This window comes from Schistocerca serialis, chromosome 2, assembly GCF_023864345.2.
Source record: "Schistocerca serialis cubense isolate TAMUIC-IGC-003099 chromosome 2, iqSchSeri2.2, whole genome shotgun sequence".
NCBI lineage: Eukaryota > Metazoa > Arthropoda > Insecta > Orthoptera > Acrididae > Schistocerca > Schistocerca serialis.
Genome location: NC_064639.1, coordinates 867,221,923 through 867,294,011, shown reverse-complemented (window position 1 = coordinate 867,294,011; position 72,089 = coordinate 867,221,923). Strand labels below are relative to the sequence as shown.

Below are 72,089 nucleotides of genomic sequence, written 5' to 3'. Positions count from 1 at the left end.
GCTATAGAACACAGGTTGGTTTGACTTCTCTGTCATTTGTGTCGCCTGTTCCTCCAATGTGTGACTCTCTCTCTCTCTCTATCTCTCTCTCTCTTTTCTTTTCTTGTGGGTCCTTGTGGTCGCATGCATCTCAGTCACCTGCTGTTAGTGTGCCTGTCTTGGAAGGTGGCATGCAGCTTCCACTTTCTTGTGCAGTGAGGGTTGTTCAGTGTTCGTGCTAATAATGGATCCAGCGCTGCTACGGGTTGTGCCACGTGGTGAGGCACTGAGTGGTGGGGTGAGTGTGTGAGAATTCACTCGGCATGTGTGTAGACTCCGCACAGAATACCATGGCCAATAGATGTGCAGTGGGCCTGGCATGCATAGTGATAGTGGTAGTGGTGGGGGTTGCGGGCAAGCACTGTAGGGGGAATGCCGAGCACTGGAGGGGAAGTGCTCACATTTTTTTTTTTTAAATATTAAGGGGGATCCCTCTGTGTCCATACTTGCATGGTGACCATTCAAAAAGATTTGTCACTTCTGCTTTGGTTAGTATCTAAAATGAATTCCGCCGAAAATATAGCGATTTATCTTCTCTTGTTAACATTTGAAACTTTCAGAGAAGCGTCATCAGCGGCGAATTTTAAGTAACACCTACACATTTCTCTTGTTGCCATGCCAAAATTTGCTTCTTTTGCCAAAACACAGTGGAGCTTACACACTGTCTCCACACTAACGTGTGCAGACGCAAATGCAAGAGAGTTCTGAAACAGTAGTTTACTAAATGTATTAAGCGAGAAACAGAGGAAAAGTAAGATTAGAATTTTATGAAAAAGCACTTTCTTGATACAAAATAAGTGTATAATGTCTTCACTTCACTTCACTTCCAAAACCCATAGCACTTCTCATTATGCCAGCTACAGATGGCCCTTAAAAATTACATTCTTTCATCGAAAAAGTCTGTGGTTTTGCATAAAAACCATATAGGAAAATACTCTCCTCATTTGGCAAAATCTCATTTCGATATTTCAAACCGTTTATGAAATGTGAGGAATGTTGTGGATTTATTGGCCTTATTGGCAGCGCAGCGCGATCGTAAATGAGTGCATTACGTCAGACCAATTTTCTCAATATTCGTGAGAGCTAGAGACGTCCACCCAAGTCTAAAGAAAAATTATGTTAGCTAAATTTCATACACAGCAACATATTACGTAGTATGCACCAGACGCAAAATCATAGCTATCCTTATTTTTCATTGTAAACTTTTCCGACTTTCGCCCAGTGTGTTATTTAAGCGCAAGTATCACAGTAACTATGAGCATTAACGAAATGATGGACACAGCATAATGAACCTGACATATAAAGCTACAAGTAAAGCAAAAATGAAATATCTTTACCGAATACTTTCTGTAAAATCGTTTGAGAAAGATTGCAGGGCGCCCACTTCGATTCTGTCGTCGTCGGTCGGCCAAAAGGTGACAGACACTTCTCGGCCTCATCTTCCGAACAAACGAATGAACTCGCCCAGCGCTTTGGACGAAAACTGGTCCCTGTGAATTGGTCACAGTATCCTGCACGACACTATCCCTCAGGCGCGCCTTCACTGTAATTATGAACATGTTTCCTTACAATGATTGTGGATTATCCTCCGCGGTAGCGGCATACCGACCGGCACGAGTGTTATAGCTGTTGGATGCAATAACAATCAGAAATCAGTCACCCTGCTTGTGAGATTCGAGGGGACTCGCCGAAATTAAACATCCCTATAGTGTAGGGACTCACCGAAATCAACTTCTAATGGAACAGAGAAATGCGTTACGTTGGAAGTAGGTCATTTGCCCAATTTTTAAATGTCTAACCACAAAAGTTTTACTACACGAACTAAATTAAATTCTTAATAAAGCGATCAGCTGGTTACAACAAAAGTGTTTACATTTTTATCGAAAAGGTAATTTAGAATCAAATAAGTCGATCCGTAATTGTAAGAACGGAAAAAATTGAATTTTTTCGATTACAACGCCGCCACTACAAACGGAAAAAGTGTTTCGGGTGAGGCCTAGGAATTTTGTGGCGTGGAATGCAAATCTGCGGCAAAAATGGGGGATTACAGTGTGAAAGTAAGAAGTTGACCAAGCACTATTGCCTAATTGTAAGAGCTTTTCGGCGCGTGGTTCGTGGCGTCTCATGGCTCCGATAAGTTTGCACGCCGTTGCACGAATATCGTCAGATGCCTCTTGCAACAGTAGCTGCTCTAACCACTGAAACTGCTGAATAGTTTCGCATAGAAATGTTGTGAGACTTACACATTTATATACACGTATTTAGATATAAAATTTTGATTGACGAAAGTGAAGGTGACCACTAAAAAGTATTTCACGAAATAACTGTAGTATCTAGGAAACGCAACATGAAAATTAAGAGAAAAAGATAGTTTAAAATACGCATACAATTAAATCAACCATTTTAGTCAACGACCAATCGGTATCCCAGGTGCCACTTTTGAACCATTTACGATAGTACGCCTGTGGCCAACAATACGACATAAATACTAACAGATTTCAGCAGCCCAGATGTGTACATCATGCAACATTGTCGAATTTGACACCTTGCTAAAATTTTGTAAGAGAACGGTGACTTCTATACTATTATCTGGATGTGAAAAGTGTTTCATTTCACAAAGGGATGAAATTAAGTTATTTGGGAAAGTAAATGATTGCCCTTGACGCACAGAACAATGAAGGCATAACATAAGCTGCATACACACATTCTAAATGACGAAATGTATCAATACAGACAGGGATGGAAAAGATGTGGAGCCAATATTGATGATGAGTAAACAAGTTATGCAGTACCATCCACTGTGAAAGAAACGTTTAAGAAGACGGTGCAGACAGTGGACAGAGGTGTGAAGCCGGAAGGCACGGCCGCCTAATTGTTGGAGTACAGAAAACTAAGAGGACGAAGGTAAACTAACAACTCGTTATCGATTTACTGGGGAAACAAATCAGTTAGTATGAAATATACCGTAAAGTTTCGGTAAAATAAAAAAGTTTCGGTGTACTTTATATAAGGAACCAAAATACTCATGCTGCCCACGAAACACGTTTTGCGCTGTGTTGATCCACTCTACTTAGCAGTCACGAGCGTCCACGTGAGTAAACGATTTTGAAAATCAGAACTTTCCAGGTAGTAGTACAAATATTGTGTCGATGGACGCTAACAGGTTTCGCCAACTGCGTCAGTCATGTGTGAATAGCCGTAACGAAGTGACAAGTACTTCAGTATGGGCCAGTGCGTCTATAAACAACCCGAGTGGCTCGCTACTGCTGATGTCCGGAGTAATATAATAATGTGTTCTCGTACTTACTATGTAAGTACCGCGTATATATAGGTAACAAACAATGGCAGGACGCTCCCATAGATAAACAACAGCTTAACAGCGTGTGCTTTTTCTTTCTTTTTTTTATGAGAAAAGCTTGTTGACTTTCCTTTACACCTAATTTACTAATGTCTCCGTGCTTCACAATCCGAGAGAGAACACAACTTTACTAGCATTATTTTAGGCCTTTCCTGTTGATGGTTACAAGGGAGGAATAAATGACGATATGCCCGCAGGATAAACCCGAATGTCTCCAACTTTACCTGCTTAGTGTTTACGTGAGCTGTATATTTAGGGAAATGATATATTTCTGGACTTGAATGTAAATTCCTGCTCTCGGAATATCGGAGTATGACATTTCGAGAAGCACAGTGCCTATTTAAAGGTGTCAGTCACTGGCACCGAGTCAGACTGAGCAACGTTTAGCAAACTGGGATCGTGTTCACGAGGGGATGCTCTCCACTGCTAATCTAGTCACGACGATTAATGTTTCCATATTTTTACAAACTAACTGCGGGCTTAAACAAGGCCACCACCGATATCCTGCCTGCTTTCGTCGTGTCCCACCTATGGCTCCTTCAATTTACTCTCTTACTTTGCGCGGACGCTAATCTCGAGTCTTTCAACCGTCTCGCAACTTAGCTAATTCCATAGATCATTGACACAATTTCTATCGAAATTATGTAGAACGAGGTAATTTACATGTTACAAGTATGCAATCTAATTGGATCTGTGACTAATGGTTGAAATGGCTCTGAGCACTATGGGACTTAACATCTGAGGTCATCAGCCCCCTAGAACTTAGTACTACTTAAACCTAATTAACCTAAGGACGTCACACACATCCATGTCCGAGGCAGGATTCGAACCTGCGACCGTACCGGTCGCGCGGTTCCAGCCTGAAGCGCCTAGAACCGCTCGGCCATTTACAGATTACCAAAAAGCACAGTGAATTAAACTTAATAAAGATGGACACATTAGTCTTTGACGTTACTTTTTTGTGACATATAAGTAAATTTATATATTAATACTGCTATTTTTTTCATGTTAACTGAATCTTCCGTCGATTCTTGGTTGAACAACATTACAATAAATGAAAAGCACCAGTTTGCTTCTGTTCTACAGTGCTGTAGAACAAAAGCAAACTGCTGTTTTTAGTTAAAATTTTTAATTAAAATCAAGGGAAATCCTGTTTCAGCGTCACACGAAGACAGAAAACTTTCTCTGATTGTATCAGGATAGAAAAGGAAAAACAGACGTACAGTTTTCACAGGAACCATCCCGTAATTCGCCGGGGTTCATTTTGGGAAACTTCGGGAAACCTGTCTGGATGTCCGGGATTGCTTTGGAACCATGCATATTCCGAATGCAAGTGCAGTGCCTTGGTTTGTCTGTACAGGAAAAACAACTTCCTAGTACATTTACTTTCAATTGCATGTTTACTATGTTATGTCCTGTGTATGCTTCTGTCATTATGAAGCTCGTACGTAAGTGAGAATACTTCAGTAGTGGAAAAATTTTGACAACCACTTATGAATGCTAAGTGTGTGTTACTTCCTCACAGTCCATACAGATGGCTGGGATTCATACTGCAAATACTTGTTTTGAAAACTGCAACGGGACTGGAGCAATACCTGGGTGAGAGCATATTTCCAAACCGGAAGTGCTATACAAGAACTTAAAGCTTAACGACAAGACATTTGCCATCCAATAGCGTTCAGGAAGTGTAACTGAAAACGTGATGATATAGAAATTATTTCTTTATTAAAAGATAACAAATCGCAAATGTGGACATTCCAGACAATATTGTGGAAGAGTGCTCGGGTAGAAAACATGTCATTATGACGGAAAGCAGTGAACTGCGCACATTTAAAGAGTGTACTTCGGATAAAATGCTCTTTTTTTATTGGAAACTTTCTAAAGATCAGATACATTGTAGAAAAGGCATTTATAGCCAGCTATAAAAGGCGAGGGGCACGAAATGGAAGCAGTGGTTGAGATGGCAGTGAGTCAGTATCTGCGATGTTATTCAGTCTGTATATTGAGCAAGCAGTAAAGGACACAAAAAAATTTGAAGTAGGAATTAAAGTCCGGGGAGAAGAAATAAAAACTTTAAGGTTTGCCGATGACATTGTAACTGTCAGAAAAAAGGAATTGGAAGAGCAGTTGAACGGAATGGACAACATCATGAAAGGAGGATATAAGATGAACATCAACAAAAGCATAACGAGGAAAATGTAATGTATCCAGAATGAAATTTTCACTCTGCAGCGGAGTGTGCCCTGGTATGAAACTTCCTGGCAGATTAAAACTGTGTCCCGGACCGAGACTCGAATTCGGGACATTTGCCTTTTGCGGGCAAGAGCTCTATCAGATGGTGCTACAGAAGAATGCTGAAGATTAGATGGGCATATCACGCAACTAATCAGGAAGTACTGAATAGAATTGGGGAGAACAGAAATTTGTGGTACAATCTGACTAGAAGAAGGGACTGGTCGGTAGGACACATCCTGAGGCATCGAGGGATCACCAATTTAGTACTGGGGGAAAGCGTGGGTGGTAAAAGTCGTAGAGAGAGAGCAAGAGATCAATACAGTAAGCAGATTCAGAAGGATGTAGGTACTCGGAGATGAAGAGGCTTGCACAGGATAGCGTAGCATGCACAACTGCATCAAATTAGTCATTGGCTGAAGACCACAACAGCTACAAGAAGCACCAACAACAATACAGTACTTGAAACGGAAATGATTGTATGGCATTTATTGGCCGGGATATCCCCTTCCGGTTTCAGCCGCCGTATTGCAATTCTTCAGCGACTTGCATGTCAGTGATGGTGAATGACACACAACGCCCAGTCCCCTGCCAGGAATCGAACACATGCCCCCTTGCGTGGTAGGCAGTAACGCTACCGCTGCGCTACGGAGGCGGACAGTATTTGAAAATTTCGTTCACGAAGTATAATTTTTTGCTTATTTTTATAACCTCCTGAGACCTGATGTCCATTAAAATGGCCATAGAGTTTTCTGTCCTGCTGCCAAATATTCTGCATTTGCCGTCCATTTCAATGGACAGTATGGTTGCGGGGTTTCAAATAACTACGCACCTTCCGACTCAGTGTTGAAATATTAAAAGTTTTGGCAGGTTTCGTTGTCTAGGGGCTAGGATACGTAGTTGCCGCAATACAAGCCAAATACCGCTGAGTCTACAATATGCAACATGAATACACACATGAATGGAATGGTCAAAGGTTCTTGTCAGTCGGCAATTGCAAATTAATATAGAAATTTATAAATGAAAGATTGCACTTAAAGAAAATCTGCAGGTGCTATTTTAACGACTTTAAACGATGAGTACGACAGCAGAAGTACTTTTGAAAATGCCGTACTTTGCTGCAAACATTTATTGGTGTCGATGGTCCAGCAATTAAATAAAATAACAGGGAAACAATAGATTCCTACTGCAAGTAATTAGTTATGAACGACAACATAGCTTGCAAGATATTCACTTCTAAACGCACACTGCATCTTCACTGTAGACGCCACGGAAATCTCGCAAGTACACAAGTCGGCACTCCAAAGTATTTCTATCTCTCGCGACCACGCGCAAACCCCTCCACACTGTCGAAGTCTTTCCGCGACTCCGCGACTCCGCGTCCGTCGCGCCGTGGCGTCCAGCACTTCCCGTGTCGTGTCGTACCGTCCGTGTCCTGTGCCCTCCTGCCCAGAACTACCGCGTGTCCTCTCCGGAAACTCGCTTCCATCCAATCTCCCCATTCACGAGCGCTGTGATTGGCTAGAGCGCTCGCGCCATGTCTTCAAGCAAACGCACAGTCACAAACATAATGAAACATACGCGAAATACTGGATTTACATTTAAATACACTACTGGCCATTAAAATTGCTACACCAAGAATAAATGCAGGTGATGAACGGATATTCATTGGACAAATATATTATACTAGAGCTGACATGTGATTACATTTTCATGCAATTTGGATGCATAGATCCTGAGAAATCAGTACCCAGAACAACCACCTCTGGCCATAATAACGGCCTTGATACGCCTGGGCATTGAGTCAATCAGAGCTCGGATGGCGTGTACAGGTACAGCTGCCCATGCAGCTTCAACACGATACCACACAGTTCATCAAGAGTAGTGACTGGCGTATTGTGACGAGCCAGTTGCTCGGCCACCATTGACCAGACGTTTTCAGTTGGTGAGAGATCTGGAGAATGTGCTGGCCAGGGCAGAAGTCATACATTTTCTGCATCCAGAAAGGCCCGTACAGGACCTGCCACATGCGGTCGTGCATTATCGTGCTGAAATGTAGGGTTTCGCAGGGATCGAATGAAGGGTAGAGTCACGGGTCGCAACACATCTGAAATGTAACGTCCTCTGTTCAAAGTGTCGTCAGTGCGAACAAGAGGTGACCGAGACGTGTAACCAATGGCACCCCATACCATCACACCAGGTGATACGCCAGTATGGCGATGACGAATACACGCTTTCAATGTGCGTTCACCGCGATGTCTCCAAACACGGATGCGTCCATCACGATGCTGTAAACAGAACCTGGATTCATCCGAAAAAATGACGTTTTGCCATTCGTGCACCCAGGTTCGTCGTCGAGTACACCATCGCAGGCGCTCCTGCCTGTGATGCAGCGTCACGGGTAATGGCAGCCATGGTTTCCGAGCTGATAGTCCATGCTGCTGCAAGCGTCGTCGAACTGTTAGTGCAGATGGTTGTTGTCTTGCAAACGTCCCCATCTGTTGACTCAGGGATCGAGACGTGGCTGGCTGGCTCTGAGCACTATGGGACTCAACTGCTGAGGTCATTAGTCCCCTAGAACTTAGAACTAGTTAAACCTAACTAACCTAAGGACATCACAAACATCCATGGCCGAGGCAGGATTCGAACCTGCGACCGTAGCGGTCTTGCGGTTCCAGACTGCAGCGCCTTTAACCGCACGGCCACTTCGGCCAGCATGAGACGTGGCTGCACGATCCGTTACAGCCATGCGGATAAGATGCCTGTCATCTCGACTGCTAGTGATACGAGGCCTTTGGGATCCAGCACAGCGTTCCGTATTACCCTCCTGAACCCAACGATTCCGTATTCAGCTAACAGTCATTGGATCTCGACCAACGCGATCAGCAGTGTCGCGATACGATAAACCGCAGTCGCGATAGGCTACAATCCGACCTTTATCAAAGTCGGACACGTGATGGAACGCATTTCTCCTCCTTACACGAGGCATCACAACAACGTTTCACCAGGCAACGCCGGTCAACTGCTGTTTGTGTATGAGACATCGGTTGGAAACTTTCCTCATGTCAGCACGTTGTAGGTGTCGCCACCGGCGCCAACCTTGCGTGAATGCTCTGAAAAACTAATCATTTGCATATCACAGAATCTTCTGCCTGTCGCGTCTGTAGCGCGTCATCTTCGTGGTGTAGCAATTTTAATGGCCAGTAGTGTACTTGAAATTGAATAAATATTCCTACGGTTGGACCATAAACACCCTCTAACACACATTATTAAATACATAAACAATCAAATAGACATATATCAAAAGAACAGAAGCAAAAGGTAGGCTAGGAGCCGAATGCCTCTGTGCTTTCTAAAACACAGTAAATATTTAACCAATTTCTTCATGAATAGTATACATCGGATATAGACAAAGACGTAGACGAATAAATATATTTATTAGCATGTTGCTACCGTTTTTTCGTGTCATTGACACGATCGATAGTAATCGGCCACTTTGACCTCCAATAACTCATGTATTATTCAAGTTACATGCCTGTAATTCATACCTATTTAGGTTAACACTAATAGCTTTGTAAAGACGCGTAGATCAACGAAATCGGATGAACCGTTTAGATTTGGGAAATTCGTTGCTGGGTGTTACTTGTATAATTTATCGTCAGATAAACTAATAAATATATTGAAAATCTGATTACACCATCAGAATCTTCGTGCAGATAATAGTAATGTACATGTTTCTTTTTGAGGTATCATGATTCATCTGGCTACTATTAATTTCTACACGAACTGTGAAATGTCTGTCATTTAAGTTTCACAAAGTCCGCTTCTTTGGTGCTCCCGGCATAGACATCTCCTTCATTCTCACAAAGCTCTGCTATTTTGTAAACATAATAAAGAAAAACGCAGTACTACCAAACCTTGTTACACAGCGGAATTCCCAGCCACGCGGCTGGAGCATGCGCTGGGGCTACCCCTATCGTCCGGCTAACGTTTGGCGCCATGTGTTTGCTAACGAGCTCAGCCCTGCCGCGCGGCCCTAGCGGTGGCCGCCAACTCTGAACTTGGTATATTTCCAGGGCGCCACAACTAGCCCGTTAACTCACATGGTGGAGCCATCAGGCGGGAGAAGTGTCACTGTGACCACATGGTACGAAGTGATAGCTTTTTTGTAGAGTGTTAACATGGCAGGCGAGGTCCACAAGAAAGACAGGCCGTAAGCCGTCGGCACACTTGGTATATTTCCAGGGCGCCACAACTCGCCCGTTAACTCACATGGTGGAGCCATCAGGTGGGAGAAGTGTCACTGTGACAACATGGTACAAAGTGATAGCTTTTTGTGGCGTGTTAACATGGCAGGCGAGGTCCACAAGAAAGACAGGCCGTAAGCCGTCGGCACACTTGGTATATTTCCAGGGCGCCACAACTCGCCCGTTAACTCACATGGTGGAGCCATCAGGCGGGAGAAGTGTCACTGTGACCACATGGTACGAAGTGATAGCTTTTTTATGGCGTGTTAACATGGCAGGCGAGGTCCACAGGAAAGACAGGCTGTAAGCCGTCGGCACACTTGGTATATTTCCAGGGCGCCACAACTCGCCCGTTAACTCACATGGTGGAGCCATCAGGCGGGAGAAGTGTCACTGTGACCACATGGTACGAAGTGATAGCTTTTTTATGGCGTGTTAACATGGCAGGCGAGGTCCACAGGAAAGACAGGCCGTAAGCCGTCGGCACACTTGGTATATTTCCAGGGCGCCACAACTCGCCCGTTAACTCACATGGTGGAGCCATCAGGCGGGAGAAGTGTCACTGTGACCACATGGTACGAAGTGATAGCTTTTTTGTGGCGTGTTAACATGGCAGGCGAGGTCCACAAGAAAGACAGGCCGTAAGCCGTCGGCACACGGGCCGTGCTGTCGAATGTTAACATTGAGCGTGCCAAGTTCAACGTGCTGCTGAACGCTCAGGAACGATGCGACTTGTGCATACGGTACGTGGGCCCAAACGTGGTATATGCGACCGTAACGAACTCCAGCGGCAGTCTGAGGGATGTTTCTAGTTCATAAATCATACTATTTACTCAACAGGCGCGCGTAAAATTCCCACGTTAGCTCTATTAAAACGCACATTTCCTCCATCGTCCACGAAATGGAAAGTACCATGTCTAATCAATAAGGACACCGGCTTATGAAAGTTCCATTACAAACAGTGTGGTACCAATTCGGAATACTTCTCCGCATAATATAAACATTATTTCATTATTCCCACATTTTAGTAAACCCCCAAGGTCAGTCTTTGTTGATCACTGTTCCTACCCAGTAGCAGAATCTTTGCAACATGTGAATTACGAAGCATAAAAGAAAAAGGAGCAAAATATCTTTATACAAGTAGCGCAAGCTGTCCTGTAGAGTAAGCCAATCGAACAAAGTCACCCCTCAAAAAAAGGTGAACTTGTATTTATATAACGTCAAATATTATAGCATATACTTATATTAAACTAATAATAAAGTATCAGAACCTAATAAAAACGTGAATATTAGGGAAAAAAAATTCGGAAGTGTTAAGACACGGACCACCGCCTCAACAAAATCTTATTATTGCACCGAGACGCTACACATTACGCTAAACCAACAACAAACGCCTTGTGCTAGATAATAGTGTGTTACCCCTTGCTAAAAAAGGTTAATCGTAGCTAATTATGTTACTAATTGAAGTTTAGTTATAACAAATTGTACCAAGAACAATGCGTTTTGTGTAGATCTTCAGTGTGTCACTGCCTTCAAATAGCCTACTCTCATGACACGCAAGTTACAAATAATTGTTTTGCCACGAATATGACGTTTCTCATTATTTTATTGGAACGAATCACACAACTAACAACGGGTTTCCCAGTGATTCTCAATTTTCTGGTTCTCAGAAACGGCATATATACATATAGGCTTGAAATGAATGCCAATATGGCGCCTCATAACTCTGTACTGAAGGGGGACGGCGTGCGTGGGCATCGGACGGAGTGCGTGTGACGTAGGTGGCGTTGTGCCATCTCATTGGTCAACGCTCAGACGCACGCTCAGAATATCTGGCATGCCAGATATAGCTCTGCACGTTCGGAAAGACTCCCGAACGTGCTATTCCACGGTATGACGTCAGAAACTCGGCACGCTCAACGCTCATCGTTCGGATGCACGGTCCGTGTGCCGACGGCCGTAGCGTGTACGTCGTAGCACGTGACACTGCAGGTCATCCGAGTGCCAGCAGCCGTCTCCGGAAGTGAGCGAGTAACTATTTCAGACGAATTAAATAATTCTTGACTGCACGTTTAAAAGCATGCAAGCTGCCGATAGCACTCGGCAAAGCTAAGCCCTGGAGAGGGTACCGTTTTTGCGATTACATATGGATTTCCCATGGGCTCTGCACGGAGCCGAGCATTCGCGAAGTGTAGAGGACAAGCCGACAAGTGTGACGTCACAAGTGCGTTGCGAGGCCTGTCTTTCTCGTGGGCCCCAATTGCACCTGAGTACTTCTCCATTACTGCGTGTTTTTCGAAAATTATTTTATAAAATATTTACCTTTTGTAGACAATATTTTAAGCGTTTTTTATGCTGTGTAACAAGGTTTGGTAGTACTGCGTGTTTCTTTAATTATGGTTACAAAATAGCAAAGTCCACTATAATGGGAGTTCTGACTTTGTGCCATATTTTTGAGCACTGGTTCCTAGGCATGTTGCTGATTGTTTTCAGTACTTTCCCAAACATTTTTTGTTGAATTGTTAAGAAATGACATTATTTGACTCATTATTGTTATTATTTTCCCAGAAGCAGCTGGCCAGCAATTAAAACAAATAACAGGAGCCTCAACTAAATGGAAAATGGCTCTGAGCACTATGGGACTCAATTTCTGAGGTCATTAGTCCCCTAGAACTTAGAACTAGTTAAACCTAACTAACCTAAGGACATCACACACATCCATGACCGAGGCAGGATTCGAACCTGCGACCGTATCGGTCTCGCGGTTCCAGACTGCAGCGCCTAGAACCGCACGGCCACTTCGGCCGGCGCCTCAACAGACATTAGGCTTTGCCAGTGTCTTCCAGAAGGAAGACATGTGTTCTTTGATAGATATTTTACCTTTGTTCCTTTACTGGAATCATTAGCCAACGACCTTGGCACGTTTATGACCTCAGCTCCTGGCTGATCACCGAAGTTACACAATGTTGGGCCTGGCTCGTACTTGGATAGGTGACCGTTGGAGGAAAATCGCATGGCGTTGGTTTCAAGGAGACGCAAGTCGCCGAAGTGGTGTCCAATTGAAATAATTGCACCAGGCTATGGCGCCATGCGACATTTATTTATTAATTTTTACTGGAATCAGTGGCTGAAAAAAAACTTGTACACGGCCGGAAAAATAATGAAGTCAAGAATAACCACAGCAGTCCATCAGAAAACAGACAAGATTCTTACAATTCAAGGATGTGGATCTGTTAAGCAGACAGTGAGAAAAGACAGACTATTTTCTGGTGACAAATGGTATGACCAAAAGCCAGTCATAACTGCACTGATCAAGACTGGGAAGCAGCCTATGGATCAATGTAAGAGATGCTTGAGGAAAGAGGGGAGAAACATCCAGGTTCCCCATCCAACAGTAATCGACTTCTTCAACAAAAATGTAGATGACGTAGACCTAGTTGACAGGATGATAAATTAGACCTAGCTGATAGGATGATAAATTTTTACAGTCAGGCAGCAATAGCTGGCCGAGACACAAGCAGCAACAGGGAAGTAACCGATATTGTGACTTTTACGAGTTCCTAACCAGGAGCGAATTTTATAATATCATCTGTGTGCTTTAATAGTTTATTTTTTTTAGTTTCTGCGTGTTAATTTAATATCTAAAAAATGTTCAAATGTGGGACTTAACTGCTAAGGTCATCAGTCCCTAAGCTTACACACTACTTAACCTAAATTATCCTAAGGACACACACACACACCCATGCCCGAGGGAGGACTCGAACCTCCGCCGGGATCAGCCACACAGTCCATGCCTGCAGCGTCTCAGACCGCTCGGCTAATCCTGCGCGGCTTTTAATACCTAGTAGCCACAGTTCTCGCGTTTTCGTTTGTCTCTGAAAGTAAACCGGTTTTGTGACATATTACAAGTTCCTAATCAGGGGCGAATTATTTAGTTTCACCTGAGTGCTTCGGCGGTTAGGTTTTTGAATCTCTGCGTATTAATCTAATTTATTAGACAGTTCCTGCGTTTTTTCAGGGTCTACAGTAGACTGACGCAGCACGTGCCGATAATTTAGTTTTCCACGGTCTTTAGTATGGGCGGGGACTGCGATTGTTGGGTTCAGATGAGAGCCAAGTTGGTGACACTTCGCTCTCAGCTTCAGCTTGAGACTGAAGTAGATTGGCGTCACTGTTGCGGGTCGGCGGTGGGGATCCAACGGACGTCGAGCACGTCCAAGTCCTCACCCTTGGCCAGCCTAGTTACTGCTTGCACTGAGGATGACCCCTGGCGAAAGTCTTCCCAGGCGGCAGCACATAGGGCCTCCCCGGTTTGTCTGACAAACAGGTTCCAGGTGCTGTCTGTGGCTGACACTGTCGCTGCGCCAGATGCCGTCGCCTGTCCTGTTTCAGAGGAAACCTCTCAGCTGCCAAGATCCGGACAATCACAGTGGGTGGGATTATTGATAGTTGGTAGCTTCAACGTTAGGCGCGTTATGGGGCCACTTAGGGACATGCCTGGAAAGAAGGGAAAGAAAACCAATGTGTACAAATTGCGCATACCAGGTGGAGTCATTCCAGATGTGGAATGGGTCCTCCCAGATGCCATGAAGAGCACAGGATGCAGCCAACTGCAGGTGGTGACTCGTGTCGGTACCAATGATGTGTGTCACTGTGGATCAGAAGAGATTCTCTCTGGTTCCGAGCTAACAGAAGTGGTAAAGGCTGCCAGTCTTGGTTGCAAGATGAAAGCAGAGCTGACCATTTGCAGCATAGTCGACAGGACCGATGGCGGAGGTGTACAGAGTCGAGTAGAGGGTCTGAATCAGAGCGACCATGTAGGCTACAGATTCCTCGACTTGCGCCATAGGGTGGTTGGGTTTCGCGTTCTGCTGAATAGGTCAGGAGTCTACTATATGCAGGAAGCGGCTTCACGGGTAGCAGGGGCTGTGTGGCACGGACTAGGCGGTTTTTTGCGCTGGAGGGTCTCGGGAAAACACAAGAAGGGCTTCAGTCACAAAGGGTCCAGGCCGAACACAGGAAGAACGTAGATATACGAACCATCGGTATACCAGTCGTAAATTGTCGTAGCTTTGTTGGGAAAGTACCAGAGCTCGAAGCGCTAACAGAAAGCACTGATGCCCAAATCGTTGTAAGCACTGAAAGCTGGCTAAAACTAGGGATAAGCTCAACTGAAATTTTTGCGAAGAACCTAACGGTGTTCCGAAAGGATAAGCTAAACAAGGTAGGCGGTGGCGCGTTTTTTGCTGTTAGAAGTAGTTTATCTTGTCGTGAAATTGAATTAGATAGTTCCTGTGAGTTAGTATGGGCAGAGGTCATTGTTGGCAACCGGAATAAAATAATAATTGGATTCTTTTACCTACCTCCCAATTCAGATGATACAGTTGCCGAAAGGTTCAAAGAAATCTTGAGTTTGATTTCAAACACGTACCCGCCTCATACGATTATAGTTGGTGGTGACTTTAATTTACCCTCGATATGTTGGCGAAAAATATATGTTTAATTCTGGAGGTGCGCATAAAATATCATCCGAAATTGTGCTAAACGCATTCTCTGAAAATTATCTCGAGCAATTAGTTCATCAGGCCACGCGAATAGTAAACGGTTGTGAAAACACACTTGACCTCTTAGCAACAAATAATCCTGAGTTAATAACGAGCATCAAAACCGATTCAGGGATTAGTGAACACAGGGTTGTCGTAGCGAGATTGAATATTGTAAACCCCAAATCCTCCAAAACTAAACGAAATATATACCTATTGAAAAAAGCAGATAAAAATTCACCTGACGCCTTCCCGAGAGACAATCTCCACTCCTTCCAAATTAATAATTTAAGTGTAGACCAGATGTGGCTTCAATTCAAAGAAACAGTATCGGCAGCAGTTAAGAGATTTATACCAAATAAATTAACAAACGACGGAGGTGATCCTCCTTGGTACACAAAACGGGTCAAAACACTGTTGCGGTAACAACGAAACAGACATGCCAAATTTAAACAGACGCAAAAGCCCCAAGATTGACCATCTGTTACAGAAGTTAGAAATTTAGAGCGGACTTCAATGTGAGATGCTTATAACAGTTTCCACAACGAAACTTTGTCTGGAAACCTGGCAGAAAATTCCAAGAGATTCTGGTCTTACGTGAGGTATGTTAGCGGCAAGAACCAATCAATGCTTCTCTGCGCGATAGCGATGGAGATAATATGGAAGACAGTGCCGCCAAAGCAGAGTTACTGAACACAGCCTTCCGAAATGCCTTCACAAAAGAAGACAAAGTAAATATACCAGAATTCGAATCGAGAACAGCTGCCAACATGAGTAAAGTAGAAGTTAATACCCTCGGAGTAGTGAAGCAACTTAAATCAATTAACAAAAATAAGTCTTCTGGTCCAGTCTGTATACCAATTAGGTTCCTTTCAAAGTACATTGATGCATTAGCCCCATACTCAACAATCGTATACAACCGTTCGCTCGACGAAAGATCAGTACCAAAAGACTGGAAAGTTGCACAGGTCACACCAATATTCAAGAAAGGTATTAGGAGTAATCCACTTAACTACAGGCCCATATCATTAACGTCGATATGCAACAGGATTTTGGAACATATATTGTGTTCGAACATTATGCATCACCTCGAAGAAAACGGTCTTTTGACCCACAGTGAACACGGATTTAGAAAACATCGTTCTTTTGAAACACAACCAGCCCTGTACTAGTATGAGTGTTGATTGCTATTGACAAACCATTTCAGATCGATTCAGTATTTCTGGATTTCCAGAAGGCTTTTGGCACTGTCCCTGTTAAGCGGCTTGTAGTGAAATTGCGTGATTATGGAACATCGTCTCAGTTATGTGCCTGGAGTTGTGATTTCCTGTCAGAGAGGTCACAGATGGTAGTAATTGACGGAAAGTCATCGAGAAAAACAGAAGTGATTTCTGGCGTTCTCCAAGATGGTGTTATGGCCCTTTGCTGTTCCTTACCTGTGTACATGATTTGGGAGACAATCTGAACAGCCGTCTTAGGTTGTTTGCAGATGACGCTGTCATTTATTGACTTATAAAGTCATCAGAAGATCAAAACAATTTGCAAAACGATTTAGAAAAGATATCTGAATGTTGTGGAAATTGGCAGTTGGCCCTAAATAACGAAAAGTGTGAGGAATCCTTTAAACTTCGGTTACACGATAAATCAGTCAAATCTAAAGGCCTTAAATTGAACTAAATACCTAGGAATTACAATTGGAGAGAACACGTAGAAAATATTGTGGGGAAGGCAAACCAAAGACTGCGTTTTATCGGCAGTACACTTAGAAAATATATCAGATCTACTAAGGGGACGGCCTACGCTACGCTTGTCCGTCCTCTTTTAGAATACTGCTGTGCGGTGTGGGATCCTTACCAGACAGGACTGACGGAGTACATCGAAAAAGTTCAAAGAAGGGCAGCACGTTTTGTATTATTGCGAAACAGGGGAGAGAGTGTCACTGAAATGATACAGGATTTGGGCTGGACATAATTAAAAGAAAGTCGTTTTTCATTGCGACGGAATCTTCTCACGAAATCCCAATCACCAGCTTTCTCCTCCGAATGCGAAAATATTTTGTTGACATCAACCTACATAAGGAGAAACGATCATCACGATAAAATAAGGGAAATCAGAGCTCGTACGGAACAGTATAGGTGTTCGTTCTTTCCGCGCGCTATACGAGATTGGAAAAATAGAGAATTGTGAAGGTGGTTCGACCAACCCTCTGCCAGGCACTTAAATGTGATTTGCAGAGTATCCATGTAGATGTAGATGTAAATGTAGATGTAGATGTAGATCTACACCAGAACAAGAAAGTAGATAATAAAAATTATTTCTCACTTCATAGATCTGGGAATTGCAAATACACTCCTGGAAATTGAAATAAGAACACCGTGAATGCATTGTCCCAGGAAGGGGAAACTTTATTGACACAGTCCTGGGGTCAGATACATCACATGATCACACTGACAGAACCACAGGCACATAGACACAGGCAACAGAGCATGCACAATGTCGGCACTAGTACAGTGTATATCCACCTTTCGCAGCAATGCAGGCTGCTATTCTCCCATGGAGACGATCGTAGAGATGCTGGATGTAGTCCTGTGGAACGGCTTGCCATGCCATTTCCACCTGGCGCCTCAGTTGGATCACCGTTCGTGCTGGACGTGCAGACCGCGTGAGACGACGCTTCATCCAGTCCCAAACATGCTCAATGGGGGACAGACCCGGAGATCTTGCTGGCCAGGGTAGTTGACTTACACCTTCTAGAGCACGTTGGGTGGCACGGGATACATGCGGACGTGCATTGTCCTGTTGGAACAGCACGTTCCCTTGCCGGTCTAGGAATGGTAGAACGATGGGTTCGATGACGGTTTGGATGTACCGTGCACTATTCAGTGTCCCCTCGACGATCACCAGTGGTGTACGGCCAGTGTAGGAGATCGCTCCCCACACCATGATGCCGGGTGTTGGCCCAGTGTGCCTCGGTCGTATGCAGTCCTGAGTGTGGCGCTCACCTGCACGGCGCCAAACACGCATACGACCATCATTGGCACCAAGGCAGAAGCGACTCTCATCGCTGAAGACGACACGTCTCCATTCGTCCCTCCATTCACGCCTGTCGCGACACCACTGGAGGCGGGCTGCACGATGTTGGGGCGTGAGCGGAAGACGGCCTAACGGTGTGCGGGACCGTAGCCCAGCTTCATGGAAACGGTTGCGAATGGTCCTCGCCGATACCCCAGGAGCAACAGTGTCCCTAATTTGCTGGGAAGTGGCGGTGCGGTCCCCTACGGCACTGCGTAGGATCCTACGGTCTTGGCGTGCATCCGTGCGTCGCTGCGGTCCGGTCCCAGGTCGACGGGCACGTGCACCTTCCGCCGACCACTGGCGACAACATCGATGTACTGTGGAGACCTCACGCCCCACGTGTTGAGCAATTCGGCGGTACGTCCACCCGGCCTCCCGCATGCCCACTATACGCCTTCGCTCAAAGTCCGTCAACTGCACATACGGTTCACGTCCACGCTGTCGCGGCATGCTACCAGTGTTAAAGACTGCGATGGAGCTCCGTATGCCGCGGCAAACTGGCTGACACTGACGGCGGCGGTGCACAAATGCTGCGCAGCCAGCACCATTCGACGGCCAACACCGCGGTTCCTGGTGTGTCCGCTGTGCCGTGCGTATGATCATTGCTTGTACAGCCCTCTCGCAGTGTCCGGAGCAAGTATGGTGGGTCTGACACACCGGTGTCAATGTGTTCTTTTTTCCATTTCCAGGAGTGTAGCTGAATTCCGTACATGATTGACTGAATTAAGAATGATGAGCCAAAGAAGAGCATCCTGCAGCGGTAACTTGATTTCAAATTAAGAACTGCAGAGCGTTGATTAAGTGTCCAAGAAGAACAACGTTCTGATGGAGGGGATGAGGACTCAGTTCACAAAAGGCGAAGACTGTTGTCCTCACAATCACGCTCACCCACTGTAGGCCATCCACCAGAAATGATTGAGTTACAGAATAGCACGAGGAGTAAGAACACTTGCTGCTCGGAGAAAACCAAAATAAAGCGCCAAGGCTGTTCAGTTTTCCTCTCTCTAACATCACTGAACAAATGTTTCTCTGAGAATCACCAGAAATAAAAGTATCAAAATGTATGCCTTTTTTAAACTGATAATCAGCCCAGGATACGAATCATACCTGTCTGATAAGATTGTGTTTTGTTAATTAAACTACCAATAAGGTACTCTTACCACGGGTGTCCAATTGAATGGACACTGCTGAAAATCGTTACATTTTTTTTTCAATTCTAAAATTTTTGTGAGTTCCCTGTCACTGTCTTTTGTTTGGCAAATATACGTATATAAAATCTTTTTCAAAAACATTCATGACATTTGCCGCCAGCCGTCAGGGAGCTATAAACAGTACAGGAAATGCATTTTGATTAACAATCTGGACTTTACATGTCAGCAACATGTGTAAGTACTCCATACATCCGAAAGATCCAATCTCCGAACAACATCAGTCATCACAGAACGTAGCTCCAACACATGTCATGTGTCACGACGAAGACTTACTTACTTACCAAGGTAAAGAGACATTTGACAGAGCTTACCAAACAACATAGTGCTGCCTGTAATGTGTGTTAATTCTCCATCTCTTCCTTTCCATTATAACTGAAGAAGAAAACAATTACATGAAAATATGCTCTTTTATTAAATACCATTAGAAACTCTACATTCACAATCCCATTCATACATAGTCAGCTACATACAATTTTTAGAATATAGACAAACTACTGGTTTTACAAAATTCATAAATAATTCATTTTGTGTAAAATACGGACATTGAGATAAATTATTTACAGCAAATTGCATCTTACAGATAGGATGTGGCAAGAAATGCAAGCAACCAGTGAAATACCAACTGTATATTAATAATGAAAGGACTGAAGAAATTTCCTGCTGAATAATGATGTAAGTCTCAATGACAGGCATTTATCTTCTTTTTGATGTTGATTAGGTAGATTGTCTGCTATTGAAATCGCTACATTTACACAGCTTTTATGTTGCAGATCTCCCTCTCACTTTCTTATTTCTCTCTCGATCTAGTTCTGCTCACGAAGATATACGCGCTCGCATACCCCATTTGTAACACAATTAGCCTCTATTCAAGAACCTATATATGATTCAAGAAGGAACAACTTAAAAGAAAATGAAACGTTCATCTGCAAGTGGAGTACGCAACTTCAGTGAACTCTCAGCCTCCTGTTACAACTTCCTGGACATTTTATTTGTGTTGGCAAATTCTTAAAGAGGTCGATGAGCGTTTACTTCATTCCTTTCCAGGTCAAGACATTTTCGATAAAAGGTGATGTACATATTTTTTAATATAAAGTATTTGCATTCTTCTACCGTGGAATATTAATGACAAATTTGATTAGAAGAAAAAAACGTCGCTTGCAAATCCTTATATATTATATAAATATGCATACCAGCGGCCTTGCCACAGTGGTAATATCAGTTCCCGTCAGGTCACCCAAGTTAAGCGCTGTCGAGCTTGGATAGCACTTGGATGGGTGACCGTCCGTTCTGTGAGCGCTGTCGGGAAGTGGGGAGCACTCAGCCCGTGTAAGATAGATTGAGGAGCTGCTTGAATAAGAAGTAGCGGCACTCGTCTTGTGAACTGACAACGGCCGGGAGAGCAGTGTGCTTACCACACGCTCCTCATATCAAGTGAAGCCCATAGGCTGAATATGACGCGACTGCCGGTCATTACCTCTAGGACTTCCGAGGCCTGTTCGGACGGAATTATCTAAAATATGGATACTAACTTATGTCACAAATATCTCAATTGGTAACAATGGGATTTATGGTCAATGTAGTCCCAAAAACGTCTTGCAAATTTATCATAAATATGTACCTCCGAAGCTTACAACATTCTGTCTTGTTCGTTGACTCCTGTTAATCTGGTGTGTTATTGACAACTTCATTAGTAGTACAAAACCGCAAAAACTTAATTGATTGTGACTCTTTCTTTCTTTGATGTTCTCCTCAGGCTTGGGCATCAACCAGAGATGTGTTGTTCTGCTCTTAGACTCGTCTGAAGTTTGAGAGCCGAACGACTGGCAGATACGCTGAGCCTGGTGAAAAGACTCTATGAAATTTGTTCATGCAATGAATCGTCTTATCGTGTTAGGCGTCTAGTAGGCAGTAATTGTCGCCTTCAGGGCCTTTAATTAGGCTTGCAGAGCTCTTTAATGTGCCACTCATCAACAACAAGGCCTTACTCCAGCGTTCTGCATCCTCTCCTCGTACTTGCTCAGTTTGTAGTCCATGACGTATCTGATGATTTTGCAGACTACGAGGACGAGCACAGCGAGGCAGCTGAACACAATGATGAGGGTAGCGTCCCTTATGATAATCTCTTCCGTCTCCTTCTCGGTGGCGGCCATATCTGGCTTCGAGATCTCGACCTCTACCACTGTGTTGTCGCCGTTTCCTGAAGACGAGTACGCAGACTTCGAGCCGCTGAAGTCCAATCGCTCGCCTGTATTCTGAGACTCGCCGTTGGAGCCTCCGCTGGATTGATATACTATATACGTATGTGTGATGTTCCCATCCGCCACAGAAGCAGCACTCGAGTTGAGCTCAGCTTTCTGGAACCTTGAAAGACGAGACAGGACCGGTGTATCAGCTGCCGCGCTACCTACGTCCCGTGGAGTCGTCATCCAATGGTGGGTAGAGCTGATGACGCGAGAGGACAGTTTCTCCGTTGTTGACATCGTTTTCGGCTGTCGGTCTCGCTTCTCCTCGATGTTGGGCGTTGGGGAAGACAGCCCTTCTTCACTGATGGCGGAAACCGAGTCTTCTAAAGGCAACTTGGAACTGTTTGGAGAGGCTTTACGAGGGCTAAGTTCTTTCTCGGAGGATAAGTGCACGTTTTGTGAGACGCCAAAGGATGTTTCGACATCCACACCAGTCGAAGCAGGAGTCTGGGTAGGATTAAGAGATTTATCACGCGTCGAAAGTGGTGTTTCAGAAGAGCGGCGTGTGCGTAAACTTCCTACGAACCCGAAAAAGACAGAAGATGTAGTATAAAGCTTGGGAATCTTTTTAAATTCGTTCACTTCACCTTCACCCACGGTTGGATGAGGTCGATGCCAGCTCCCCTCACACAGGTCGGCGCCGTGCTGTTCGGTGATTGTTTCCAGGTCAGGAACTGAGTGGTCCGCGCCGGTGGCGGACGGTGAGGTAGGCGTGGTGACCACATCCACGTCGCCCACCGTGTCCTCACCATGCGGCTGTGCAGTGCCCCTTGTGGGAAGAGGCTGGTGCTCCCCGTGGGCGGCAGGGCCTCGTGCCGACAGTGGCGCCGCAGCGGCTGAAACGGAATGCTCGTCTTACACTGTGTAGGGAAGAAAACGCCACGTCGTGCACTATTAACTTAAGATGCGTTGTAAGATGACGGTATCCACAGTAAGGCTGTCAATTCAACTAAGTACCTAGGTGTAAAAATTACGAACAACTTCAGTTGGAAAGACCACATAGATAATATTGTGGGGAAGGCGAGCCAAAGGTTGCGTTTCATTGACAGGACACTTAGAAGATGCAACAAGTCCACTAAAGAGACAGCTTACACTACACTCGTTCGTCCTCGGTTAGGGTATTGCTGTGCGGTGTGGGATCCTTACCAGGTGGGATTGACGGAGGACATCGAAAGGGTGCAAAAAAGGGCAGCTCGTTTTGTATTACCACGTAATAGGGGATAGAGTGTGGCAGATATGATACGCGAGTTGGGATGGAAGTCATTAAAGCAAAGACGTTTTTCGCCGCGGCGAGATCTATTTACGAAATTTCAGCCACCAACTTTCTCTTCTGAATGCGAAAATATTTTTTTGAGCCCAACCTACATAGGTAGGAATGATCATCAAAATAAAATAAGAGAAATCAGAGCTCGAACAAAAAGGTTTAGGTGTTCGTTTTTCCCGCGCGCTGTTCGGGAGTGGAATGGTAGAGAGATAGTATGATTGTGGTTCGATTAACCCTCTGCCAAGCACTTAAATGTGAATTGCAGAGTAGTCATGTAGATGTAGACGTAGATGAACCTCCGATGACATCTATCATTTGAGTCGGTGACAAACAATTAAACTCTGTAGTAGTAAGGTTATCAGTTCTAAACAATTTGCATCCCTTTGGAGCATCGTCTCAGTTGTGCGACTGGATTCGTGATTTCCTGTTAGGAAGATCGCAGTTTGGAACATCGCAAATGGCTGCCCTCAGTATAAATCTTTGCATATAATAATACTATACTATGTTTTTGTAGTTCTGTAAGATCTCTGTAGCTGAGTGTAGAGAGTATCTTTGACTTCCCTCACCTGCAGCGCTTATGCATTGGTTTTTATTCTATGTTCCTTGGATCCTGTCAATCGTTTAGAGTAGGGATGGGCTAAACTGCAATTTTCCGATATCAGTGATTTCTGTGAACGCTACTTTCCGGTGACTGCGATCCTCAACTGCGATTTGTCGCAGTTAAGAAGCGCAGTTAACGAATTCACGACCTGTATCCCTCCGCTATTTCTGCGACTTCTCCAATTTTTGCTACTCCTGCGTTTTACGCTATTTCTGCGACTTACGCTATTTCTGTGGCTTTTGCGATTTTTGCGCTTTACGCGATTTCTGCGATTTGTCACCGTATATGTTGCACTGTCATTAGCCGCAAGTAGGAAGTGAACTGTGTCACTGCAACCTAGAAATTTGTTCTCGCCTGTATAGGCGATTATTTGTGAGGGCCTAGTGAAATGTTTCAGTATCCCAACCGACAAAAAGTTACCTGAAATGGTATTATTGATATCAAAATTTCATCTCAACAAAACAATCAGTATTAAGTATGTTTTACCTATGTTCTTCCTTTGGCTTTAGTTTAAATAAATGGAACAAGTGTGATATTGAGAATCAACACAAATTACCACACAGTAGCATAAGAGTTCATGTTTAGAATACGGATTCTAATCACGTTGTTACGTTCGCAAATATCTGAACTACATTGTCAGTCACTCGATATAGCGATAATTCAAAATATCAGAGACAGCAGAAGTGGAAAAGTTACCACAGCGACTTTACACCTCTTCGTCAGAACTAAGGTTAGTTTCTAAGTTTGTGAATGAACGTAGGGGCATCGTTTATGCAAAAACTGTGAAACCTCGCCCCACTCAACTGATTTTGTTACCAGAAGTATTAGCAGTTGTATAATGAGAATTATATTGCTAGTAATGAGTCGCAATATAAAAGTTTAGTGATCCACGTGATTTTCCAGACGCAGTTCGTATTTCGATTCAAATGGTTCAAATGGCACTGAGCACTATGCGACTTAACTTCTGAGGTCATCAGTCGCCTAGAACTTAGAACTAATTAAACCTAACTAACCTAAGGACATCACACACATCCATGCCCAAGGCAGGATTTGAACCTGGGACCGTAGCGGTCGCTCGGCTCCAGACTGTAGCGCCTAGAACCGCACGGCCACTCCGGCCGGCCTATTTCGATTACTGGGTGCACTATGTACCCACACACATCTAGAAGAGACAATCTTTAAGATTCAAAACGACTCTTAAAGAATTCGCAGCGTAAAAAAGCCATAATTGAAAACATAAGTGTGCAAAATGAGTATTGGTACAGTGTGTCATAGAAGTCATTATGTGGTTTGAAAGGGACGTTAAATAAATGTGAACTATACTGTCAGTGAATAATGAAAATCACCTTTCTTCCCATATTCCAAAATTTTCTGCCAGGTATTTAATGATAAAGACTTGTTAGAGTGTGATACTGACCCGTCTATCCTTCCCGCCTTGAATGTTGATTGTGATGACAGACTGACCTGTAGGGCACCCCAAGGTCTAGGTTAGGTTGGAAAGCTGAGTGTTTTAAGGTTGACGATATGCAAATGAAAACAGTGGAAATCACTGACCTTACAGTTACAACCTGACATTGGGAATAGTACTAATGCAATATTTAAAAATACAGTCAAAAATTTAACAGTTTATTGTACTGTCGGAATAAATATCCGTCTTTGGAATACAGCTGTTTAATTTTTGGTAAAAGTTAGTTAGCCACCGGATTGCATTTTGAGTAGTCCGTGTACGATATATGTGTGCAATACGCATCAAAATATTCATCACGGCTGTATCCATTATCTTGTTTTGAAATTACCCTGCAGTTTTAGCTTTTATGATGAAGAGTGTGTTTAAATATATCACGAAAATTCCAGGCTACGCTATAGATCTATCTATTAGCACAACCGGGCACAATCATCATTGTTCAGCCTTCACATTCCTCGGCTGCACCAATTCTCAACCGAGTATAAAATTTTTCTCAGAGCAAATTACCTTCTTGGTTCATTTCTTCGACAACAAGCTTGTAAAACATCCATATCCTGAGACAAAGGGTTCTCAGAAGTACGGACATAGGACAACACAAGGCATACGGCATCTAATGTTTTAGTTCCTACTTGCGACTTCTAGCTGAGACTTGTCACGGAAATCGCAGTTTGACTCGATACCGTGTCACAAAGGAAACCAGTAGCACGAAAATAGGCCGTCAGATGGCACTCGGCGTTGAATGTTAACAAGGTTAACTGCGCTTTTGAGTTGCTTCTTGCGACTTCTACTGCGACTTGCCACTGAAATCGCAGCTAGAAGATAGGTTCAAAGGAAGAAGTACGAAATTCGGTCACCAGATGGCACACAGTGTTGAATGTTAAAGGCTACTTGCGACTCCTAGTTGTGACTGAAATCCCAGCCAGATTCTGTACAGCTGTTATTGTGATATTTGTGGCTTCTTATTCACTGTGATTTATAACAGATACGCTACTTCTTCCCCACCACCGTTCTAGAGGCTCTAACTGAAGTAGAGTGGAATTGATATGTGTACAGTTGGAAATGAATATTTTCCAAAGTTGATCTGATATTTGTTGTTTGTGCTGCGAAATTCTGTTCCTCCACACTTGCAAATCCTTAATCCGTCCCATCCTCTGTAATGCCAGTCCCGCCTGGATATCCACCCCCCCCCCCCCGCAAAAGTTCCTCCAGATCCTCGAGCACCATACACTCCACCTCACCTTCTGTATAGGTCTATAGGCCTCCCGTCCCCCATGCGGATCCTGATTCCTTTCCCCCATCTGCTCCTATTCCTCGAACATATCCGCATACTCTACACCTCCCGCCGCCTTGATCCCCCTCATCCCCTAGTTTCTCCTCTCCTCTCCAACCCCCACCCTCTGCCGCGCCTTCACTGTTGTGTCCCCCCTACCCTTCACCTCTACACCCTTCATCTCCTTTCCCGAGGTGGCTTCCATCAACTCCCCCTCCCGGATGATGCCCTCTCTCCCTCCATTTATCCCTCCTATCAACTCTCTGATCCCCAGCTCCCCATCCTTTCCTCTGTCCTTTCCCTGGACTCCCTCTTTCCCCCCCTTCCATTCTGTTTTTTCCCCACCTACCCTCTCTCTGCCTCCTTTCTCTCCCCTGAGTCCTTTCTGCTCTCGCCTCCACTCCCTTCCCCACTCCTTCTCGCATCTGCCCAGCCCCCTCTTTTCTATGTCCCCTCCCTCCATTGGCTCCCCCCTTTTTCTTTTCCTCTCCTCCCCCCTTTTCCCTGGCATAGGTCTGGGCCCTACCCCCCCCCCCCCATCTGCCGCCGTGTCACCTTTATAGTGCTGTTATAAGTGAGTGTTCAGTGTTGTGCGTACCCTGTCAGTGTTGCCAACAGCCGCCATACTGTTGCTAGTTGTGTTTTTTTATCTCATGCGAACAGAAACCACACTATCGCCATGTTTTTTAATTGTGCCTGTCTACTTCTTCATCATTGCATTGTTTTTATATTTTAAATTCCACACCTTACCGCCATTTCACAGGTCTTACGATCTCACTGTTTTATCGCCTGTTTTTCTTGTTTGTATCTATTCTCATTATGCTTTTTAACTTTTCTGTCGGCTGTAGAGCAGCATATTACGCTGCTGCCAGCCTGCCACCCCTCCTCTGGGGGGGGTAATTGAAATCCAATAAAGAAAAAAAAAACGAAATCCTGTGTTAATGAGGGGTGAAGAATAAATAACTTGAGCTGAATCTAGACTTGATTATTCAGTGTCACGGTGAGTGCAGAGTCAATGTGGAATGGTGGAATAATATTTGAAGTGAAGTAGGTACAAATTAATTGGCTAGTTCACATGTTCGTAGTAACTGACAGGAAGTCACTGTAAAAAAAAAAAAAAAAAAAAAAAAAAAAAAAAAAAAAAAAAAAAAAAAAAAAAAAAAACGTGGTATCTGGGTTTCACAATTAAGTGTTATAGGTAGTGATGCCATATGTAGCTGGGACCTCGTCGTGCCACTCTGAGGTGGGGGTGTAGAAGTGAAGTGAAAAATTTATTTAATATAATTACTTTTTATTTAGAAGACAATTACTTGTAACTCGTTGCAGCAGAAGTAGTTGGTACACCATATTTTTCGGAAGGTTTCACCTTTTTCGGCAAGTCTCTTTTCCTTTTTACATATTTATAAAAGTCCATGTAAGTCAACTTGTAGTTAACCTGGCACATAAGATTGATCCCACAGTCTCTGGCAGCAGTTGATTTCTTTCATCTGTCCATGGGCCAATATCAGCGAAAATACTCTTTCCACATTGGCGTTGTGTTCAGGAATAGAAAACAAATACCCGCATATTTTAACAGCTGGCATTTGTGTTCAGGATTTTCGGTTTCCTTAAGAAAGTGAATCCATCTTTCTTCCATTCTTCCGAGTCACACTTAGTTTCTAAAACGCTCTTCAGATACATATATTCCATATATTCTTGAAAACAACTGTCGCCTGAAATCTTCACACTATTTTTAGTCAGGTATATAACAGTGTTTTCAATCATCACCCAATCTGGGATTTCAGATAGCGTCATGCAATCAAATACTTGATATTTGTCAAAAGAAATAGCCCATTTCTCTAAGCAATCAAGTGTTATGGTACAGAAAACCACTTTCTCTTCCTCAGATTTCGAAATCAGATTAATGATTTCTTGGTTATGATTCTCGTTCTTTAATTTGTTCAGATTCATCTTGGTTTGCATGCCAATAAAGCTGGCAGTCTTCCTTTCATTCACATATCTCGGAGTATCGATTAATATATCTCATATTTCAAATATCAAGATTTTATTCTTCTCGAAGGATTTTTTTTTTCTCGAACAGAGCCAAGTTTGAGTGCAGAAATATGAAGTAAATTTCACAGATCGGACTACTCAAAAAGTCTGAAATTATTTTAGGTGGGCTCTAATCGGCGTCTAAAAATTGTTTTAATGGAATTCAGAAATTAAGAATTCTATCAACTGCGGACATTAACAGCAGTCACCTTGTTTTTGAGTGAGGTTAGAAGAGTCTGATGATTGACACCAACTACAAGCAGAAGTCTTTCAGCTTCTCTGTCCTTACCGTGTATAGTGAAAAGTAATTAAAAATTTTATGACAATTATTCCAGTGTCGATAGTTCTCCAGCAGTGCTTGATATAGTATTGTGCAGAATATGGGCAGGGCATTCCATTCCTTCTATATTTTTTCCTCGTTCTTCTTTAATTTGGTGAAACACATTCCGCTCGCCGCTTCGATGAAGCCCTCCGAAGTGGGTATTGGTATTGTCTCCATAAAAAGCGATTAATTTATCAAATAGAATTTGTAGTTGTCTTAAAGTGTCTAGACAATACATGGCAATTGTCTCTGATGTTTCGTTAATCAACGAATCAAACTTGAACAACTTCTGTTTGATTCCATGAGATTCAGTAAAGTATTGAACAACTAAAGGAAACATTTTTTCAGCCTTGTGGATCGATGCGGCGGTGCCTATGCCGTAAAATGAAACTTCTTGCAATTGTTTTATGCATTCGGACACGGAGTGTGGTGCAACAATATTTTTAACAGTTGCTCTGGTTGCACCTTTGGTCCTGGCTGTAGACTGCTTTGCGGCGACTTCGGAGTCAGGATACAGTGCGGCATTCAGTTTTACGGTACAGTCAAGAGAACTGTAGGACTGATTATGCTTGCCAATTTTATAAGCTGTTGTTAGTTCTGCAGGAGCAACGAGCAGTTTTTTGTGGGTATCTTTTTTAATCATGAATGTAGAAATAGACTCTGCTGTCGATGCTGCTGTGAATCTATTTGTATGATTCTTCCTAGAAATGTGATGCCTCCGTGAGTTACTGAGATGAAGCAGCTACGAATCTGACACAACACTTCCTGATCCGTATGTCCTTTCTTGACAAAAGACCACTCATTTGTGTAATCATCCGAGAATTGACGCTTTCTTTTTCCGTCCTTAGGTATTTTCGTCATTGAAGTACACGTCACTATAACTTTGTGCCCTATATACCAGTAGCAAACACTTCAAACTTTACTAACTTACACTCTTTGTTCGTATTACGTATATAAAGAATCGTCTTATCGTATCGCTATTCAAATAGAACTTGTTCGATAATTCCGCGTGGCGCTGCTTAAATAGTTGCAGCTCCGTCCTGCTGGAGAAGTCTGTTATTTTCTTGAATGATGGCGCTAGATCTAGAAGATGAGTTCATCGCCGATACAGGATACGCAACATGCAACGACATTGTCAACATGAACCTGTCGACATAAATAAAACTGAGGCTGCATTTACATGCTACGCTAACAGATGGCGTTACTTCAGTTCTTGAACCAAGCTCGTAACTGTATTTTGCGAAACCGGAACAAAACTGGGTCTTACTGGGATGGCGAGATCCCCTTTTCGCAGGTCCCCGGACTCGCACACGCTAAGTAGACATTCGCTCGCCGGAGATCATCGCCACCAGTTTTCTCGTATGTGTGCCATCGTGTTTGTGTTTAGTATTCGCCGTCACGCTCCTCCGTTCACCTGTGCCATCAAAGTCGTCAGTGTTTGTGCGCCGTGTCGACGGCTTTTCGTGTGTTTCTCGTCGAGTGTGAACGGCTTCGTGTTTTTTTTTTGTATTCTGTGTCTACTGTTTTTTGCCCGCCAGTTTGTTCAATCTCTTATGTGTCTTCTTTATGTTTTCTCATTGTTAAATCTGAGGCTGAAGAGCAGCGTCGGATGCTGCTGCCAGCCTACCTGATTGTGCAGGTGTTGAAATAACAATAAACGGGAGAAAAAAGATGGCGAGACAAGAAGGTCCATAACGGTGAGGGTGTTGATATATCGGGACGTAGGGCGACCCTAGTTGTAGGTTCTCTGCTGTCCCTAATCTACACTCCTGGAAATTGAAATAAGAACACCGTGAATTCATTGTTCCAGGAAGGGGAAACTTTATTGACACAGTCCTGGGGTCAGATACATCACATGATCACACTGACAGAACCACAGGCACATAGACACAGGCAACAGAGCATGCACAATGTCGGCACTAGTACAGTGTATATCCACCTTTCGCAGCAATGCAGGCTGCTGTTCTCCCATGGAGACGATCGTAGAGATGCTGGATGTAGTCCTGTGGAACGGCTTGCCATGCCATTTCCACCTGGCGCCTCAGTTGGACCAGCGTTCGTGCTGGACGTGCAGACCGCGTGAGACGACGCTTCATCCAGTCCTAAACATGCTCAATGGGGGACAGATCCGGAGATCTTGCTGGCCAGGGTAGTTGACTTACACCTTCTAGAGCACGTTTGGTGGCACGGGATACATGCGGACGTGCATTGTCCTGTTGGAACAGCAAGTTCCCTTGCCGGTCAGGAATGGTAGAACGATGGGTTCGATGACGGTTTGGATGTACCGTGCACTATTCAGTGTCCCCTCGACGATCACCAGTGGTGTACGGCCAGTGTAGGAGATCGCTCCCCACACCATGATGCCGGGTGTTGGCCCTGTGTGCCTCGGTCGTATGCAGTCCTGAGTGTGGCGCTCACCTGCACGGCGCCAAACACGCATACGACCATCATTGGCACCAAGGCAGAAGCGACTCTCATCGCTGAAGACGACACGTCTCCATTCATCCCTCCATTCACGCCTGTCGCGACACCACTGGAGGCGGGCTGCACGATGTTGAGGCGTGAGCGGAAGACGGCCTAACGGTGTGCGGGACCGTAGCCCAGCTTCATGGAGACGGTTGCGAATGGTCCTCGCCGATACTCCAGGAGCAACAGTGTCCCTAATTTGCTGGGAAGTGGCGGTACGGTCCCCTACGGCACTGCGTAGGATCCTACGGTCTTGGCGTGCATCCGTGCGTCGCTGCGGTCCGGTCCCAGGTCGACGGGCACGTGCACCTTCCGCCGACCACTGGCGACAACATCGATGTACTGTGGAGACCTCACGCCCCACGTGTTGAGCAATTCGGCGGTACGTCCACCCGGCCTCCCGCATGCCCACTATACGCCCTCGCTCAAAGTCCGTCAACTGCACGTGCGGTTCACGTCCACGCTGTCGCGGCATGCTACCAGTGTTAAAGACTGCGATGGAGCTCCGTATGCCACGGCAAACTGGCTGACACTAACGGCGGCGGTGCACAAATGCTGCGCAGCTAGCGCCATTCGACGGCCAACACCGCGGTTCCTGGTGTGTCCGCTGTGCCGTGCGTGTGATCATTGCTTGTACAGCCCTCTCGCAGTGTCCGGAGCAAGTATGGTGGGTCTGACACACCGGTATCAATGTGTTCTTTTTTCCATTTCCAGGAGTGTATATTAACGATTTAGGAGACAGTTTCAGCAGACCTCTTAGATGGTTTGCAGATGATGCTGTGATTTAACGTCCAATAAAGTCATCAGAAGATCAACCAATTGCAAAACATTCATCAACAAGGTATCTGTATAATGCATAAAGTATCAATAGACCCTAAATAACGAAAAGTCTGGGGTCATCCATAAGACAGTCCATTAAATTTCGGTTAGACGATGAATGGCACATATCTAAAGGCTGTCACTTCATCTAAATTCCTAGGTATTAAAATTACGATATAGTTGAAATGGAACCATCACATACTTAATGTTGCGAGTAAAGCAAATCAAAGACTGCGATTTATAGGAATTACACTCAGAAAATGCAACAGATCTAGTAAAGGGACTGCCTACACTACACCTGTCCATCCTCTTCTGGAGTATTGCTGTGCAGTGTGGGATCCATGTCACACAGGATAGACGCAGAACATCGAAAAAGTGGTGGCGAGACTTTTTCGTAGCATTTAGATCACCATCTTTCTCCTCCGAATGAGGAAATATTCTGTTGACGCTCATCTACAAAGGGAGAAATGATCATCTTAATAAAATACGAGACATCAGAGCTCCCACAGAAACATTTAAATGTTTGTTTCTCGCCACCTTGTTCGAGAGAGCATCGGTAGAGAAACAGTGTGAAAGTAGTTCAATGAACCCTCTGCCAGTGTGAGTTAATGAGGATTTCGCTCTCATTTAAATATATAGTCGAAAGAGTCAGCCTTCAGGAACTGTGAAACGAACCCTGTCGTCCAGGGCGTGTGCCACAAAGAGCGAAGATTCGCCACGAGATGGGGAAATTCACGGGCGTCTATTATGCTGAATGAGGTCTAGGCGCTGAAGTGTGCGCGTGAGACAGACGAGAACCTACGTCATAGGGAAATCCCATAGAAGCCGCTTGTGGCCACGGAGGCGTATCAGTGTTAAATATGGCGGACCTAAGATCGGCCATAAAGGGAAACATTTATGAAAACTATTTAATTCTCTAGTAATTCAGGTAATGAAGCCACAGTTATTTGAATATACCTTCTTCATAAATTTTCATGGTAATCCCAATGGAACTTCAATATTGATCATACCTATAATAGTGTAGGATTTTCTGTTAAAGTTAAATTAACAAGTTTTGTAACAAAGACTTGAATGCTAAAATCTGAACGCGTTGGTCGATCTTGACGAGCGACATTTCATATAGAAGCGCATCATTAAAATGACAAACGTTGTAAATATCACCTCTTTAACTTTATTTGTTTAAAAGATATAGTAAATTTAAATTATCAGTATTTTCAGTTAAGCCCCAGATCATCATTTCCTCCACACAAAACACACTGAACGATGACAGCATGACATCATATTGAATCATTAGGTAATAAAATAATTGTTGTAAAGTTTAGTGAATAATAGTTACGTTTGTTCTTTATTTATTTATCAGAAACCACACTGGTTCAATGCTACAGGCCGTGACATTCAAAGTTAAGAAGGAAATTGTATTGGTTTTATGTAAAAGAATTTAACGTTCGTTATGTAATGGATATCATTGTTACGTTATTTAGAACGTGAAATTGGTCAATCTTTGATTACTTAAATATGTTAAAATGTAAAATAATGTAGAATAAGCTGTAGCCAATCACATGGACGGCTTCAGGGAAGGGAACTGCACTAGTCAGGTGAGCGAGGGTGCTCGGCACGCGGGAGACGCGGCTGGAGACGGGCAGAGGGACAGTGATGGGGCAGACGCGAAAGCGGTCAGTTCGGATTGATACGCGAAAGCGGACTGTCGGTCTTTAGGCAACTAGGAAGTGAACCGACTCAGAAAATTTCGTGTTGTGTGGTATCGCGGAACTTAGTCTCTGAGCGGCGAGCAGACGCGCGCCTGGTGTGAACTTTTCGCGAAGATAACGAAGTGGAATATTGGACTTGTATTTCGCTATGAAATTGTGAATGATCGAACTGTGTCAAATGGATATGCGCTCGAGTGTAACAGTAACTCTAACTACGACCACTTTCCCCATTAGTTTGCTTTCTGAATACACATTATTCCTACCAAATCGCAAATGTGTGGCCTACATCAATTATGGGTCGTTAATTTAGCTCCCGACATTATTATTACTTTTGTTATATGTTATATTAACAGTGTATGTTTCAAACAAGTTCGCAAACTTGCCATCAGCCAGACAATTTAACCAAAGCGTCACAAGTGTATAATTTAGGGCGTGTAATGCCACACCTGCGGTTCAATCCTTAGGCGAGTCTGAGCCAAGACATTTCAACGAAGAGGAACTGCATGTGAGCCCGAACATCTTTAGGACGTTATCTCGCAATTGGCGGCTCATCCGGAATTGGAATTTGGAAAGTGTTAGTTGAGGGATAAGAATCTTGCTAAGTATTGGAACAGGATTGGATTATGGAAAGTGTTAGTGGCAGAATATGAACTCTGGAAAGTTTTAGAATTGGATTTGAATTCTGCTAAGTGTTTCCAAAAGTAGTATCTGAACTTCGATAGGCAGGACCTCTCGCAAAAGTTAAATGTAAGATCAGTTCCGGACTGAATATTAGGTTTCTTTAATAGTTGTGAAATTACAATTTTAATTCTCACAGTTAACGACATTCTCTGATTTAGGTCCCAAGTGTGTGGCAGTTTAGGCAGTTTGCGTGGGGGCTTTGAGTTACGAATTTTGCAACAGTTGAGTGCACCGAGTTTTAGCAGTGGTTAGGAATGATAAAAAAGTAACGTGGAAGAAGAGGCGACATCGAAAGCATGTGGTTCCAGCCAGCAGCGGCATCTTCAACGACGTTTCATCGAGCAGCGGCTGTTGCAGTACCACAGCAGAGGCTGCAAGATCTTCAGCGTCGGCTTCAAAGGCAACATCGACGGCAATATCATGTCAGAAGGATCCAGCACGTCAAAGCTAAGTACCTGCGCTGATTGCGAGATTATGTATGATTCTGTAATTCAATTGCCAATAACAGACGTCGCTAATATTAAGTAATCGGCCAGTTTGTGTGGGTCCGAAAATACTAGCGAGCCGCTTAACCCGAAGTCGGAGCGAGAGCGTGATCGGTGGGTCAAATAGTCCGAAATCAGGCAAGGGAGATGAATTTGCGGGACACATGATGTCGCAATTAATGCAAATGATAAGAGGATTGGGATCCAAAAATGATTCTGTTAAAACCGATATGACTGACGTAAATTTAAAAATTGATTCAGTTCAATCCGAAATAGCTTCGGTTGTGAAAGACGAAGTAGGTAAAATTGCTACTGGAATCGAGGAATTGATAGACGGAAAATTAAAAACCATTCGGGATGAAATGGGCATAATTTCTGATGAAGTTGGGGTACTTGATTCTAAGGTAGATCAAGCCAAGAAAAATGTCAGTGATACGGTGGAAAAATTGCGGGCAGATCTGGGAGGCAACGTAAGAAATTGTAGGAGTAGACAAGATGCTCTAATGGCTGAGACGACAGAAGCTATTAGCAACTTACCTGTTCGAATAGGGAAAGGGGAAAAAGAAGTAGATAAAATAAAGGAACAAGTAGAATCTGGCATTAAAACTGAAAATGGTGAAGTTAAAAAGCAAATCAATGAAATAAAAAGCGAAATGAATTCTTTAGCTGCACATCAAACCTCTACAGCGATCAGTGTTCCGTGGACGAACTCAGGATCGGTGAAATGTTTTGGAGATGACGGGAAATATCGCCTAGTAAATTTTCTAGCAGCATGCAGGGATGGTTTTATATGGGGAATGTCCGACGAGGCGAAGATAAAGTTCGTGTAAAGACATTTGGAAGGTGAGCCGCAGTCGTGGGCAATATACACAGTGATACGTTCACTACCTACTAAATATTTTAAAGCAGTTTCTTGAACAAGTACTGGAGTGAAGCGAAGCAACCGCGACTCCAAAATGAGTTTCTGAACAGGCAACATTTAAATACGGGAACGGGTCGATGTGAGAATTTTGTAAACGTGAACTTGCGAAATCAATGATGTGAAACGTCCATTAGGAGTGCTTACTGAAATTACGACCTTGGAAAGGCGTTTGCCGGAAATTTTGCAGTGGGATCTAGTGCACTGTCCTAGCAGCTCAATAGACTTTTTTGGACTTTGTAGAAAAATTAGAACGGGCGTTGAAATTTAAACCACCAAGTAAACAAACAAATAGTTTTCAGAGTGAAAATCATAACTACAGCACGATTGATTACTATGAAAGACACCTGGGAAGTTATCAACGGAACGCAAACAGCCGTTTTTATAAGGGAAACGGTAAAAGGAACACATCAAATGATAAATTTCAAAGGGGTAATGGGTATGGATACTTTCGTGACAGGGACCGACACCAAGAACGTAGATTTGAGGGACCGGCAACTGGCGAAATGATCCAACGGAATGGGTTATCGGGCTACTAAGTTTCGCCGATCTCAGTTCCGCAGGTGGGAAAATAAACCGGCGATGAATAGGACGCGAGTAAACGGAAATGTGATAAGTGTTAATAAATCTGCAGGAAGGCGTCAGAATTTTGAAATGAAATTAGTAACAGATGAGCATCAAATAGGTAAACTTTCAAATCAGATCGTACATAAAAGGCGTAATCCTAAGATAATTAAAGATAACGATAAAGGCGATGACAACGATTTAGGGCTAAATGATTTGTTTTATGAATGTGAGACGAAAGAGTGTGTGAATGTTAATACAATGAAAGATTCTACGTGCCAAAAGGAAGCTGAGGTGGAGCTGAATTTGGTGGAGTTAGATGGTATAGAAAATTCTAAAGAGGTACTAACCAGCGGTAACGATTATAGTGTGAAGGTGATGATGTTTCAGGTGATACTGTGGCGGCGAAAGTTTTTAAGGAGGTCAATAAGGCCGGCTTAGCATTAGTCTCGTCAGCTGTTGATGTATTTGTGTGTGTATCGGCGGATATTGGTGACTTATTATTGAAGGAAGGTAGTAATGACGTTTTATGTACTGAAGTTACGAAAGTTGAAGCTGCTGGTATTACTACTTCAGAGGAAGAAATCTGTGCATATCTTTCTACTAATGGAGGTGAACCGGAAATTCTGGATGGATCTGTGGATCTTGACTGTTTGTTTCAGAATGAATGTGGATCTGAATTTGATGTGCGATTGAATCTGATGTATGATCTGAAATTAAAGTGGTGCAGGAGCGTGTAGGAGAGGAAAAGGTATTATGCTTAGGTTTAAATCAAAACGCAGAGGAATTTAATGGTACTGATGATTCTGAAATTTCACGACGCTGTGGCTACAATTTATATGATTTAACGGAAGAGGATGGTGAAACTATGAACGGTTCTTATATTGGAGATTTGTCGACAGAGGTAAACGAGGTTTTATGTAGCGAGCTGTATGATGTATCAGCGGCTGTTAAAAGTGCTGTTTGTGAAGGTGTTTGTAATGACATGGAAGTAAAAGTAACGCTTTATTTCATTTTAAGGGAGAACACAGTGAGTTTGATTATAATACAGAAAGTGATATTTGGACAGAATGGTATCTTAAGGAGTTATGTGATTTTACTGTATTTGATTGGCGATGATACGGTAGAACATTACACTCGTTATTGCCTCACTTGTGGACTCGACAGAACTTTAAGATAGCGAGAGGTCTAGAAGGGAGAAAAAATGAAATTGGGGCGAAAGAAGCATTTAATGAATTATTTTGGGACAAGTACGAAATTGAGGGGTGGGTCGAACAGGACTGTGTACTCCAGAGATGGAAGAGAAGGGACAAGACATAGAGAATGATTTATTGAGGGAACAGTGTTTAGAGCGAAAAGAAATGATTAATGTTCATCCTATCATTGAAATTAGAGTAAATGACGAGAAAGTAGACGTACTGCTCGATTCTGGAAGTATTGTGGCGGCAGCGTCGGACGGCTGCGTACATAGGGTAAAGAATAAGAAATTAGTATTACTACCTGTAAATAGTGTAAAAAATTAAAACGACAGTTAGCGGCGTAAGTAAGTCGATAAGGCAGGGGAAAGTAGGTTAATAAATATGTGTATCTGTGTTTAGATTATAAGATGATTTGGAGGGGTAATTTGCAATGTTTTATTTCAGGATTTATTGTAGCTTATTTCTTGTTCCGTCGCATAAGAATTTTTCGCACAACGTCTGTGCATTTACATAGAGATAGTTTAGACGCACGTTTGGGTGCGAGGAGGTCAGAGAACTCAATTATATGGTGAACGGAATCAAGTCAAAAACCAGTGAACAGTGTGCGTATAAATAAGTTTTTGCATGGTTTTATGTTTGTTGTAATTTCCGAATTATAAGTTATGGTCACGCCAATTTGGGTGCATGAAAGTCGGAGAAATTTGGAAAATAAAAATTAATAATGCTTACCTAGGAAGACAGATGTATGTTTATCTACTTATCTGATAATATTTTGGGGGAATAATTTATTGTTGTATGGAGTATCGTTTTGTGTACGCAGGTTCACTGCTCAGCATTAAACGAGGAGTGAGATTTGTTCATGTTTGTTGTTAGTTTTGAATCTAAGGGAGTTATATAAATTAAAAGAAAATATTAATTTGCCGATAAAGTCGATTGGGAATTTGTCACGAGATCCATGTCTCTAGCGGGACTTGAATAGCGTGCCAGAATCAGTGAAGAATTTACAAGCATCTTGCAACTGCTGTAAATCAATTGTTTACTGTGTAGTTTAGATCTGTTTGTATCGATTCCAGTGGAGAAAGCGTTCAGTGCAGATCCTGGGTGGTATCTGAAAGTGTTTGTTTTCTGGTGTCTACAGCCGATTCGAATTTCAACAGATTTGTTCCAGAAAAACGTTGGCGATGGAATGCAGAGCCATACAGAATTTCGGCGAGGTACTCGGCTCCGAATCTGTGGAGGGCCGTTGGAGACTTCGCTGTGGCGAAAAGGTTCTGTGAAAGTGAGCGCTGTCGCACTGATATTTCTGCGGCATTTCAACAGACAGTCGATTCTGATAAATGTATAGTTTTATTTGGCATTTAATTAATATACCGCATTTCATAATTTATTTTAGATGTAAGTTTCTTTTAATTTAAAGCATGCTAAGTCAACACCACTACAAATAATTACACAATGATATGGCGCTTAGGATATTTATGTTATTATATTATGAATTTGTGTCTTGTAAACTTGGGTGCTACTTCATAACATATGCCACGCCAACATGTTATGAAGCGGAGGTATGTGAGTTAAAGAGCACTGCGCTTTCATTTAAATATATGGCCGAAAGAGTCAGCCTTCAGGAATTGTGAAACGAACCCTGTCGTCCAGGACCGTGTGCCACAAAGAGCGCAGATGCGCCACGAGATCGGGAAATTCACAGGCGTCTATTGTGCTGAATGAGGCCTAGGCACTGTAGTGTGCGAGTGAGACAGACGAGTCATACGGGAACCCCGTAGAAGCCGTTTGTGGCCAGGGAGACGTAGCGGTGTTAAGTATGGCGGACCTAAGATCGGCTATAAAGGGAAACATTTATGAAAACTATTTAATTCTGTAGTAATTCAGGGAATGAAGCCACAGTAATTTTAATCTACCAGCCTTCATAAATTTTCATGGTGATCCCAATAAAACTTGAATATTGATCATATCTATAATAGTTTAGGACTTAGTGTTAAATTTAAATTAACAAGTTTTGGAACAAAGACCTGAATGCTAAAATCTGAACGCTTTCGACGATCTTAACGATCGATATTTCATATAGAAGCGCATCATTAAAATGACAAACGTTGTAAATATCAACTCTGTAGCTTTATTTGTTTAAAAGATACAATAAATTTAAATTATCTGTATTTTCAGTTAAGCATCGGATCATCATTTCCTCCACACAAAACACATTGAACGATGACAGTGTGACACCTTATTGAATCATTAGGTAATAGAATATTTGTTGTAAAGTTTAGTGAATAATAGTTACGTTTGTTCTTCATTTGTTTATCAGAAAGCACATTGGTGCAAGGCTACTGACCGTGACATTCAAAGTTAAGAAGGAAATTGTATTGGTTTTATGTAAAAGAATTTAGTGTTCATTATGTAATGGATATTATTGTTAGTTTATTTAGAACGTGAAAGTGGTCAAGCTCTGATTATTTAAATATGTTAAAATGTAAAATAATGTAGAATAAGCTGTAGCCAATCAGGTGGGTGGCTTCGGGAAAGGGAACTGCCCGAGGGTGCTCGGCACACGCGGGACGCGGCCGGAGGCGGGCGGAGGGACAGTTGTGGTCTAGACACCAAAGGGACGTAAGCGGACGGTCGGTCTTCAGGTAGCTAGGAAGTGAAACGGCTTAGAAAAAAGACACGAACAGAACTGCAGTCTCTTAGGTGGACTTTAAGAAGGCCTTCGACTTCTTAGACAGGCAGACTCTCTTCGACACACTAGAAGAATGTGGAATAGACAGAAGAACTAGGACACTCATGCAACAAACGCTTACAGACACCGCATCCAAAATCAAATTTGTGGGAGAAATCTCAGACCCTTTCGAGTTACATACTGGGTCAGACAAGGAGATCGCCTCTCACCACTTTTATTCAGCATCGTCTTGGACAAAATTATCAATCAATGGGAAGAAAAAGTAAAAGAAATTCAGTTAGGAAGAACATGAGCAAACAAGAAGATCATAAAATGCCTAGTATTTGCAGACCACCTGCCAATACTCAGCAACAATACACAAGAATCACAAGAAGCACTGGAATACTTACATGAAGTCTCTGCCAAAACAGTTCTACAGATATCATATGAGAAAACGCAATACAAGGAAAGAAAGAACAACAACAACCAAGCCATATACACGAAATACGGAAAGGTTAACAGAGTAGAAAAAGTCAGAAATGTCTCAAATGGTTCAAATGGCTCTGAGCACTATGGGACTTAACTTCTGAGGTCATCAGTCCCCTAGAACTTAGAACTACTTAAACCTAACTAACCTAAGGACATCACACACATCCATGCCCGAGGCAAGATTCGAACCTGCGACCGTAGCGGTCGCGCGGTTCCAGACTGTAGCGCCTAGAACCGCTCGGCCACTCCGGTCGGCAAAAGTCAGATGTCTTGGGAAATATATACAAATAGCAGAGTAAGATACCTTGGGGAATGTATACAAATAGAAGGATCAAATAAGGCATCGAACATAGAAATAACAGAAAAGCTTCAGAAAGCGTAGAAACTGACTGAACACACTACAATAAAAGAAATATTTCAAGAGAGACCAAACTCAGGCACAAAAGTACAGTTGAACTGCCAGAAGCACTCTATCCATCAGAAACGACCGCAATCGGAGCATCAGGCATCACAGAGACAGAAAGAAATAGAACGTAAAATCCTCAGAACAATCGTTGGTGCAGCACACAGAGATGTTACATGGATGAAGAGACCAACCAAAGGATTATATGCACACAGAGGTAGGCTCCCAGACATGATCAGAAAACGAAGACTAACATTGTATGGACACATACAAGGAATGTACAACAATAGACTCACAAAGAGGATGTTTGATGTACTAAACACTTCAATAAAAAAATTATTTTTCAAGAAGTAGAAGAAGACCTAAAACAAGCACGGATTATTCAAATGACAAATGAGAGACAAACTCAGAAACAAAATTATGAACACGAATTTTGAAGTAACAGAAAGGGGAAAAAACAGATAAAATACGGGTCGAGCAAAGGAAACAGGAATACAGCCAAAGAAGGAAGAATGACAATTAATTGAAACCATCAACTGCCGATAGGTGTTGTTGATATACCTCGATGGGGACAGCTGAAAATGTGTACCCCGACCGGGACTCGAATTCGGGATCTCCTGTTTACATGGCAGACACTCTATCTGCCTTTTTTCTTCTTTTTAATTTTTTAAAATTTTTTAGCTTTTTTTATTTTTTTCTCTCTCTCTTGCTTGAAAGCCCCTTAGGAAAAAAAAGAGAAACTAAGTGCCACCGCCACTTTTCATCCTATAACAAAAAAAATCTGGTCCACTTCAGACGTTGGCTCCTGACTAAACCTGCCCCAGAGGGCTGCCTATATACCAGGGGAAATATGGGAATTCAAGGTTAGGGCTATCCTTACAAACAAAACAAAATCTTACTTTTTCTGAATTTTATTTTTATTTTTACTTTTTTGTTTATTTTTGTTGTGTAATGGATCAGAGGCCATCTGCGCCCCGCTGGTAATATGTTGAGTCACGTCTTCTCGAAATTGATGAGTTCCGTTCAAATGTTCAGAAATGTTCATTGGTTCAAACAGGAAACCGTCTTCTCTCTTGGCTTAACACATTCCAGCTGCGAGGCAGGTCGTGAAAAGCACTCCCAAGGAAGTTCGAGACAAATTTTCTGTATTTTGGGTGACGGACAACGACATAATGACGGTCATTGGGGTATGTCCAAAAATCGAGTACAGAGTCTACAGTTTGTCCAAATAGGTAGTGAATGGCATGTCCGCGAATCCAATTCACAGCATTGGTCTTTGTCCGAGGAAAATAGTCACGTTCCGGAAATAATAATGAAAGGGGAGTAATCCGATCCGGAATGTCCCGTGTTAGAAAAGCAATACGACGAATCAATTGCCAAACCTCCGCCGCCGGTCCGCAAACAAACCAATGTTCGTCATTGTCTGGCACTCCACACGTGGAACATAGAGGTGATTGGGCGAGGTGAATACGATGAAGGCGAGATTGGTTGAGTTGCTTACCATTGACAGTTAGGTACCAGACAGATTGAACATTCGTGTCAAGGTAACAGGCGAACACCGCGCGCCATACATAACGCCAGTCAACCTGGGGAACTTTTGTTCAATCGGGTTAGGTGGACGACCTAATTGGAGGACATTGTATACTGTCTTTGTCTTGAGTAAAAGCTGTCTTGGTAAGGTGAGGCGTAGATAACTGAGTTCAAGAAAGAAGTATCTTATATAATGGAACTGGTCCGGAACATCCGAGATCATCACTGGGGCTGACAGTGAGACCGGCGTATATGCCGACAGGAGGAGACCAGTGAGGCTCGTTGGCCAACGTGTCCATACCGTCATCTGGGAGCTGACAAATAGGGCGCGAGCTCTATCCAACACGTGAAACAGATCTATCCCACCTTGTTCACGGGGAAGAGTAAGGGTTGCATAGTTAACTTTGAACAACAGCCCAGAACTGACGAAAGACGCCATCGCTGCCAACATGCGACGTGCCACAGTAAGTGGGAAAGGTAGGACTTGTGCTACATGGGGAACTCGGGATGCGATGTATATATTGACATACCGAGCTCGCTGGAGAATATCTAGGGATCGAAGGCGATGGTCCATAAGACCTTCTCTGATCATTAAAAGGAGGCGTCGGCAGTTGATGGTGGCTGAACGCCGGAGATCAGATGAAAAATCTATTCCCAAACAGCGAATGGTATCAACGGTGGTGAGAGATGTAACGCACTCCACGGGAAATTCCGTGCCAATGAACATAACTTGTGACTTACGTACGTTTAAAGAGCTACCCGACGCCTCACCATAAGTCGGTACCGCCGGCCGCGGTGGTCTCGCGGTTCTAGGCGCGCAGTCCGGAACCGTGCGACTACTACGGTCGCAGGTTCGAATCCTGCCTCGGGCATGGATGTGTGTGATGTCCTTAGGTTAGTTAGGTTTAAGTAGTTCTAAGTTCTAGGGGACTGATGACCACAGCAGTTGAGTCCCATAGTGCTCAGAGCCATTTGAACCATAAGTCGCTACCCACGTCAAAACAACTCGAACATCGTCGGCATTACGTAAACAGATGACTACATCGTCAGCATAGGCCGTGCAACAAAATTGGTAGCGATCTATGGGCAACCCTACCAAACGTTGTCTTAGTCCACATAGCAAGGATTCCAAGGAAAAGGCGTACAACATCGCTGATAGAGGGCAACCTTGACTTACGGATCGACCTATTGTTATCGGAGGAGTGAGTTTGCCATTGTACATAATCCTGGATGAGGCACCCCGCAAAAGGCGGATCAATACCGTGATAACGGCGACTGGGAAACCAATATGGTGGAGAACGGCCATAAGGAACGAATGGTCAACCCTGTCAAAAGCTTGACTAAAGTCCAAAGACGCAAGTGCCCCAGAGAGGCGTTGTTCCTGGGTAACCGCATAAAGCTGTGCGGATATTATTATCCCCTCCCAAAGATGCTTGGTCTGGCGACACAACATATCGGGCAACGTTTTTAAGTCGTGCCGCCAAAAGGCGAGTGAAGATTTTCATATCACTGTTAAGGAGGGTGATGGGACGATAATCATTGATATTGTTGCCACCATGCGGTTTATGTACAGGAATAATAATTCCTTCCATGAAAGCGTCCGGCACAAGTACTTCCCGAGACATCAGTTCCCGACAGATGGAGGTGAAGATGGACTCTAACAAATCACGGAAGGTGCGATAAAATTCGAGGGGAAGACCGTCGGGTCCTGGGGAGCGATTGATGGTTCCTGCCCGGATCGCATCGCGGACGTCATCATCAGTCACCTCTGACATCAAGTCAATCGCGGCATCTCCTGGGATACCACCGAAGTTGAGCTCTGAGACTTCCTCGATCAGCTCTGGGGAATGTGTAATTGCGGCGTAGAGCTGCTGGTAGTGCGCGTGAAGCACATTCCCTATTGCAGATTGGGTTACGTAGCGACGCCCTTCTTGGTTTGTTAGGACGTGAATCAATTTTCGGTGTCGATTTTGGCGTTCTTGGATGATATGGTACATCGACGGATGTTCATGAGGCATGCGATCAGCAGTACGAGATCGTACTCTCGCTCCTTCCAAATGCCTTCGCATTAGATTGGAGATTTGGGTCTTAGCAAGGTTCATCCTTGTATGGCGCTCAGGGGAGGCTGGCGTCGTGGAGCATTCTCGTAGGATCCTGTAGTAAAAGTCCATAGTACTCTTCCTCCAGACGACAACATCTTTGCCATACCGGGTCAAAGTTTTTCGAAGAGCAGGTTTTGCACACTGGATCAACCAGGGTATGGTAGACGGATACGTGGGACGGCGTCTATTACATGTGGTCCAAGTGTCTTCTATTAGAAATCGACAGTCAGGTGAATTAAGAAGTGCCGTGTTCAGTTTCCATAAACCACGTCCGTGCCGTACTGCCTGTCTTGTGCGAACAACATCACAGAAGTAAGCCTCATGATCTGAGAAAGCAACAGGCCAGATTTCAGCCTGTCGAGTGTGTTGAATTAGGGATCGCGAGATGTAGATGCGATACAGTCGGCTAGAGGAGTGCGTAGTGTAGTACGTAAAGCCCAAAAGATCACCGTGAATATGTCTCCACGTGTCGACAAATTGTAGTCGCGTGACGACTGTTTCCAGAGCTGCGCATGGTGAGTGACGCGGCAATTGATCCTGAGGTCGCTGGGTGCAGTTGAAGTCTCCACCCATGACCCAGTCATCGTGTGGTCCCATAAAAAGTGGTGTAACTTCATTCACGAAGAAGGCGTTGCGTTCACGACGGTAGCTGGAGCCCGACGGCGCATAAATGTTGACGATGCGTACACCAAATAGAGCAAGGGCCATACCTCTGCCGTTGGGGAGGAAGACCTTCTTGTAAGATGATGGCAACACCACTACCGGTGTCCGAAGCGGGAGAAAGATGCGCCGTGAAGCCATGTGGTGGTGGAAAATCAGCGACATGCACTTCCTGAAAAAGCGCAATATCTATGACCGCATCATAAATCATATCGCGGAGCAGCGCTAGTTTGTGGGGTGCACGAATGGTCGCGAGGTTAATCGTTGCGACACGATAATGCTGGTGTTGGATGGAGTCCTACAGGCACAGGTGGGGCTCCTTCTTCAGGAGGCTGAGGAGGCTGCTATCGTGGAGAGTTTGCGGGCGCGGGCGCAACCGATGGGGGCGCCCCATCATCAGCACCGTCCACCCCAGTCCCTTCGATCTCCACGTCGTCTGCCCAGGAGGCTGATACTGCGGTAGGGCATCGGCTGTGCACATCATCCACGTGGAGAGGAGACGTAGTTTTCGGCTTAGCGGATAGGCTCTCTTCAACGTCGACCTGTGGGGGCGACGGCGCCGGTAAGGAGGGGTGTTCATTGCCAGTGGTCGCCTGTGGGGGGTCGTTCGCATCAGACTTTTGGTCATCAAAGAGCGGTTTGTCGTTCATCTTCGGGTCTGCAACCCTGGTGTCCATCCGTAGAATGGATTCATCAGGGGGTGTATGGCTACGTTTCTTTCGCTTTCGTGGCGATCCTTGTTTTCGAACATGTCGTTCAGAGTTCGATTGCGGGTGGCTTTCGTCTGACTCCGGACCAGTCTGAAGGAAAGCAGAAGTAGGTACCACTTCCGAATCAACGTCCATCTCAGTAGCATTTGCAGTCACCGTGCTGCGAAGATTCGGCAGGTCAGGATCTGGCTTCTGTGGCACCTCATAAGGAATCTCAGTAGCGGTTGCATCTACCTGATCAGACGACGTCAACGGAGCAGGAAGACCCTGTGTAGAGGTGCTACCATCCTGGGCAACCTTGGCATATGTGACAGGGATCTGAGTGATCACCACTGGGGATGCTTCCTCGCCGACCGGCGTCTGGATCAGGCGGCGTCGCATGCAGGCGGATATGACGTGGCCTTCTTCTCCACAACCCGCACATGTTCGGGGTTTGCCGTCGTACATGACAATGGCTCGCACCCCGCCAATTGTCAGGTATGATGGTATATGTTTTTTCAGTTCAGTTTTGACCTGACGCACACCATAAAGGACATGGTAGGTCGTGAAGATTTGCCATTTTTCCTCTACGTAACCGATGACGTTACCGTATGGTTGTAACGCAGAGACAAGTTCTTCCTTCGGCACTTCAAAAGGTTGATCAAACACCCTAATCGTGCGTTGACCATACTCGACGAGTTCAAGTGTTATAGCTCCGACGTGACCATCAGAGTATTCGAACTTAAGTCCATTGGCATGTCGGCGAATAACATCTTCACACACCTCGGTGTTTGTCATTTTAATATAAACGACACTACTCGTGATCGAAAAATGGATTCCGAGAACGTGGTTAGGATCTAAACGAACTTCTTCACGTAGGAACGTTTCAACTACACGTGCACGTGGTCGGGCATGTTCAGCTGGGAAGGAAACTTTAAGGGTCGCACGGCGGTAAGCGCTCGACATGTTGTTCACGGTGGAGGGACACAAGCCTTAAAGCTACGACGCGGAAGTAAACAACGTCGGCAGCGGAGCACTGGCCGGCGCGCGGGGCCGTCCGCACGCTGCCACGGCTGAGAGCCGACCGTCCACCTGAGCCACCGAGGACACAGCTGAATAGCGCGACTGCAGGGACTTATCTCTTGCATTCTTCCCATGAGACCCACATTCCCAATTTCAGTTAATTATCATTTATTCTAGAGAAGCTGCACGGTCATCAATGGTATCTTTTCTTTCGAGAACAGTTAAATATCTTCATATACAGGGTGTTACAAAAAGGTACGGCCAAACTTTAAGGAAACATTCCTCACACACAAAGAAAGAAAATATGTTATGTGGACATGTGTCCGGAAACGCTTACTTTCCATGTTAGAGCTCATTTTATTACATCTCTTCAAATCACATTAATCATGCAAGGCAAACACACAGCAACAGAACGTACCAGCGTGACTTTGTTACAGGAAATGTTCAAAATGTCCTCCGTTAGCGAGGATTCATGAATCCACTCTCCGTCGCATGGAATCCCTGATGCGCTGATGCAGCCCTGGAGAATGGCGTATTGTATCACAGCCGTCCACAATACGAGCACGAAGAGTCTCTACATTTGGTACCTGGGTTGAGTAGACAAGAGCTTTCAAATGCCCCCATAAATGAAAGTCAAGAGGGTTGAGGTCAGGAGAGCGCGGAGGCCATGGACTTGGTCCGCTTCTACCAATCCATCGGTCACCGAATCTGTTGTTGAGAAACGTACGAACACTTCGACTGAAATGTGCAGGAGCTCCATCGTGCATGAACCACATGCTGTGTCGTACTTGTAAAGGCACATGTTCTAGCAGCACAGGTAGAGTATCCCGTATGAAATCATGATAACGTGCTCCATTGAGCGCAGGTGGAAGAAACTAAAATGAGCTCTAACATGGAAATTAAGCGTTTCCGGACACATGTCCACATAACATCTTTTCTTTATTTGCGTGTGAGGAATGTTTCTTGGAAGTTTGGCCGTACCTTTTTATAACACCCTGTATAGTTAAAGGCTACCAAGCCATTGACCTTCGTCTGTGCGAACGCGCACAGGTTGCCCGAACTCTTACGGGAATCGTCACCTTAGTGTGCGCGAGTAATGAGTGGATGGGCAAATATCTATTAGGCGCATTACGTATGTAGATTGTGGACAGTTGGGAATGTGGGTCTCACGGGAAGCGTGCAAGGGATAAGTCCCTGTAGTCGTACTATTAATCTGTGTCCTCGGTGGGTTAGATGGATAGAGCGCCTGCCATATAAGCAAGAGATCCCGCGTTCGAGTCCCGGGCGGGGCACACATTTTCAGCTGTCCCCATTGAGGCATATCAACAACACCTATCGGCAGCTGAGGGTTTCAATTAATTATCATTTATTCTAGATGAGCTTCACGGTCATCAATAGTATCTGTTCTTTCGAGAACAGTTACTATCTTCATATATAAAGAAGGAAGAGGTTTCGGAAAGAGAAAAAGATAAAACAAACGAGAAAAATGAATAATTATGTAATATTCAAGTTAATCACTGTCCTGGAGGCAAAATGTGTAACAATACATATGCTGAGTAGAAGGAATTGCCATTCAGAAATTCTTTTGTTTTTAAATGCTGGCTGGCTATCTGTCAGACTTTTTATACTATTTGATAAGTGACCAAAGACTTTTCCGGTGGTATAATTCCCGCCTTTCTACATCTACATGGATACTTTGCAAATCACATTTAAGTGCCTGGCAGAGCGTTCATCGAACCATCTTCACAACAACTAATATTCCACTCTCGAACAGCGCACGGAAAAACGAGCACCTATATCCTTCCGCGTGAGGTCTGATTTCCCTTATTTTATTATGATGATCGTTTCTACCTATGTAGATCGGCATCAACAAAATATTTTCTCATTCGGAGCAGAAAGATGGTGACTGAAATTTTGTGAGAAGATTACGTCGCAACAAAAAACGTCTTTGTTTTAATGGTGTCCACCCCAATCTCGATAATATAAAGCCTGCTGCTCTTCTTTGAACTTTCTCGACGTACTCCGTCAATCCTACCTGGTAAGGATCCCAGATCGTGCAGCAGTACTCCAAAAGAGGATGGACAAGCGTAGTGTAGGCAGTTTCTTTAGTAGGTCTGTTACATTTTCCAAGTGTTCTGCCAATAAAACGCAGCCTTTGGTTTGCCTTGCCCACAACATTTTCTATCTGTTCTTTCCAATGGAAACTGTTTGTGATTGAATTTACGGCCTTTACTTTTGACTGATTTATCGTGTAACCGAAGTGTAACGGATTCCTTTTGGCTCTCATGTGGATGACCTCATACTTTTCATTGTTTAGGGTCAATTGCAAAGTTTCGCACCATTCAGATATCTTTTCTATATCGTTTTGCAATTTGTTTTGATCTTCTGATGAGTTTACTAGACGATGAACGACAGCATCATGCCAGCCGCTGTGGCCGAGCGGTTTTAGGCGCTTCAGTCCCGAACCGCGCTGCTGCTACGGTCGCAGGTTCGAATCCTGCCTCGGGCACGGATGTGTGTGATGTCCTTCGGTTAGTTAGGTTTAAATAGTTCTAAGTTCCAGGGGACTGATGACCTCAGATGTTAAATCGCAAAGTGCTCAGAGCCATTTGATTTTTGACAGCATCATCCACAAACAACCTAAGACGGCTGCTCAGACTGTCTCCTAAATCTTTTATATAGATAAGGAACCGCAGAGAGCCTATACCACTACCTTGAGGAACGCCAGCAATCACTTCTGTTTCACTCGATGACTTTCTGTCGGTTACTACGAACTGTGACCTCTCTGGCAAGAAATCACGAACCCAATCACATAACTGACGACGATATTCCATAAGCACGCAATTTTACTACAAGTACTTGTGTGGTACAGTGTCAAAAGTCTTTTGGAAATCTAGAAATACGAAATAAATTTGAAATCCCTTGTCAAAAGTAAGCACTCAACACTTCGTGTGTGTAAGGAGCTACTTATGTTTCACAAGAACGATGTTTTCTAAATCCGTGTTGACTGTGTGTCAACAGACCGTTCTCTTCGAGGTAATTCCGTCCCTAAGTTAGATATAACCTCGTGTTGTAGCTACTTTCGAATTGAGATGGATTGTTAATAACAAATAGCTTCAAGATGATCTTGAGTGGGCTTCCTCAGTTACTCTTATTACACGCTTTTGCGCAATGAATACTTTTTTCCTTAATTATGAGGTACCCCAAAATATGATGCCATTCGAAAGCAGTGCATGAAAATAGGCTCAAATGGCTCTGAGCACTATGGGACTTAACTTCTGAGGTCATCAGTCTCCTAGAACTTAGGACTAGTTAAACATAACTAACCTAAGGGCATCACACACATCCATGCCCGAGGCACTATTCCAGGGGCGGGCAAACGCACGCGGCTCATGAGCGCACAGCGCTGCACGTGTGCTACTCGCGTGCAGGCGTCGACCGGGGCTGTGGCGACAGCCGGCAGGTTGCGGCAGTGTAGTGCCAGGCTAAGCTGCGGACGTTGATGCGAAGCGAGCACTACGTAGTGAACGTTGTATTTCAAGAAACGGAGAAGTGGAGATTTGCTATCTTTTAAAAAGTAATTGGAGAATCATTTTTTCTTTGTGCAAAAACGTGAAAATTCGAAATGTTTAATATGTGGCAGTATTCTCGCTGGTCAACGGAAGTTTAGTATTGAAGGCCATTATAATAAATTTCACAAGGACGAGTACAATTTATTGTCGGATTCTGAGTGGATGGGGAATTGACTGAGCTTAAGAAGAGCGATCTGACGATACCAGATGAATCTGTCGTAGTTGGCCGGCCGGAGTGGCCGAGCGGTTCTAGGCACTACAGTCTGGAACCGCGCGACCGCTATGGTCGCAGGTTCGAATCCTGCCTCGGGCATGGATGTGTGTGATGTCCTTAGGTTAGTTAGGTTTAAGTAGTTCTAAGTTCTAGGGGACTGATGACCACAGCAGTTCAGTCCCATAGTGCTCAGAGCCATTTGAATTTGTCGTAGTTGCTGTTGTCACGAGAGATCTGCGACTTTCTCTCGTCATGTCTCTCATCTAACTGATTTAACGTTTTATGGAGCACTGTTTTCAAGTTTTCAGGACGACAACAATAATAGCCCAGCGGTATGTGCAAGTTATAAGACTGCGCTTAATATAGCGTGAGCTGGAAAACCATTTGCTGAATTAATAAGTCTCGGTTAAGAGCAAACATCAGTGATGAAAATTTACGTAACTGTTCGTGTTTGGCCGAAGTGGCCGTGCGGTTAAAGGCGCTGCAGTCTGGAACCGCAAGACCGCTACGGTCGCAGGTTCGAATCCTGCCTCGGGCATGGATGTTTGTGATGTCCTTAGGTTAGTTAGGTTTAACTAGTCCTAAGTTCTAGGGGACTAATGACCTCAGCAGTTGAGTCCCATAGTGCTCACAGCCATTTGAACCATTTTTTGGAGAATCATTTTTTCTTTGTGCAAAAACGTGAAAATTCGAAATGTTTAATATGTGGCAGTATTCTCGCTGGTCAACGGAAGTTTAGTATTGAAGGCCATTATAATAAATTTCACAAGGACGAGTACAATTTATTGTCGGATTCTGAGTGGATGGGGAATTGACTGAGCTTAAGAAGAGCGATCTGTCGATACCAGATGAATCTGTCGTAGTTGGCCGGCCGGAGTGGCCGAGCGGTTCTAGGCACTACAGTCTGGAACCGCGCGACCGCTATGGTCGCAGGTTCGAATCCTGCCTCGGGCATGGATGTGTGTGATGTCCTTAGGTTAGTTAGGTTTAAGTAGTTCTAAGTTCTAGGGGACTGATGACCACAGCAGTTAAGTCCCATAGTGCTCAGAGCCATTTGAATTTGTCGTAGTTGCTGTTGTCACGAGAGATCTGCGACTTTCTCTCGTCATGTCTCTCATCTAACTGATTTAACATTTTATGGAGCACTGTTTTCAAGTTTTCAGGACGACAACAATAATAGCCCAGCGGTATGTGCAAGTTATAAGACTGCGCTTAATATAGCGAGAGCTCGAAAACCATTTGCTGAATTAATAAGTCTCGGTTAAGAGCAAACATCAGTGATGAAAATTTACGTAACTGTTCGTGTTTGGCCGAAGTGGCCGTGCGGTTAAAGGCGCTGCAGTCTGGAACCGCAAGACCGCTACGGTCGCAGGTTCGAATCCTGCCTCGGGCATGGATGTTTGTGATGTCCTTAGGTTAGTTAGGTTTAACGAGTTCTAAGTTCTAGGGGACTAATGACCACAGCAGTTGAGTCCCATAGTGCTCAGAGCCATTTGAGCCATTTTTGTTCGTGTTTGTCTGTATGTAGAAATTTTGTTCCAGATATTAAGCGTATTGTAAACTCCACCTGTGATAATTAAATAAAACGTATCGTAGGTAATAGGTACTCTTTCAAACTATGATTTCTTTCAAGCACTCCAAGTAACCTTATTCATACACTCAATAAAGCAACCTAGGAAACAAAACGCATTACAGAGGAAGGAGCGGACAGAAGGTATGGTGGGGAAGGGAGATAAGCGGGTGGCCAGCTTGCCCCTGTGTGCACGCGGAACACCTGTTAACTGCACGCGTGCAAGTGCACCGCACATGAGCAGGATTCCTGCCCGCCCCTGCACTATTCGAACCTGCGACCGTAGCGATCGATGAAAACAGGGATAGTAAGCTAAATTACATTTAAGTTTATCACTAAAATTTGCAATAACCCTAATTCAGACCTTTCAATAGGTCATCAAATTCTTTCTTCCAGTTCAACCTTTCATCAATGCACACCTGAGACTTGGTATTTCTGCATTTGTTATAGACTTCTGTTGAAACTCTCTATTTATTAATGATGTTACGGCATTTACTGTCCAAAACTGTATATACTGTGTTTTACTAAGATTCAATCACTCAATAATTTTCTGGAAGACATTGTCTGCAATTTCCTCAGCGATTTTTGTTTGTTGGGTGTGATTACTACACTTGTATCATCAGCAAAAAGAACTAGCTTTGCATCTTCCGGTACGTCCGTAGGTAGTATTGTCACGATGCTTCATCGATACAAGTATCATCCATACCATGTGTCACTGCATCAAGGACTTTATGGCGACGATTTCCATAATTGGGAGTATTTTGTGAAGGGGCATGTCAACAAATAACTGCATCAAGGACTTTATGGCGACGATTTCCACAATTGGGAGTGTTTTGTGAAGGGGCTTGTCAACAAATGCAAAACGACCCCAACGTTCTTTGCCGATGTACGATTTTTCGATGAGTCTACATTCACAAATCATGGTAGCGTTAACCGGCATAATATGCATTACTGGAGTGTAGAAAATCCCCACTGGTTATGGCAAGTTGATTATCAATATCCTTGGACGGTCAACGGATGTTATGGCATCATGGGGAACAGATTCACTGGTCCGTATTTTATCGACCCACATTGAATAGAGGCAAATACTGTGCGTTTTTGGAACAATAACTACCAGTACTACTGCAGGATGTTGCTCTGGACGTTCGATAACGTATGTGGTTTCAGCATGACGGCTGCCCTGCGCATTGAGCAACTGAAGCACGCTATGTGTTAGACGTTATTTACACTGGTCGATGGATCGGCAGAGGTGGCTCTATTATATTAATTGTCCCGGTAGGTCGCCGGATTTGAGGCCACTGGATTTTTTTTCTATGTGGATATTTAAAAGATGAGGTATACCAACACGTGTCAACAGGCCATGAAGACACGGTCGACCGCATCAGAAACGCATGTGCTGATACTCCTGCAGATATGCTTCTTTCCTATGTACGGTTATTTGAAAAGGGGATCACTTAGTATATTTAAGTTGGTGGTTTGAACACTTACTCTAATTGGAAAAGTTGAGTAGCCTTCTCCTCGAGCCACGGGCACAGTGTCGCGTCGTGTAGTCCCCTGTTCGATATGTCGGAGGAATACAACGTTGCGAATGGGATTTCCAATTATAAGCAATGAAATACCGGCCTGCGCTTCCTTCGCAGCATGGAGAAGAGGGGTCCCACCGGATATCCAAGGACCACTGAGTAGCATGTTGTAAATTACGATTGTGTATCCATTTCTATACCTATGACTACAGCACCATCTGTGGCGAAACGAAGAAAATGCTTCAGACAAAACGTATGTAGGTTTTGCCGTAGAATCGTAATCTGTAATAAAAATTGGGGTTCCCATCGAAAATTTCAAAGTTTCCGGCCGCCGTCCACGCACGAGTGGCTGATCGAGTGTGGTACCTTTCGATGTCCCCCTCCGAGAGAAAGAAATCGGAAGTATAACTTTCTTTGGTCCGATGTGTAGTTTTCAATGTCTTCAGTTAAAATAATCATCCTTTATATGGAAACGAAGCGAAAGCTATGGATTTCGATACACCAAAATGCTCTCAGATGGTGATTCAAAAGCTTTAAAATCACGACCTCTTGTTGAAGATTTATGGAGATAATCATGAAATACAAAAGGAAGAATTTATGAATCATGTTGCAAAAAAGTACTGAATGTATGTTTACACAAAATCTCTTGTGTACGGTACATATAGATGTATACATACATCTGCTTATCGATTTTAAATATTTATATCGCGAAATATACTCCTACTTTTTTCAGGGTCTATGCAGGTATGACACAGATAGTGAAAAAACCTGCAGAATATTCCAAAAAAGCAATACGTAGAAACAGAAATTATATAAAGTTGGGTATAAAAATACTTTTCGATATGATTAACATTTTACAATAGCAATAGTCTCAGCTAATTTATTATTTACAGAATTTGAAAGATGCAATACAAGCATCAATATGTCATTACGCTCTTACTGGCATTCTCACTGCCCTAAAAGACAGTCATCATTGTGTTTTTATCAGTTAGCATTGGCAAAAGACATTGAGCCTGGCCCTCATGATTCTAAAACAAAAATATCAATAAATCAATTTTGTTTGGATGAAATACTACCTCTGTATACTCGCTTGATTGATGAATCACTACTAATAGGATGTGCCCGATGTTTACCACAAAATGCTAATGAGCGCTTACACAACGTTATATGGAACAGGTGCGACAAGGAGACGTACGTCTCTGCAAAGAGAGTAAAAGTAGCAGCTTCTGTCAGTGTTTGTGAATATAATGTTGGGTCTCACAGATTTATTTCTGAGATTATGACAAAATTAGGACTCAAATATGCTTATCGAACAAAATAAGCATCAGAAAGAAGGAGAAAGTGGCGTTGCAGTAAGATGAAGTGAAAAATTTGAAAAATGCAAAGAAGTTCGTCGAAAATTTGATTTTGCCGAACACCAGAGAGAAGAAGCTATACTTGAACGTGTTGGTGTAAGCTACGGCGCTGGGCTGTTTTGATGTAATTGCGTATTATTCACACATATACGGTGCGCGTGGGGTGTAATATGTAAATTGAAAATAAAGAATACAATTTTCAAACGTATCAGGGTTTTTATAATTTGTCTGCACTTTTCGTAAGTATATAGTGTTAAAAAGGTCACTGTACTTCAATTTCTTTGAAAAAATCAAAATGGCCGAATCGAAAAAATGTTACTTCTCCATCAGTTTTAAAAAATTTTGGCTCACAAGGTTTTTGTGAATTCATTCCTTGATAACCAACAACTCCACGTAATGGGTTTGAAAAATGTTGACTTTTTAAAAAATCTGAAATTTAAAAGTGATGAAAAATTCTGTTTATCAAATTGAATTTACCCACTAAATTCAACATTCCAAGATGTGTTATGAAACAGATTTTTCAGCCCCTTGCGATTTTTTTTTTTTTTACGACCGGGTTAAAATTTCGCCGGTACCTCCCCTTAACCATAGCACATTACGGTTTGCCGGGAAAAATGGCCTGTTTCAGTGAGCTGTTACATACGTGGCTGAGAACCCCACACATCTGTCGGGAACAAGCTTTCAGTGCACTGTTGTAAAGCTAGCAACGCCACAGGAGGTTTTACTTTTGAAACCAGACGAAACTGCTACTCGTCGGATCGCACTACATGCCTCCACTCAGCCTCCACTTAGCTTCGGGAAAGCATATGTTTTGAAAACATAAAACTAGAAGTTTAACTCTTCTATTAACTTTTCTTAAAAAATTTCACTAAATAAATGAGATAAATAAAATCTTTAAACCAACAAAGAAAATAAAAAAAATTCAAAGATAGTTCGTGTGTTGTTTGGCTCACTGAAGACGTGCAACAGTGGCTTTCCTTCACAATTTTCGCTCGGAAACTGGTGGAGATCAACCTACATTCATTGACAGCACAGCAGCAACTACTGTCACTTTGAAACCGAACGTCATTGACAAAGTGTGGAAATCATCTCTTGACACCATCGGCTAGGATCGTTTTGCGACACCTCCTTACGTATCCTCTTTTGGAGTACTGCTGCACGATCTGGGATCCTTACCAGGTAGGATTGACGGAGTACGTCGAGAAAGTTCAAAGAAGAGCAGCAGGCTTTATATTATCGAGATTGGGGTGGACACCATTAAAACAAAGACGTTTTTTGTTGCGACGTAATCTTCTCACAAAATTTCAGTCACCATCTTTCTGCTCCGAATGAGAAAATATTTTGTTGATGCCGATCTACATAGGTAGAAACGATCATCATAATAAAATAAGGGAAATCAGACCTCACGCGGAAGGATATAGGTGCTCGTTTTTCCGTGCGCTGTTCGAGAGTGGAATATTAGTTGTTGTGAAGATGGTTCGATGAACGCTCTGCCAGGCACTTAAATGTGATTTGCAAAGTATCCATGTAGATGTAGAAAGGCGGGAATTATACCACCGGAAAAGTCTTTGGTCACTTATCAAATAGTATAAAAAGTCTGACAGATAGCCAGCCAGCATTTAAAAACAAAAGAATTTCTGAATGGCAATTCCTTCTACTCAGCATATGTATTGTTACACATTTTGCCTCCAGGACAGTGATTAACTTGAATATTACATAATTATTCATTTTTCTCGTTTGTTTTATCTTTTTCTCTTTCCAAAACCTCTTCCTTCTTTATATATGAAGATAGTAACTGTTCTCGAAAGAACAGATACTATTGATGACCGTGAAGCTCATCTAGAATAAATGATAATTAATTGAAACCCTCAGCTGCCGATAGGTGTTGTTGATATGCCTCAATGGCGACAGCTGAAAATGTGTGCCCCGCCCGGGACTCGAACGCGGGATCTCTTGCTTATATGGCAGGCGCTCTATCCATCTAACCCACCGAGGACACAGATTAATAGTACGACTACAGGGACTTATCCCTTGCACGCTTCCCGTGAGACCCACATTCCCAACTGTCCACAATCTACATACGTAATGCGCCTAATAGATATTTGCCCATCCACTCATTACTCGCGCACACTAAGGTGACGATTCCCGTAAGAGTTCGGGCAACCTGTGCGCGTTCGCACAGACGAAGGTCAATGGCTTGGTAGCCTTTAACTATACAGGGTGTTATAAAAAGGTACGGCCAAACTTCCAAGAAACATTCCTCACACGCAAATAAAGAGAAGATGTTATGTGGACATGTGTCCGGAAACGCTTAATTTCCATGTTAGAGCTCATTTTAGTTTCTTCCACCTGCGCTCAATGGAGCACGTTATCATGATTTCATACGGGATACTCTACCTGTGCTGCTAGAACATGTGCCTTTACAAGTACGACACAGCATGTGGTTCATGCACGATGGAGCTCCTGCACATTTCAGTCGAAGTGTTCGTACGTTTCTCAACAACAGATTCGGTGACCGATGGATTGGTAGAAGCGGACCAAGTCCATGGCCTCCGCGCTCTCCTGACTTCAACCCTCTTGACTTTCATTTATGGGGGCATTTGAAAGCTCTTGTCTACTCAACCCAGGTACCAAATGTAGAGACTCTTCGTGCTCGTATTGTGGACGGCTGTGATACAATACGCCATTCTCCAGGGCTGCATCAGCGCATCAGGGATTCCATACGTCCATACGTCACACAGTACAGAGTTGAGAGGCGCCATATTGGCATTCATTTCAAGCCTACATGTATATATGCCGTTTCTGAGCACCAGCAAATTGAGAATCTCTGGAAAACCCGTTGTTAGTTGTGTGATTCGTTCCAATAAAATAATGAGAAACATCATATTCGTGGCAAAAGAATTTACTGTAACTTGCGTACTATGAGAGTAGGCTATTTGAAGGCAGCGACACACAGAAGATCCACCCAAAACGCATTCTTCTTGGTACAGTTTGTTATAATTAAATTTCAATTAGTAACATAATTATCTACGATTAACATTTTCAGTGAGTGGTAATATAATATGATAAATTCTAAGCAGCATGATGTTGGTTTAGCGTAATGAATAGCATCACTGTCCTCCACTTAGTTTTTGTTGAGACAGTGGTTCGGTTCTTAACACTTCCAAATTTTTTTTCCTAACATTCGCGTTTTTATTAGGTTCTGATACTTTATGGTCAGTTTAATACAAGCATATGCTATAATATTTGATGTTATGTAAATATTAGTTCACCAGTTTTTGAGGGGTGACTTTGTTCGACTGGCTTAATCTACAGGACAAAAAATGGCTCTGAGCACAATGGAACTAAACTTCTGAGGTAATCAGTCCCCTAGAACTTGGAACTACTTAAACCTAACTAATCTAAGGACATCACACACATCCATGCCCGAGGCAGGATTCGAACCTGCGACCGTAGCGGTCGCGCGGTTTCAAACTGGAGCTCCTAGAACCGCTCGGCCACCCCGGCCGGCTCTACAGGACAGCTTGGGCTACTGGTATAAAGATATTTCGCTCCTTTTTCTTTTACGCTTCGTAATTCACATGTTGCAAAGATTCTGCTACTGTGTAGGAACAGTGATCAAGTAAGACTGGCCTTGGGGTTTTACTAAAATGTGGGAATGATGAAATAATGTTTATCTTATGCGGAGAAGAGTTCCAAATTTGTAGCGCACTGTTTGTAATGGAACTTTTATAAGCCTGTGTCCTTATTGATTGGAAATGGTACTTTCCTTTTCGTGGACGATGGAGGAAATGTGCGTTTTAATAGAGCTAACGTGGGAATTTTACGTGCGCCTGTTGAGTAAACAGTATGATTTATGAACTAGAAACATCCCTCAGACTGCCGCTGGAGTGTGTTGCGATCGCGTATACCACGTTGTGGCCCACGTACCGTATGCACAAGTCGCATCGTTCCTGAGCGTTCAGCAGCACGTTGAACTTGGCACGTTCAACGTTAATGTTCGACAGCACGGTCCGTGTGTCGACGGCTTATTAGCCAGAGCCGTCACCACCAGTGGCGCCACCGTCTGCAAACAGCGCCCTCGTAAGCAGCCACGCCACCCAGACTACACGACATGTCACGTGGCAGGACTCCGTGACCATGGACTGTCTCCACTGAGGTGACAAAAGTCATGAGATAGCGCTATGCACACATACAAATGGCGGTAGCATCGTGTCACAAGGCATAAAAGGGCAGTGCATTAGAGGAGTTACGAGTACCATTCAAACCCACCTCCATCAGTTCACTGCCTGATGCAACCAGTGGCTCCTTCGCATCAACCCTTCCTAGATACAGGCAATCATCATAGGTCATACCACCCACTCCTTCCAGATCGCCGGCCGAAGTGGCCGTGCGGTTAAAGGCGCTGCAGTCTGGAACCGCAAGATCACTACGGTCGCAGGTTCGAATCCTGCCTCGGGCATGGATGTTTGTGATGTCCTTAGGTTAGTTAGGTTTAACTACTTCTAAGTTCTAGGGGACTAATGACCTCAGCAGTTGAGTCCCATAGTGCTCAGAGCCATTTTTTGAACCTTCCAGATCCACGATTTTTAACGTACCATTTATGGTCGCCTATCCACCTCACTCCTACCTTAAAATACCTTGGCTTCACCCTTGACTCTCCTCTCACCTGGACTCCCCATCTCCTGAGCAACACAAAGCCCACAATGGACTCCGCCTCCTGAAACTCCTCTGACTGCCCAGACATGGGGACTGCATCCTTCCACCATCCTTCACACCTACAAATCCTTGATATATTCCCTCCTTTATTATGCCAGAATCACCTTGATTTCCACCCCACCCAGATTCTATAAAGCCCTCCAAATCGTCGGATACCATGCTCTCTGTTTCACTTTCTGTATCTGCCTCCCATTCCCCACAAAGATCCTCTTTGACCTCATCCCCTTCCCACGTCTTCTCCATTTCCTTGAACACATCTCCACCCTGTACATCATCCGCAATTCCCCCCATCTGCTGGTGTCTCCTATCCTTTCTACCCCCAGCCCATTGCTGCACCCTTATCATTGTATCCACACCCTCCATCTCCTTTACCAACGTCCCTATGAGTTTCACCCTGATATCAATACCTTCTATAACCCACCATCCTCCCCCTTCCTCAGGGCTCCCTCTCCCCTCCTTTTCCCTTCCCCTGAGCGGTTTTTTCCTCTCTCCTATGGCCACTCCCTTTTCAGTGCACCAATTCTGCATTTCTGTAGTCCATCCTGACTTGCCTTCCCTCTCCCCCTCCCACCCCGCCCATCTCCTGCCCCTTGGTGTGCCCCTGACCCCTTTGCTTTTCCTCCTGTCCCCCTCCAGCCCCCCCCCCCCACTGCCCCCTCCTGTTCCCTCTTTTCCCTCCTCTTAGCCCTCCCCACCCCTGGCAGGTCCCTCCTGGCAGTTTTTATTCTTTGCTGTGAGTGCTCTATCTCATGTAGTCGTTTTAAAGTGTCACCATTCTGGTGTGTTTTAATGCTGTGGCCAACTTTTAACTTGTGCATGTGACTTCAGTGTATTTTATGTGCTACGCAAATCGCCAACTGTATCATTTATCTTTATGTGGACTTTTTTAACTGTCCCACAATGAATGTCTCCTTGAAAGTGTATATTTTAACCCCCATTGTCTCCCCTCATTATGTTCTAATGTACCCCTTTTTATCGCCTTTTATATAGTTTTCATCTGTTTATTAACTGTATCATTCGGCTGAAGAGTGGCAAATTGTGCAGCTGCCAGCCCTCCCGCGCCCATATGGGGATGGGGAATGAAATCAAAATAGAGGAAAAAAAAGGGGAGCTGTCATTTGTAATCAAGTGATTCATGTGAAGAAGTTCCCAACATAGTTTATGGCCACATGACGGGAATTAACAGACTTTGAAAGTGAAGTGGTGGCTGGAGGTAGATGCATGGGATAGTCCGTTTTGCAAATGGTTAGGGAATTCAGTATTCCGAGATCCTCATTGTAAAGAGTTTGCCGAAAAAAATCACATTTTATGCACTACCTCTCACCACGGACAATGGACTGGCGACGCCCTTCACTTAACGACCGAGAGCAGCAGCGTTTGCATAGAGTTGTCAGTGGTAACAGTCAAACAACATAGCGTGAAAGAAACTGCAGAAATCAATGTGGGACTTGCGACGAACGTATCCGTTAGGATAGTGCGGCGAAATTCGGCTTTAATGGGCTATGATAGCAGACGACCGTCGCGAGTTCTTACTGCGACAGCACGACATTGCCACAGCGCCTGTCTTGGGCTTGTGACGATATCGGTTGGACGCTAGACGACTGGAAAACCGTGGCCTGGTCAGATGAGTGTCGATTTCATTTCGTAATAGCTGATGGTCAGGTTCGAGTGTGGCGCAGAACCCCACAAGCACGTGAACCCAAGTTGTCAACGAGGTACTGTGCAAGGTAGTGGCTCGATGATGGTATAGGGTCTGTTTACATGGAAGGGACCCGGTCCTCTGGTCCAAGTGAACCAACTGAGACCATTTACAGCCATTCATGGGCTTCATGTTCCCAAAAAACCATTGAAGTTTTATGATGACAATGTGCCATATCACTGGGAAGCTGTTGTTCGCAATGTGTTTGAAGAACATTGCAGACAACTCCATCGAATTAGTTGGCCACCCAGATCACCCGACATGAATCCAATAGAACATTTGTGGGACATAATCGTGAGGTCAGTTCGTGCACGAGATCCATGGTTGGCAACACTTTCGCAATTGTGGGCGGCTATAGAGGGAGCATGGCTCAATATTTCTGCAGGAGACGTCCAGCGACTTGTTGAGTCCATGCCACGTCGAGCTGCTGCGCTACGCCGGGCAAAACTAAGTCCGACACGATGTTAGGAGGTATCCCTTGACTTCCGTCTACTCAGTGTATAACTGAGCTCCCACAGCTCGGAGCGACCATTCTCTCCTGCGATCACTTACCTGGTACATTCAATTAGCCTTTTGCTATCCGTCGGCAACTTTGGCTTCAACTCTGAACATTGTATGGGCTGTGTTTTCGGCTGGCTGCATTCTGTTGCCTTAGGCAGAAGTTACAGGTGTCTAAATGTCTGCATCTGCTGTGTGTATGTATTTCGTTCAATACATTCTGCTCATAAGTGCAAGCTTCAACATTAATTATGTTAGCTACTTGATGGAAATTTCCCGACAGACAGAGTGCGGCACGATACCGGGAATGGAAAATCGCCCACGGACACAGAACTAAAATCTAGTGTCGCCAAATGGAAGACTGTTGCTGTTCATGTTATCCATCAATAACATAGTGGATAAGGCCAGTCACAATCTCGGGCTTTTCGTAGATGGTGCAGTTTTCCATGAGGAAATTGTGTCCAGTAAAAACTACATTAAAATTCGGTCAGTTTTCCCCAGATATCTGCTGGCTGCTAACGGTCTTAATGCGGGGTAATGCAAAATCGTAACGCTAGAAAGTTGTAGTGAAATGCAGGAAGACCTGCAGAGAATTTGTCGGCAATTGACCATCAACTTACAAAAAAATGTAACGTACTGCTAATGCTTACACAGAAACACCCTCCAGTGTATGATTATATAATTACAGAAAAATCAGTGGAAGTATCTACTGCCACAACAGTGTAGGAATAGGATTACGGGGCGATTTGAGGTGGCACGACCATATAAAATTAATCGTGGGTAAAGCAAACTGAGATTCATCGGAAAAGTGCTCAGGGTATATAGTCCATCGACAAAGGAAGAGCACTCGTTTGACCAATGTTTGAATGTAGCTCGTCAGTCTGGAATCCGTACCAGATAGGACTGATAAAAGAAACAGAGCAGATTTGTTTGTTATTGTTGTGGTCTTCAGTTCAAACACTAGTTTGATGCAGCTCTCCATGCTACTCTATTCTGTGCAAGCCTCTTCATTTCCGAATAACTACTGCAACCTAGATCCTTCTGAATCTGCTTAGTGTATTCATCTCTTGGTCTCCATCTACGATTTTTACCCTATACGTTTCCCTCCAATACTAAATTGGTGACCGCTTGATGCCTCAGAACGTGTCCTACCAACCGATCCCTTCTTCTAGTCAGTTGTGTCACAGATTCTCTTCTTCCCAATTCTAGTCAGTACCTCCTTATTAGTTACGTGATGTACCCATCTAATCAGACTCGTTTAGTATGCGCAAAAGCATCAGGGACATGCGAGATGCTCAGTCAGCTACAGTAGCAGACGCGGCAAGAGAGGGGCGTTTCAATGTTGAAATTGCGAGAGCGTACATTCTTAGAAGAGCTAGTCTGCACAATGCTTCCCCCTACGTATATCTCTCGAAAAGACCTTGACGATAGATTAGAGACGTCCGAACCCACACAAAGGCTTATCACGAATCGTTCTTGCCGTGAACCATTCGCGAATGGAACAGAAAAAATGGAGAGGTGACACTGGTACACAAAGTACCCTTCGCCACACACCCCTAAGGTGGCTTGCGGAATGTAAATGTAGATGTACATCAAACGTAAAAGCATGGTATTCTTGGACTACAGGATCCATGCGTCACAACTGGACTCAAACCTGTCATAGACGAACACTGTGCAACGGAATTAAAGGATCACTCTTTCGGAACATAGTTATCGTCTTTCATTCCGATGCATAACTCTGAAATTTGGCTCAAAGATGTATACGACCTTCCGCTGCAATGGTGCAAAACCGTGGCGCCTTGCGAGGTCACTCTTGGGCTCGACGACGCTTGAAAACCCAAGGTGTCGACACATGTGGAAGAATAATCACAGTTCAGTTTACGTGACATGTAAGGTCGGTTAATGATATCACATTGGTATCAAATATCACCACAATTCTACACAACGGCGCCGCAGAAGCGTCTCAAGATAGGAAGGTTGTCACAGTCCCTCTTTCCCACATTTCGTCCCTTCTTTTGGCGCCTCTCCGATGGAGGTCAGAGCCGCGACGCCCACCGTTGAAAACACCATGTTTTCTTATGGGTGATCGAGAGAAACATTTCAGACACACCGACGCTCAGAATCGACACGAAAAGGCCTTAGGCGGTGGCATAAAGGGCGTCAGTGAAACCATTCCTTTCCTTTGGGCGCTGATTACCAAACACAGTGGTTCGTTGAGCTATGATCAATAGGGCGACGTTGATAACGCTTGACACCACTGCCACCTATCGGGCGTTTCAACGCCACTCCTAGGACATCGCCGGGCTGCATCCACATTAAACGTGATCGCACGCCTTTGGAGCGCAGCGCGACCGTAATTGTACCTGCACGATCTTTCCTCGAGTTATTTGTTGGAGGGAGCAGTACATTGGTTGGGTCTCCTGAGAACCTAGGTTCTAGGAATCTGGACCGTAAAACACTCTGTGATCCACGAAACCTCTCTTACAGAGTCAGCCACTGGAGTTGCAGTGACACTGTCGCTGCTCTTCTTTTGATCTTCACTGTTTCCTCTATGAATTCTGTCTGGTGCGGATGCCAAATACAGGAGTAATGTTCAAGTATCGGTCGAATGAGGGATTTCTTACCTACCCCCTTCGCTGTTACACTACACTTCTTTAGGATTCCCCCAATTATGATCAGCCTTCCATGTGATTTCCCTTCGATTGGTTTTATTTCGTCGTATCATTTTAAGTCACTTCCTGCGCATACTCCCAGATATTTAACCGATGCGATTGGCCCCGGAGGCTATTCTGCGTTCGATTAATCAAATAATAACGGGCCATTTTTCCTATTCATGAGCAACACGTAGCGTGTGTGTTTATGTTGAGGATCATCTGCCAATCCTAGAACCGAGCGTCTATCCTCTGCGAGTCTTCCTGCATTTCGCTACAATTTTCCTGCACTTCGACTTCTTCATATACAACAACATCATCCGCGAACGGCCTCATGAGGTTTCCGATGTTTGGTTTGCGGTGCGCTCAATTGCGCTGTCATCAGCGCCCGTACAAAGTCCCAACTTTTACACAATCCAATTTTTTTTTTTTTTTACACAGCCCATTCTAGCCACTATTACGAATGACGATGATGACGACGACGATAATGATGATGATGATGATAATGTCAACACAAACACCCAGTCCTCGGGCACAGAAAATCCCCAACTGAGCCAAGAATCGAACCCGATACCCTAGCGACTAGACCACGACCTGCGGACATGAGGTTTCCGACATCATCCGCGAGGTCGTATGTATACACTTGTGTGCATGCAAGTAACTTTCGCGTTATGTGTTACTGGCAAATAACATAGCTCGATGAAATATGGACAATACATAAAAAGAACTGCTACAGTACAGAACAGAATGTAAAGGCGCAATGAGGCGAAGAGAAATGGCACTTTTATTCGAAGACAAGAATTACTGTGGAGTTACCAGCATTCATGATGACCCCCCAGATATTTCAAAAGGCTGGACATGGTTCTCAATCGTAGTTGTGATCACAATGGACTGCGATACGTCTTCTGCAACGTGCTCCTATGCTGACCACAAGGTTGGTTCTTCTGGTAGCGCGTGTAGTTCCTCCAACAGTCAGTTTGACAAACGCTGGATGGTCTTTGATGCATGCGGACGTGTATCCCACACGTAATCGACGGAGTTTAAGTTGGCAGTACGTGCACGCCAGTCCAGTCGCCGAATATCCTCTCGTTCCTATAGCTCCTCAACCTGCGCTGCTCGATGCAGTCGCGCATAGTCATCCAAGATGTACGCCTCAAAAGTCGGACATGGCGAACGAATACAGTGTCACAGTAACGTTTGTTGGTGAGGGTACCGTGTTCAGAGATTTGGAGGTCAGTATAATCTTGCGACACTATGGCTACCTACACAGTAACACCTAGACCAGCAAAATGATTATGTTTGACAATGTTTCTGGGCGCATTAAGCGTTCCCAGTTCTCGCCATATGAGGGTACGATACGTGCAGCACTGTCGACCATGATCATTTTTTTGGTGCAAGTGTTATGGTGTGCTGAAGCGTAATTTTACATCGGTGAGCTGGTCTCCAAAACTTTGAACACAGTACACTCACTCGTTTGCATTTCTTCAGGGATGCATTGGGGCTTCGTTCATTCTTATGGACGGCAATCCGCGACCACATGGAGCAGAGTGATTTCCTGTGAGGGAAGTCACAGTTCGTAGTAACTGAAGGATAGTCATCGTGTAAAACAGAGAGATATCTTGTTTTCCTCCAGTGAAATGTTATAGGCCCTTTCCTGTTTAGGAGACAATCTGAGCAGCCCTCTTAGACTGTTTGCAGATAAATACTGTCGTTTGTCGTCTAGTACAGTCATGAGAAGATGAAAACCAACGGCAAAACGATTTACACAAGATATCTGTATGGTGCGAAAAGTGGCAACTGACGCTAAATAATGAAACGTTTGAGATCATCTGCCTGTGTACTAAAAGGAATGAGTAAAATTTTGTTTACACAATAAAAGGTTCAAATGGCTCTAAGCACAATGGGACTTAACATCTGAGGTCATCAGTCCCCTGGACTTACGAGGGTTGTTTCTTAAGTAAGGGCCGTCTTTATTTTTTAAAAAAGATACAAATAGTTTTGTAAAAAAACTTTTATTTTCTGATTCTACACACTTTTATCTATTTTTCTACATAGTTGTCTTGTTTATTTAAGCACTTGTCATACCATACAACTAAGTTTTTAATTCCCTCTTCAAAGAATTCGGTCGCCTGCTCCGACAGCCAAGAGTTCACGGCCGCTTTCACTTCATCGTCGTCATTGAAGCGCTGCCCGCCAAGATGGTGTTTCAGATACCAGAAAAGGTGAAAATCGCTAGGAGCAAGGTCGGGGCTGTATAGTGCATGGTCCAAAACTTCCCACCCAAAAGAATCAATCAAATCCCGAGTCTTTTGAGAGGTGTGAGGCCTAGCGTTATCGTGCAGGAGCAAAACTCCTTTTGTCAGCATGCCGTGCCTTTTGTTTTGAATTGCTCTGCGGAGCTTCTTTAGAGTTGCACAGTAGGCATCTGAGTTGATTGCCGTTCCTCGTGGCATAAAGTCCACTAGCAAAACACCGCGTCGGTCCCAGAACACAGTTGCCATAATCATGCACTTTGACAGCGTCTGTTTGGCTCTGACCTTGACGGGTGAGGTTGTGTGTCGCCATTCCATCGATTGTCGCTTGCTTTCGGGAGTGATATGGGATACCCACGTTTCATCTCCAGTGACAATTTGACTCAACATCTCATCCCCTTCTTCCTCGTAACGAATCAAAAAGTCCAATGAAGTGGCAAATCTCTTCCCTTTGTGGTCCCCTGTGAGGAGTCTGGGTACCCACCGAGAACACAGTTTCTTAAAGTTTAGGTTTTCAAACATAATTTTGTACAAAATCGATCTTGAAACTTGTGGAAATTCCAAAGAAAGAGTGGAAATTGTGAATCTTCTGTCCTCACGAATCTTTGTTTCGACTGCAGCCACCAAATCATCAGTGATCACAGAGGGCCGGCCTGAGCGTTCTTCGTCATGGACGTTTTGACGGCCATTTTTAAACTCTCTAACCCATCGACGCACTTTACCTTCACTCACTGCATTCAAGCCATGAACTTCTGTTAACTGACGATGAATTTCTGCAGCTGATAGGCTTCTAGCGGTCAAAAAACGTATCACTGACTGTATCTCACTCGCGGCGGGCGATTCAATAATCGTAAACATTATAAAGTAGCACAGCGATGCGTACACGTCAGCTACAGAGCTGCAACTTGCGTCAGTGTGAACGGGAAGGATGCCGGCAAGTGGCGCGGTGGCTTGTTGCGGCGTCCGCGCGAACTACGGGACTATACGCGCGAACGGCCCTTACTTAAAAAACAACCCTCGTAGATCTAGTTAAACCTAACTAACCTAAGGACATCACACACATCCATGCCCGAGGCAAGATTCGAACCTGCGACCGTAGCAGCCGCTTGGTTCCGGACTGCAGCGCCTTACACAATAAATCTCACAAATGTAAAGGCCTCAATTCGGCTAAATACCTAGGAATTGCGATTACGGACACCTTGAATCAGAACGATCACATAGATAATGGTGTGGGAAAGCAAACCAAAGACTGCGTTTTATTGGCAGAACGCTTAGAAGATGCAAAAGGTCTACTAAAGGCACTGTCTACACTACGCTAGTCCGCCCTCTGCTGGAGTATAGGTGTGTGGTGTGGGATCTGCATCAGAAACGGTTGACAGAGGCCACCGAAAAAGTTGGAAAAAGGGCCCCTCGTTTTGTATTATTGCGAAATAGGGGAGAGGGTGTCACACGTACGATACGGCAGCTGGGGTGGCGTTTCTTGATGCTGCGAGATCTTTTCACGAAATTTCAGTCACCAACGTTGTCCTCCCAATGCGAAAATATTTTGTTGACACCCTCCTTCATTGGAAGAAATGACCATTGTATTAAAGTAAGAGAAATCAGTGCTCGAACGGGAAGACCTAAGTGTTCGTTTTCCCCAAGCGTTGTTAGAGGGTTGAACGGTAGACAAATAGTGTGGAAATTGTTTGGTGAACCCTCTGCCAGGCACTTAAGTGTGAATTGCAGACTAGTTATGTAGACGTAGGTGTGGAACAGCGCGGGTTGCGGAGCTTTTGGAACGAGCGGATGGCCTGACCTGCCCATTTCCCCGACTGAAATCCCATCGGTCGCGTGTGGGAGACGGGTTGCAGCACGCCTGCATGCACCAATGACCATCCAACAGTTGTCGACCGGTCTGGTGTACAAACGGAATGTCGTACGACAAGAACTCCTTGTGGACAGCATGGGAGCAGGTTGCAGAACATGCTTTGCCGTCTGCGTTGATGACCCACCCAACTAACAACCATGTCCCGCCTCTTGGAATGTCCAAAGGAGCATCACGAACGATGGTGACTCCAGTGTGATTATTGTCTTTGAGTAAAAGTGTCATTTCTGTTCGTCTTATTGTGTATTTCTTCCATCACCTTCTTTTCTATACTGTAATAGACGTTTCTATGTGCTGACCATGTTTCATCGAGTTATGTTTCTTGAAAGTGACAGATAACGTGAAATTACTTTAGAATTATGTTAATACCTTCAGCTGCTAACGGGCGTTGATATATATCACTGAGGACAGGTGAAAATGTGTGCTCCGACCGGGACTCGAACCCGGGACATCCTGCTTACATGGCAGACGCTCTATCCATCTGAGCCACCGAGAGCACAGCAGATAGCGCGACTGCAGGGACTATCTCGCGCCCGCCTCCTGCGACCCACATTCTCACCTTGTATGTCCACACACTACATTCGTAGTGTCCCACCCCAACACACTCATTACTCGTGGAAGACATTCTTACCAAGTCCCGTAAGAGTTCGGGGAATACGTATACATCCTCACAGAAGAAGGAGGTCATGGCCGGTGTTGCCAGAACTATACAGGGTGTTATAAAAAGGTGCGGCCAAACTTTCAGGAGACATTCCTCACACACAAAGAAAGAAAATATGTTATGTGGACATGTGTCCGGAAACGCTTACTTTCCATGTTAGAGCTCATTTTATTACTTCTCTTCAAATCGCATTAATCATGGAATGGAAACACACAGCAACAGAACATACCAGCGTGACTTCAAACACTTTGTTACAGGAAATGTTCAAAATGTCCTCCGTTAGCGAGGATAAATGCATCCACCCTGCGTCGCATGGAATCCCTGATGCGCTCATGCAGCCCTGGAGAATGGCGTATTGTATCACAGCCGTCCACAATACGAGCACGAAGAGTCTCTACATTTGGTACCGGGGTTGCGTAGGCAAGAGCTTTCAATTGCCCCCATAAATGAAAGTCAAGAGGGTTGAGGTCAGGAGAGCGTGGAGGCCATGGAATTGGTCCGCCTCTACCAATCCATCGGTCACCGAACCTGTTGTTGAGAAGCGTACGAACACTTCGACTGAAATGTGCAGGAGCTGCATCGTGCATGAACCACATGTTGTGTCGTACTTGTAACGGCACATGTTCTAGCAGCACAGGTAGAGTATCCCGTATGAAATCATGATAACGTGCTCCATTGAGCGTAGGTGGAAGAAAATGGGGCCCAATCAAGACATCACCAACAATGCCTGCCCAAAGGTTAACAGAAAATCTGTGTTGATGACGTGATTGCACAATTGCGTGCGGATTCTCGTCAGCCCACACATGTTGATTGTGAAAATTAACAATTTGATCACGTTGGAATGAAGCCTCATCCGTAAAGAGAACATTTGCACTGAAATGAGGATTGACACATTGTCGGATGAACCATTCGCAGAAGTGTACCCGTGGAGGCCAATCAGCTGCTGATAGTGCCTGCACACGCTGTACATGGTACGGAAACAACTGGTTCTCCCGTAGCACTCTCCATACAGTGACGTGGTCAACGTTACCTTGTACAGCAGCAACTTCTCTGACGCTGACATTAGGGTTATCGTCAACTGCACGAAGAATTGCCTCGTCCATTGCAGGTGTCCTCGTCGTTCTAGGTCTTCCCCAGTCGCGAGTCATAGGCTGGAATGTTCCGTGCTCCCTAAGACGCCGATCAATTGCTTCGAACGTCTTCCTGTCGGGACACCTTCGTTCTGGAAATCTGTCTCGATTCAAACGTACCGCGCCACGGCTATTGCCCCGTGCTAATCCATACATCAAATGGACATCTGCCAACTCCGCATTTGTAAACATTGCACTGACTGCAAAACCACGTTCGTGATGAACACTAACCTGTTGATGCTACGTACTGATGTGCTTGATGCTAGTACTGTAGAGCAATGAGTCGCATGTCAACACAAGCACCGAAGTCAACATTACCTTCCTTCAATTGGGCCAACTGGCGGTGAATCGAGGAAGTACAGTACATACTGACGAAACTAAAATGAGCTCTAACATGGAAATTAAGCGTTTCCGGACACATGTCCACGTAACATCTTTTCTTTATTTGCGTGTGAGGAATGTTTCCTGAAAGTTTGGACGTACCTTTTTGTAACACCCTGTATACTTATATGGATATGGTGTCTGTTCTTTCGGACATGTCCGAATGAACAGACATCATATCCATATAAGTATGAAGTTACTTTCGTCCTTAAGTTTTGCACACTGGTGTGTATTCTGAACAGAACCGTCCATACAGTTACAACACCAACACAGTAGGTGTTCTGTAACGCCAGCTTCAGATGTGAGGAGGCAGCTTGTATGAGTTACTACGCTACTGAAATGGCGCAAAACTTACCAGTGGCGAATACAAACAAAGCGACTAGCATGGTTCCGGTGAGACGAGACGGGTCGAGGTGGCGACTGCGTGGCCCCGCTGGAGACTCGGAGACACCGTGGCCTGGCACTGCCGCTGCCGCTGCCGGTAATGTAATCTGCCGGAGCGTGAGTCTGGTTAGCACCGCGTGACGCACAGCCCAGCGCAGCTCTGCGCTGAGGGCACGCCGCGGCCCAAGTCGCCACACACCGCCGAGGTACGAATGAAATTAGGACCGCGCGGTTTGCAGCTGACAGTGACGTTCACATAATCACCACTGGGGATAAAAAGCATCTGCGCCACGATATAAGGATGTT

The 72,089-nt window shown here is 44.2% G+C and overlaps 1 protein-coding gene and 1 non-coding gene across 2 annotated transcripts; both read right to left on the bottom strand.

Moving 5' to 3' along the window:
* Window positions 1-20,248: 20,248 nt before the first annotated feature.
* LOC126455990 (uncharacterized) lies at window positions 20,249-71,860 on the bottom strand. The gene is made up of 2 exons (XM_050091747.1): window positions 71,755-71,860; window positions 20,249-22,784 (listed from the first exon to the last, which is right to left on the bottom strand). Exons 1-2 carry the CDS (start codon window positions 71,783-71,785, stop codon window positions 21,673-21,675), a joined length of 1,143 nt encoding a protein of 380 aa, XP_049947704.1. The 5' UTR covers window positions 71,786-71,860; the 3' UTR covers window positions 20,249-21,672.
* On the bottom strand, window positions 69,650-69,724 carry Trnat-ugu (transfer RNA threonine (anticodon UGU)). Its single transcript has one exon. It is a non-coding gene; the product is annotated as a tRNA-Thr (tRNA).
* Window positions 71,861-72,089: the final 229 nt, after the last annotated feature.

What these genes read in the sequence shown, in the direction of transcription:
- LOC126455990 (XM_050091747.1), bottom strand. Translation starts at nt 71,785, where the DNA reads ATGCTAGTCGCTTTGTTTGTATTCGCCACTG. An exon ending in TTTGTTTGTATTCGCCACTG is followed by an intron (nt 22,785 to 71,754) that starts GTAAGTTTTGCG and finishes ATTCCGTTTCAG; the next exon opens with CCGCTGCGGCGCCACTGTCG.